Below are 70629 nucleotides of genomic sequence, written 5' to 3'. Positions count from 1 at the left end.
CAAAGCGAAGATCTCTAGTTTGGCTGTTCATTCCGACCTATTAAAGTCTGGTTTCCTACCTAACGAAGAGAAATCCGTTTGGGATCCTACTCAAGTGATTACCTGGCTTGGGACTGTTATTAACACTTCCCAGTGCGTTATCAAAGCCACGGACAAGAGAATTGATTCTCTTATTAACGATCTTTAATCTCTTTTATGTTCGGAGCGCTCCTTGCACCAGGTTCGCAAGCTTGCAAGCGTGTGTGGAAAAATTATCTCGCTCGGGAACTGCGTCGGGAACGTCATTAGACTTATGACCAGGAACACCTTTCTGGTTATTAACTCCACTGCTGATTGGAATTCACTTGTTTCTTTGACACCTGAATGTTTACACAAATTGAATTTTTGGAAAAACAATCTCGCTGATATCAACGGCCTTCCTTTGTGGCCTATTAAGCGCAAGCCTTCCAAAATCGTTTACTCTGATGCGTCCAATTCAGCCTGCGGGAGTTACATACAATTCGAGGACAAAATTTTTCACCAAAATTGGTCCGATTACGAGAGTGCACAAAGTTCGACTTTTCGCGAACTTCTTGCTGTTTCATTGTCCTTGAAGGCGTTCAAGGATTCTCTTGGCGCGCAGACTGTTGTCTGGTATACAGACAACCAGAATGTTGTTCGCATCGTTAACATCGGATCCAAAGTTCCAGCTTTGCAACAGTTGGCTCTTGATGTTCACCGACAATGCCTCATCGGCGGTATTAGCATTGACATGCAATGGATTCCCAGGGACCTCAACACTTGTGCCGACGATATTAGCAAGTTAGTTGATTACGATGATTATGCAATCAACGATTCTGTTTTTTATGCTCTCGACGAGCTCTGGGGTCCGCACACTTGTGATAGATTCGCCTGCCATTACAATGCAAAGCTTCAGGTTTTCAATTCTAGGTATTATCAGCCCGATTCGTCTGGCGTCAACGCTTTCGTCCAAGATTGGTCCAACGACAACAACTGGCTTTGTCCTCCTGTCTGTTTAACATGCAAAGTCGTCAGTCATTTGAAGCGCTGCAATGCGTCCGGCACTCTCATCGTTCCCCTTTGGAGATCAGCGCATTTTTGGCCCATCCTTTGTTTCGACGGTGTGCACTGGAGCAGTTTCGTTCATGATTGGGTGGTCCTCCCTGATCTTCCCCATCTGTTCATCAGAGGCAAAGCCAAGAATTCCATTTTCGGATCCGGTCCGCTAAATTTCTCAATGGTAGCTTTGCGCATTAATTTTAGTATTGCACCCAGGCAAGGTTCTGCGTTAGTTTGCAATGCATTTCGCGTTCCACAGTGTTAGCGCATTGTTTTCTGGCTTTGAGGCGCCTTGCTTGAAGCAGGCGGCCCTTTGAGACGTACTCTTGAGGGGTCTGTGATATTTGTATACAGTGCCCTTGAGGGGCCTTTGATTTGAGACTGTTAACGTTGAAGATTTCTATACAGTGCCCTTGAGGGGTGAATAGATTGTGTTTATTGCAGTTTTGTTTCTGCGTTGTATAAGCGTACTTAAATATAACATTGTTTTAAAATTAATATTTCTACAACTGTAATGAGAAATTTTCACTTCCACATGCTCTTGGTGAGGATTTAAAATATTCAAAGGCTTGGTTGCTACTCTCAAAACAAATTTTGAGTGCTTTTAAGCATTATTTGTTGTTTACTGCTTGTAAAGTTGTAATTGATGTAATAAAATGTTGTGTTTCAGACTTATGTAGGTTTTTTTTTGTCTGCAAGTCGAGCATAATGCTACTTCTCTAGCGTAATTTTAGGCATAATGCTGTTGTTTTGAGGTTGACGTTCAAAAGAGCATAATGCTCAAATTTTCGAGCATAATGTATCTAACCCTTCTCATGATGTCGTTTCTCGCAAACATCTCCAGAAACTACTTACGATCCCCCCTCCTTTAAGCAGTTTACTTGATATCTTCATGTTGGTGTCCTACAAGCACTTCGTGACGCGCGCCGCTAAGTTTTTTTAACACCGATTTGACCAAGTATTCGGTAAAAATATTCGTGATAACGTCCTTTGACTACCTTTTGAGGGCCATCCACGATGTAATTAACAAATGAATAAGTGATAAATTAGTTAACAAAAAGCCTTGTTATAGTTTTAACTCCTTCAGGAAATAAGCAAATGAGGCAATGAATTAAAAAAAGCTATACTACCAAGCTTATAGTGATAAAAATCAAGACCTTCACGATTTCAAGCGAAGTTAATACGAACGTCACCCTTGCAGTTCCCAGTTCAATAAAACAGCGTATTGCACACCATGGAAACCGTCAGGAAAATAACTCGTCTTGCTGATAATACCATTACGAAGAACGGAAAAATCCTTTTCGCGAGTTTAAGTTAAAAGAACGCACAGATGTATCACCTGGCAAATTTGTAACATACGGAATAAATAAGTTACGGCCAAAAACGTTTATGATCTAAAATTTGATACTTCGATTACGACTTTGGTATAGTTGTCGCTTTTCAGTGCCAAAATTGGCTGCGCAAATAAAGGCAAAGGCAAAAACAATGATATTTGAAGTAAGAAATTATAATGTTAAATCTCTATCGACAAATTCTGATTCAGTCAGTTTTCGCCACAGCTATATCTCAATTAATTAACACACTAAATAATTTTCTTAAAAGAGAATTCAATAAAATTATTCAGTACTTATGCAGTTAACGAGTAATCATTCGCCGTATAGATTTAATTTTTTCGCGCCAAATTTCTCACAGAGTTCGATAAGTGTCGCAGGCCTTTACAAGAAAACTTACCTCTGTTTGCAAAGAGGCAGGCCGAGATCAATCAAGGCGGAGAATTCCACTGCGAAAACGTAACACCGACAAACATAGTTTTGCGGAAAGTTGAAAAGAATTCACAATCCACTTCAAACTTGTGGCACTCTAAATAATTAATTGGGTGAAACATGATTTGTTTTCTGCTTGTTTTCAAATAGGTCACCTCGTTTGTGTTTAACGATTTCACGTTAATATTCGAGGCAGCTGGTAGCATCTCCCACAGTTAAATACAACGAGTTTCATAGTACGTGTGAATGGAAACGGAAATTGTTTCTGTTCAAAGTGACAGACATGACACCAATTTAGGCGATGAACTTGCAGTTTTAAACTGTACGATTTCTGCAAGCACGCGAGAGTTTCATTTGTACCTAATTCAACATCTCTTCGTTTTGAACATATTTTTTTTCTTACAAATACTGGTCGTATTTACATCTATTATCCTAAAATGAACTCATGGACAAACTCTCTCTGGCCGGACGACGGAGGTTTGTAATAAAACGGTACAAATTTTATATGGTTTACGTTAGGTACAACTGGATCAAAGATGTTCCAATTATTTTCAAAACAACGAAAGCGTAGAATATCGATGAATTTGTCACGCTTTAAAGGGCATAGGAAGGGGCCTGACGCGAATAACTGCAGTGCACTAATTTTTTACCGTTGAGCCTTTTTTCGCGTGTTGTGGTGTTTTCGCGAGAAGGAAGATGTCGGCATCCCTCACGGTCAATAAAAACAATATTATTACTTGCTATTATTCGCAAATAACTTGCTATTATTAGCAAATAACTTGCGACAACGTAAAACAACAAAATCAGCGGATTTTTCACGAGATGTGGGCGCACCTGACGGGAAGGCTTTATTTTCTTTTAGCAAACCGAAATATCGAAGTGAATTATTCTCTGAGCCACATGAAAGAAGGAAGATATGGTGATGGCGAGATCATAGATGCACGGGTATGCTGGTGATTCGGTTAAAATGCGCAATAATCGATAGACTTCTTACGGGCTCATTGGACGAGAGAGATATGATCGATGAGAGTGTAGACACCACAATGAAAATTACGTAACCCGTTACTGTGAAACTGTAGGTGACTTCCAGAAAACTTAAGAAATCATTGCGACGACTCTACTATTACGCGGAAACCGAAGATTTATGAAACGTTAACTAGGACATTTGTGGCGAAATTTCCAACGAAATCATCTGCTTCAAGGAGCCTTAAATTACACGCGCGACCTCGCAGTGATTTCACGCTTCCTCTAATTATAATCAATCGGAAAAGATTCAACGTTATATTGTAATAACAAATTTTGACCGATCACTTTTTTCCATGGGTTACACTCTTTTGGACCATAGAAGTGACGTAAGATAAAATGTGGAAATTTTTCTAGTGAAACCACTCACTTCGTTCAAGGTTGAGGTTTGAACATTTTATGACGTCATTTCTATGGTATCGAAGTAACATATTAAACACGAAAGACCGTGTCATACCACATTTCCAAACACCGAGAAAAGAGGGTTGAAGATAGAGTATTTTTGACGAATTCTGGGCGTTTGGAGATGTGTGAAACACTGCCTTGAGTGTTTGATATATCTTCTAAATCGAAACTAAAACTAAGGAAAAAACGGAGAAAAAAATCGTAAAAATCTATGCTAATTAATTAAGTTTAGATATCCAAACACCGACACGGTCATGTTTCAAAATGCGGTCAACCCTCGGCAAGGAAAATACAGGTCTGGATGAGGTGCTACATGTCGAGCTGATTAATATTCCGGTAGGGGAAAGGCGTTATATGACAGATGCTAAACTCTAGAGAGACTCACAAGTTGTGCTTCAAATGCTAACCTGTAGCTTCCATTGTTTAAGAGATACGGGCATTGTTTGGATCATTTATGTATTGCTTGGTGAGCCAATAGCAAACGGTGTTTGGACAGCTACAGGCCTGCTCCGACATATGGTATCAACTTTACCCTTCAAAAGTGATTTTTCGGTGCTTAATCTCGGCAAAAGATGATTTAGAATTACTCCGAACGTTATGGCAACCATCAAATTCCATGTAGGTCTAAACAAAAATCAGCTTTTTTGAGATAATTCTGTACTTTTTTCCAGTTTTCGTCATCAAATAACAGAAATTTACGAATTTGTACAATTCATAAGCATTCTAGCTTGATTTTGTGTTAATTTCCTTTATTTGTTGACTTTTTTAAAGAAATAGTGAAATCCAAGATGGCGGATCCAAGATGGGGGTCAAAGGACATCATTTGACGTCATATGACGTCATTAGCAACAAAAATGGTATCATCTCGTAGAGCAAGCTCAGGGCTATCTAATCAATATAAATTTATTCCGCTCTGCTTTAACAGAACGAAAACCAAGAGGGGGGCTTCCACCCCCCCTCCCTTGTACCACGGTGGGGGTATGAGTTAGCTTGTACGTCCGAGGGGTAATAAGTAACTACATGACTTGGGTAAGCATTAACCTCACCGTACCAACAAAGCCGATAAAAACCGAGAGAAAATAGTCAAAGTGTTTCAGCGTACCGTAACTCAATGGCTAATTTTTTAAAACTAAATATCGATTACAAACTGATTTATTGACAGTTCGCAAGTAGACAGCCAGAGGATCATGCTACAACGCAACGGTTTGACACGAATGCTTACTAAGTAAATGACATTTTGATTTTACGACTGCTCGGATTCTAGAAGGGTGATAATCACTTTTCCATCGCCTTCTTTCACTCCCTCTTTCTTGACGGGGTTCCCGCCACTGTTGGCCTGGTTGACCTCTAATAATGCCTGGTTGTCTTCTAATAAGCTCACATTAAACCTGGCTAAGACCGAATTCTTAATATTAACCTCAAGGCAAAGGCGAGTTTATTTGTCATACAACCCTTCTCCTACCATTAATGATTTTCCCATTGAGCAGGTGTCTTCAACAAAATCTCTCGGTGTATATATACATTGATGAAAACTTAAGCTCAAATACCCACATTGAAAGTGTTTGTAAGAAAATTTCTTCAGCTTTAGGCTTAATTACGCGCATTAGAAATTTCGTACCATTCTACACTCTTTTGAACATCTTCAATGGTTTGGTAAAGCCCCAGTTTGACTACTGCAGCTTATTATGGGGATGCTGCAGTACAAGTCTCGCCGAAAAACTTCAGAAGCTGCAAAATCGTGCGGCTGGTATATTGTTGTCCGCCCTAAGGAATCAGAGGCTTTTTACCATATCCATTATGATGTTCAAAGCTTTAAATGGACAGACACCTGATTATTTATCAAATGAATTCATCTTTTGTAATGCTACAACTAGTTAAAGATTAAGAAATAGCGAAATGAGGCTGGCTCTTCCTCAACCTCGCACCGATTATGTTCGTAAAATTTCTCTGTGCCGAGCTGTAAATCGTCTCGAAACCGCCCTGTCCACACGGCGGGTCCACGAATAGAAGCTACGTTCATCATTGATGACCGGCTAAGACAGATAGCTGTTTTCTATCACTAAGCTTCACTTATTTGGTTTTACTTTAACCATTGACGTAAACGAGTTAAAATAGGATTTTGTGCTGGAAATAACTACAAACAACAACAGAAAATAACAACAAGAGACTGGACACACACTGCGGTTAAGAATAATTTCGATTAAAATACATACTTTGTGTTTGAGGAAAACTCGGTCAGGGAAATCACGTGATTATCGTGACGCAATCATTTTCGAGGAGCTCCGTTTTCCAAAATGTTTTCCGTCCGATACGATAGCGGAACGCCGGCGTTTTCAAATTCCTCCGGTTTGAAGCGCGTTTTTGAAAAACTCTGCTCTCGTGACGGATTAGTGTGGACGGTTGGCCCAACCGTAGAAATAAAGCTGCGTTTTCAAATTCCTCCAGCGCAGCGTGGACGCTGCCTTAATGTCGGAACAATCATGTGTAACGCACGTGCAGAACCGTTGTGGTCATTATGCTACCCACAAAACTTTCAGTTTGGAAAGGCGCTTTTCCATTCCACCCAAATTCTGGAAATATCGGAAAGGGATGGAACGAATGGTTCCCAAAATTTTCTCAAGAAAAACCTTTTTCGAAATGCGAAATTTCCGAAATGCGAGCCATTCAACTCAGAATTCCGGCATCGCTGCAGAATCGGATGGAAGGGAATTTCGTGAAAGAAATTTTCAATTAAACAACTATGACAAACTACCGCAAGAATCTTGCAGGTCGTGATCCGTAAGGACAGACAAAGATTTGTGTTGTCTTCAATCTCAAGTTTATGTGGTGCATTTTTCCCATATCTTAGGTTTCAAGTTTGTCTGTGATTAAATACTGTAAAAGGACAACTAGCAACAATCAAAAATGCTTAAAGATAACGGAGGCCCTTGTTTTGATATACCTGAACCATTCTAGAAGTTGTAGTCACGCTACAAATTGCGTAGTTGCTTGCTTTGGATCCGTAAAACTCGAGCCGCCGGCTCTAACCAATCAAGATACAATGAGGTTCTTTCGACCAATCAGGTGAAGACGGTTATATTACCCAACCTCAGGTAACTTTTCTTGCGCAATTTTATTCTTTCACTGACGCACGCAAAAAATAACGTGTTTTTTTACGACTGAAGACAATCCTCTTTTTAGTGAGGCCCCCACTTTTTGAGATAGCCACAAGGAAGCTGGATTATTTATCCAAGGTTTGTTCATTCTTTGAAAGTCATACAGGAGTCTTGTAAAACAAAACGGCGACTAAATTCATCTGCCAAGATTGCCGGGCACCTCTGGTATATTTTGCAAATCTATTGCTCCTTTAAAATACTGGAGATGCGAACATTATGAAGAACATTTTAAGAGACATTTTTCCATCGTCAAAGTTATCTTTACCAACTAGCTAGCCCTGGCTTGTTTGGGAACACTTGTTTTTGAAACCCTTACTTTGTTTTATGGCGCCGGCCGTTGTCTCCCCACCCCCTCCCATTTATTTTTCTATGAATAAATATAGATATTTGTTCTTTTGAATTAGTAATCCGCCTAAATCCCATCCAGGGGGAAGTAGAAATACTCCCAGACGCTTCATGCAACAGAAACCGGGATAAGCTCCGGCCTGATGGGTCACTTGGCCCTTATGGCGTAAATGAACCCTGCGGTTCTCGGCACAGAAATTCAACTTCCTCGGCAAAGATGCCCCCCACGAAGGAGATCTACACGGTAACACCTTATCTGCCAAACCCTTTGCAGTCTTGCCCAAATCGTAGGTATACCATGACTCGGCTCTACTTCATTTGACGGGTTGGTCCATCCTAGAAGTCTGGTTCGATTTGACATAGAAGTAAGTAAAGATGGGGGAGGCCGGAAGGGGGAACGGGTGGGGTTTCAGACGTGACGAAATAACGCTCTTAGCACGCCATATTCGTATACTCGGTATTGGACTGGAACTAGCTTGCAATGATGGCTCATGCAGGGAAATATCATGAAAAAGAGATTAATTTTATTTGGATATCAAGACTCCCCGCCGCAGGCCGTCAATTCCCATCCACGCCCCACCCCCATGACATACATGAAAAGAAGGGATTAATGGAAAGGAAACAAATTCACCCTCGAACACCTGCTTTGAACTTACTGTGTGCTAAGTATTGTTTAGTGTCATTAAGAGAGTCAACTATACAGGGGTATACCTCGTTTAGGGCGCAGGGGGAGGGGGATGCTGCTGTTTTTTTTTTTCTTTTTTTTTATCCATATATACTTTTTGCAGAGTTCTAATTGATTTGGGAGGTAGAGGGCTAGTTTCACGAAGTAGACGGCTGACACCAATTCGAATGCCAAAAACACAAGCATTTAGGGTGGTCCGCCAAGAAAGGTTTTGAAATCGAGAGGTTCTGAAATGCTATTTTACACGTTCTCCTGGGAAATAAATTTTGGGAAAGGTCAAAATGCCAAGAATATTAAGGGATTATAAAGACTTTATTCAATTTTTATCCTACAGTGCTAGTGTAAACTAATCGGAGACGTAATGGGTATACCACACCCTGACCCCTTGCCCCTCCCTAACTACAGGCCTTGACAGTCCTCAGAAAAAGACAGACCAAAAAACCTGTGTTTTCACTTAATTACTCTTTAAAACTTACACGCATGTATTACTTCACGAAAAGTCTGAGAACCCTGCTTTTGGATGCTAAATCAAAAGCATATACATGTACAGTCAAACCTCTCCACAATGGCCACCTTGGGGACCAAGGGTGGTCGTTGTAGAGAGGTGGCCGTCATGGGGAGGTAGGGAAGTAATATGACACCACGTTTTTTCCTTGGGATTCAACATTTTTATCTTAAAAACATGTTTAATGTAGCATGTAAATACGCAACACAATCAAAATATATCCATAAAGCAGAAACCAAACAGAAACAGAGACCAGCGACACACAGTATGGATCAATTTTCTTCACCTTTTACAATATCGAATGGCGTTTTGTATGCAACGTTCGTCAGTCATTGATTAACTGGCCGTTGTCAATACCTTATTTTGCCAGTTGAGGCGTGCTTTAGTGACCGTTGTATAGAGGTTAAAACAAGAGTGAAGGTATGTACTGTCCGCCAGCCGGAAGGTATGGACTGTCCGACTGGCTGTTGTAGGGGGTGGCCACTAGTGGAGGTTTGACTGTGGACATAAATCTGCTCAGTAGCTTCAAGATCTAATATTTGAAAAGATGCAGGGCATGCATGCAAACGCTTGTTGGGAGTGTAAAAGAATTGAAAGAAGACACTTTATATAGCACATCTAAGATGACATTTATTGAATTTTTCTACCACATTTTTCAGTCATAGCTTGGGAACTCAAACGTCACATCTTTGCCTGTGAGCTTCTTGTACACCATGAGGAAAGTGTCCAGCTGAAGAAAAACCAAAATTCAAGCTATTTTAGTTGATTGTTGAATTACGTGTACAGAAGTCCACTAAAACAAGCCTCATAATCATAGAAGGCACAATGATGAAGTTCTTATTAACTGAGAGTGAGGTCTTTACGCAAAATTCTCAAACTGAGACCGAAGTTTGAGATTTTCCCGTAAAGACCGGACGTTCAAGGCTAATAAGTTGTTTATTATGTGGCTTTCTGCATTGCTTTTGCAGGCCTGTAATCGGCCCGTGGGTATTACGGGAGAATGCCCTAGAATTGGCCCATAATGTCTGGTAATTCCCATTTAGCCATATCAGTTGGGGGATATTAAAAAAACTTTGCTGCTTTCAGAAACTTTAATTTGACATAGAAGTACCCTTTTTTATTTCAGCCCCTTGAAATAGCACATGAGCACCAACATCACACTGATGGTCATCAGAGTAATGAAGTGATATATGTTGCTTAATAACGTCAATGATGAAGACATTTGACTGATTCATCAGAGACAAGTTAATCACTATAGTTTCCCAATATGTTGAGTACACACTAATTGAGTACATGCTACTACTTGTACTAAACTGCACTCAAGATCTTTTCCTTCTGCACTACCAAATTCTTGCAATTTAAAAGTCACAAGGAATGTGAAAATACCCAGGAAATTAATTGCAGAGTTTTAAGAGCTGGGAACATTTTCCAACTGACAGCACTGAAAGTAGCACTCACTGGAAAAAGTCATTCCCAAAAGTAGCCACAATCTACAAAGAATAACTTGACTGTGCTTAAATTGTGACCAGTGCAATAAACTAGTTTTCTGGTTGTCTGTTTCAGGGTAAATGGCAAGTGGTGACAATAAAGTTTTAACGTTAAAGTCTGCAGACGAGCCAGTGGCCCACCAGGTCGGAGCTTATCCCGGTTTCTGTAGCATGAAGCGACTAGGAGTATTTCTACTCCCCCCTGGATGGGATGCTAGTCCATCCCAGGGTTACCCCCAGCATTAAGTTCACCAGTACCCATTTATACACCTGGGTAGAGAGAGGTACTGTGAGAGTAAAGTGTCTTGCCCAAGTACACAACACAATGTCCCTGGCCAGAGCTCGAACCCGGACCGCTCGATCCGAAGACGAGCGCACTAACCATGAGGCCACTGTGCCACCTCCCAGTTTTAAAACAAAGTTGATTCTCACCTTGTGATCCACATTTGTCTGCTGTGTTTTGTCAAGGTGACTGAAAAAGATAATGCAGAAATGAAACATACTGGTATCAGTGGACTAAGACAACATCGAGTCTACTTTCCATAAAGAAAATGTTCCAAGATCAGCAAAGCAGAAAAACATTGTATTATAACCAACCTTTTTTTCAAAAGAATGGTTTTTCATTTACAGAAGGCTTTTGATGATAATAACTTTTGAGTTCCCAAGTGTCTGCGATATGGCCCTTTCAACAAGTGCTGGTGCCCAACAAAGGCATGGGTTTCAAAGACAAGCAGTGACAGACAGAACAAAGATTCTAACAAATGCTTCCTTGCTGATGAATGTCCTTTTTAACTTGAGTATGTATGCCTTGAATACTCTCTCTGTGATTCTGAGTGGAACAATGGAACATTACAACTGTACATACAGCTGGACTTCCCTAATTTAAACCCTTTTATTTCAAATTCCTTATTGTTTTGAGCTCAAAACTATTTTCCTGGGATTTGCTCTTCAGTTATTTACTATCGGTTATTTCACACTCCCACTATCTTGAACTATTGTTCATTTCCCCTGAGAGTTTGAAATGGCTGAATGCAACTGTTCATGTAGTTCTCTAAATCATATCAAACAAAAATAACCAAACAGGCTGACAATGTTTAACTGGATGCCAGGTAACCAACCAGGTTTTATAAACCTTTTAAATAGCACCAAAGCTCTTAGTTTTGTTTATGGAGCCAGCTTTAACTGAAACACAGCTTGAGATACGTAATGGCTTGATAGAATATGTGCCATTTTCTCCCTGGTGTATCTGTAAAACCTTGAGGATGTAATAAAACTATCTTTTTCATAGATGTTGTTTCAGTCTAATTCGTGTTTTGGTGGCGTAAATTTACCGGTACTTTAACTATACTTCAGCAAAGTGTCCAAACTTTTTGTCCGAAATTTGTCTGAAATGAGATAAAGTGTCCGAAAATTAAAAGTCAGAAATAAAACATCCAAAATTTTGACCTCCAAAATTTTTGGCAAGTTAAGTTTTACACTGTGTTTGCCTGAGAAAAATACAATTTCTTTGATATTTCAAGCAACCATAACAGCATACTCACACTATGATTAGCCTTGAACCATCCATCTTCACCCGTGTCCTCTTTCCAACAATTTCACTTGGGAAGACCAGATCCTCAAGGATTGCATCATGGACAGCAGTCAAAGTTCGACTACAAGGAAACAAAGGATCTTAAATCAATAACATGGTTATTTCAATGAGTCAATAGGTGGCTACCTTTGATTTTTTCTTTCCTGTGCAAATCTCATAATAGCAGCACAATTAAATCAAACACGCTCATCTCAGAGAACGTTGTCTCTCATCAGAAGTCAGACTGGGGCGACAACATAAACTCATCACGGATGGGTTCTGACACTCATTATCCAAAAACAAATGCACTCTGACAAAAATGCAAGACAAATTCTCTGTACCTTCTGGGCCTCTTTTGCTTTTGGTTTCGTGACTTTCTTGTTTGTCTGGGAAGGATTCTCCTCTACAAAGAAAACAACAGAAAGTCAGTACTACACCGAATCATTTCTCAAGGCATTGCAGCCTTGTGGTTAGTGTCCTAGAATCCGGATCAAGTGGTCCGGGTTTGTGTCCAAGCCAGGGACATTGTGTTGTGTTCACTTTACTCTCACAATGTCTCTCTCCACCCAGGTGTACAAATGGGTACCGGCAAATTTAGTGTTGGGGGTGATCCTGTGAAGGACTGACATCCCATCCAGGGGGGAGTAGAAATAATCCTAGTTGCTTCATGCTACAGAAACTGGGATAAGCTCTGGCTCGCCAGATGGACCATTTGGCTTGTATGCAGGCTTTACCTTTTTAATTTTTTACACTGATTCATACAATGTGCTGATTCAGACTGACTGCAGGTAAAAACATGAAGATCTCCCTTTCATCTCACAGGAGTCACAGATCAGGCTTTAACTTCTCATAAGGGAAAGTCATAAGAACTCAGGACTTGATCGCTTCATGGTCAGAAAATGTAGGTCATGATTTGAACAACACCACATTTTTTTATGTGAGCAACAGCATAATAGTACTCATTGCCAAAACATTTGTAAAGGAAAATACTGTCACTGTATTACAGATTGCCATATGCAACTGACATCAATGTGAGAGTTATTTTTGATCTTTCAATTCAGACCAGTTCAAGCATCAGTGTTTCTAGAAAGTATATAACTAAGGTATTTGTAACATATGTGTAAAATGTACCGGGGTACTCTTAACGGCCAACAAATGTCTTTTTTTGGCCTACTCAGACTGTACTAAAAGCAATTGAGAAGATTTTCGCATAAAAGACCTCTGATAAAGAAAGGGTTAAAATGCATAAACTCAAAAGTCAGACACAATCAGGGACAATAAAAAGCAAAACTAAAAAATTAACAAATGTGTAGAAAATCACAAACCTGCGCAACAATGACTACATGCTTGCCACTAAACTTCTTCTCAAGTTCACGTACTAGACGGGTCTGACAGAAACAAAAAGAGCACAGAGTAACAAATTGAGATACAGGTCAAAGAGAACAATATTACTGATACAGTTATTTTGTGGGTTACACAAGATCATAGGGAGAATCTCAAGTAACACTGAGCACTGCTTAGATTTAAATTAAATCAAATTTACTCCTTGAATGGCAAGAGGTGAGATGAGGCATCACTAAAATATTTTGAAAACAGAAAATTTCTCATACACAACAAGATATAACGGAACACCTTTAACTTTTCCTTGTAAGGACACTGTACATATATATTTTCTTCCAAATCCCCCAAAGTAGATTGAGTTTGTCTATCTACATGTACATGTAGAATGAAAGCTAGAGGTCACATTAACTGGGGAGCTAGAAATATCAAAATTTCATAGTACTTGCACTTTGCAACCACTTGGTTTGGATGGTTCATCTCAGAAAGATAACATTTGTCACTCAATCATAACATTAAGTCAGACTGGGGCGACAACTACTTTCATCATCGAGTGTCCTTGTGGATAGTGAATAGGGCATATATATTAGGACTCCTATATTACAACCTTTTTTGAAAATGCGATGTAAAAATCTTGAATTTTGAAAACAATTGACTGGACTATACATCATGCAGTTTAGATAAGTCTTGTTCATAAATGCATGTAGCCTTGATTTGCCTTTCCTAATTGTTCCCTGAATAGAACTTGATTCAGCTCTATCACAATGACATAACAGGGATGTTTAGATTTGACTACGAATTTGAGATCGAGAACGGGTACGATTTTCGAATTTCAAACCAGTGATGTTTCCAGAGCCCTCGCTCTTCACGTTGGTTTTAGGTAGAGAGGGTAGCTCACAGGATGAGATGGGTATGTGATGTGATAATGTGAAGCCTACAAACTAGAATTGAAAAGTTGTTCTCGTACTCAATCTTGTACTCATACTGAAATCTTAAGTCCCCCAATACTAGCATGGTAATCACCACTGCAAGAAAAACAAGTACATCTTCAAAGACCAAAACAGAAATGTTTGGCAATAGAATTCTGCATACCCGCTTTCTCATTTTGAGTAGCTTCTGATTTAATGCTTTACGTACCTGGATCTTTTGAAAGGCTCTGATTTGCGGCACAGGGACAGAGATAACAATGGCCTTCCTGCCGGATACATCTATTTCCTGGAAGGGGATAATTTTGATACTATAATATAGGTAAGTTGTCTTGAATGACAGAAACGTAGTTGAAAGGTTTCAGTATAACAGCTTTGCATAGTATGCATTAACCAAAAGACAATATTTAAGCTTAATACCTTGGCTCCAGAGATGTAAAGTTCTCGTAGCTGTGACTTGAGATCGGTAGAGTTCATTTCCAGCTCCAGAAGGGCCTATAACAAGATTCGAATTTTAGTGAAGCTTATGAACATTCTCACACGTGAAGAGAAGTGGAAGACATATTACACACAAACCACCAAATAACACCTCATTCGGCAAGTTCTGAGCGAAAAACTTGACAAAGAAACGCTATCACAATACCTGAGCGATCGTCTGCTCGAATTCATCGGGTGCTTGGCCTTGTGGCTTTATTATTTTTGACTTAAGCATGGCTGATCTAGATTGAAATGACAAAAAGTCGGTTAGGAAAACGAAGAAATTAAGAAAGTTAAGGAGACCATCTTAATACAATCGTGGTTCAATCTTAAAGCCAAGAAGTTGAATAATTATGTGAGACGCGTAAAGTGACCATTTATTCACAAACTACGGATAACGCTGAGCGATCTTTTCCAAAATATATGCCACTCACCGCTTCGTAATGCAGGCAGCCGAAAAGAGACCGACATGCGCGGAAAAGCTGCTGTTCAAGAGTTGGCCGCGCACGACTGCGAAAAGAAATCTGCTGATCAGGTTATCGCGTGTTCAAAAGTTGTCAGCGCGGCCGCTAATCTCGTTCCCAGATCTGTTCGTCCACAAGAGATCTGGGAACGAGATTACGCGGCCGCAGGTATTCAATAAGATTCTAAGCATTCTCAAATGGCATTCTCTGATACAAAAGAAGATCTCCTTTACTGATGGAATGACAGGCAACACTGGCAGCATATTTAGGAGAGCTTGCCCTGAGCTCAGGGATGGGCGGGGATTCCCTTATAAAAAGGACGGGGGTGCTTGTCGCAAATTTTGAACAGAACCCCTAAGAGGTGCCAAGATTCTGATTTGTCGGCGTGGCTTGAATTTTTTCGCCCCTGAGAGGTACCAGTTTTAAAACAAAACATCTCTTATCAAAAACTCTTGCTCTGGACCCCGGGATGGTGGGGGGGGGGGGGGGGGGTTACTGCCATGTATGGGCTATATAGGTATGTGCCGCTGTGAAGGGTATGGTTTTCAAGTAGTTTACTCTAGCATAGGGTATATAGAATAGGGTATCATTTTTTGGTTGAAGACTTTATCTAAACTAAGGAAACCAGGAATTGCCAGGCAAAAAATGAAATCGGCAAGTTTCAATTTTTGACACTCAGCCTCAACAGCATCCATAGATGAATAATGTACTCCCCTCCCCGGGCTCTGGACCTTTTGAGGCTTAACACCCCAAGATGTACCAAAACCACTTTCTTAACCCCTAAAAGGTACGATGAGCACCCCCCAGGCCTTGAGTACCGTTTAGGTGTGATATTCGAAACAGAAAGCTGGAAAAAGCACCTTCCTAAGGAGATGGGATAAATTTGCCTAATTTGCCTAATTTAGTTTGTTTTCTTGGCACACCTGTAAACTAGCTGTGTATCCTGTAGACTCCACTTATCAAGTCTACTGGGATGCACTGTTACCATAGCTAAGTGTGTTGTCCAAGTGAAATAAACGTGTCTATGTCTATGTCTATGTCTTAAGAACACTTGTAGAACAAAGCAAGACTGAACCACTGAAATATTAATAAACAAAATAATGTTACTTTCTTACTTGAACTCAACCAAATCCATGACCAAAACAATTATAATTTATTAGAGAGTTATCCAAATAAACACAACAATTATCTTATTTTCAAAGTCCTAGCTAGGCTTAAAATTTTAATGTTAAATTAATTCCACATGGCAAAAAGGACAATTTGTACTTTGACAGTCTAGTACAACCATTCATTTTAGATTCTCACCAAGGTCACTTTGCTAGGGGACTGAAATCTAGTGAGACAAAGTTCACATGTTACAGGGGCCGATCCAGGATTTTTCTTAGGAGGGTTGCACCACTAAGAAATGGTGTAACTGACTGGTGAGGTTAACAAATTTTAAAAGCGAATTAAAGCTAACATTAAGAAGAAGGCTTCATCTCAGGGGAGGGGATGCACACCCTCTACACCCTCCCCCTAGATCTGCCCCTGTGTTAAAGGGCTGTCTTCCCCAGCTGGGGAATGAACCCTATCAAGCTAGATGATACTGGTCAATAAATGTGAATAGATAGTTTGTGTTAGCCCCTTCACCAAATTTTTCAGCAGGAAAAAAACTTGCTGTCAGGAACACAAAATTGTTTGTTATCACCAGTACAATACCGTTCTGGGTAGAAAACGAGTTCTTCATAACCTCAGTTAAATTTGAAAATATTACGTAGTCTTGTGTTAACAGCAAATGTTAATGCCATAGCCACCCTGTAAAACAGTTAAAATGTTACTTTAAAAGTACTGGTAACACAAAGATTGTTTAAATATATAAATATTACAATAGCTACGATTGTTGAATGTTATTGGAAGAGCTAGTTACTCAAAGTTAGAGTGGACACTTTTAATTGGTTTAATTTGCGAAGCTGAATTTACTGTTTGTTATAACTTTGATGGAGCTCAAATTTCATAAGTGAAATGTAACTTAAAAATATATTACTTTTCTCCCTGCAACATTTAACTTTAAGCTCTCATAGACTTTTTGTACTATCAAGAACTTGAACAAAATTTAATCTTTTCAGGGCTGTGCCTGGGAAGTGCAAGGGTGCCACTTGAGGCTAGCTTTTGCCTTTTGGTGACCAGGAAAACTTACTTTTTTCACGCAAGCTTAAGTTCTGGGCATTCAGGATTTCATGGTTATAATTTTTCTTAGACTACAGCCCTGCTTTTCAAGGACGTCCTTTGAAATATAACATTTCTAGACTCAATCTCTGATTGAAGAACGAAAGGGCAAGGAAACCAAGCATAAACCTGCAAAATATTATTCTATCTTTTGGCTGATATTTAGATTTGGCCTGGCTCACAGTCTGTAATTAGATAACAACTAACGACAACTCTGTCAACCAGATTTCCATGCTATATAAAAGTTTGTTTATTTTATTATTATTGTTGTAGTTATTGTTACTATTTTAAATTACTGGCAATGAATTAAGAAAAATCAAAAGCATAAGTGAATAAACTAATTTATTATTATTATTATTATCAGAACAAAAAACAAAACAAAAAATAAGGAACATAATTACTTAGCTAAGACTCCCCAGCAGACAACGGGGAATGACTCAGCATAAAAAAATCTAACACTATTACTATGACTTGCACCTCTCAAAACCAAAGTAAGGATGAAATCTCAATTTTGACAGTATTAAAATGCAACAGTTTGTCTGAGCAAGTGATCTGAAAAGGGAGAAAAAAATTGTACACTCCATACTCATTAAAAAAGAGTGATGCTTGACTGGGCAAGAGGTAGTCTCCTATGCAGACATTCTCATGGTTTGTTAACAAGTAATCTTTCCTTCCCACTGAGGGGAGGAAGATTGTGCAAGGAATGCCCTCTATTTAAGAAGATAAGCAAGAGGGAGAGAGCTAATATTTATCCTTGCCAAAGCAAAGTGAGCTAAAATGACCAAATCCTGTAAACTTCCTGAACCGAAGGTACGCCATAGACGTCCCTGAATGACCTTTTATAACATAACTGCGGCTGAACAATACCACTGTGCTTGTAAACTGTCATAGATATCGTACCTAGTACAAGTGAGTTAACTAGCTCTTTTTTTAATGGACATTTCTCATAAACAATCACGCCCATGTTGCCGTGTAATGTGCAAGCCATTTGCCATAAACAAAAACTAATTATCATTATAAAGCCAAAATGATACCAATTTCCTTGATTCACCTTGTTTGACTGAGCAATATTATTTTGTCTGTTAAGATCACGTAATGATCAGTTGATGCAATTTTTCTCCACCCAAATTACCCCAAATTTGAAACAATATTAATTCAAGAGAACCATAGATGTCTTTACACTGTAGTAATATATTTAAAGACAGCAAAACAACAAGGTCAAGCTTGTCTAATACCTGAACCATGATTTACAGAACTGTTCCAATATTAATTATTTTCACCCATAAGTGATGATAATGGACACATGTTTTCCATTCTGGTTGCTTGTGCATGGACGATGTCCAAGAATTGATGTTCCTGGTGAGAATGCTTTTCAAACAGTTTTTCAGTCTCCATACAGTAATGCTTCATTTAGTGAAGTTGTACAAGCATTGTAGAGTGCCCAGAAATTCAAATATCACAACAATGAGCATGATAACTTGCTCTTTTTGCCCTTTGTCCTTTGCTTGTTTGGTTTTAATGTGATAATATCTCCAGTCTCTACTTGTTGTGTTGTACGTGCATTGTTGTTGGCACTTTGTGAACTATTTACTGGCGAGGCCGTGTTAAACATTCCAGCAACTGTGAAATAAAGGGAAACAATGAATAATACATGTATATCTATCAAAAAGTGATCTTCATCTTCATAGAGTGCTATTTAATTGGGTGTCAAAAGTAATCAGGCAATTACTTTGGTTTTGGTCTACTACAGTTTAAGATTGACTGAGTAGTCTACTTGGTAAGTAGTCAATTTGGTTTTGGTTTTACAGCACTCAATTGAAAACCACTCTATTATTATGTGTAAAAACATACTTTGCTTTGCCCTAGTCCAGTACATTATCAACACTGACAGAGTTCACAGTTTTAGGGGCAAAACAAGTATTACTACTCCCCCTCAGAATCAAGTCAAGTTACCCAAATAGCTATCTTTCAGCCCTTCTTAAGCAATCATGAAATGTCAAAACCCAAGTTTCTGCAGTCATAAAATGCTAAAACTGTTTGTTGGAAAATGTCTGGATTTCATTTGAACTTTCTGACACATTTTGTATGCTTAACTCAGGGAATTTGTTTGTGTACCTGTAAGCGCCATTTTGTAATTACTTTATCTTCAGTCAACAGTTTGCAAAGACCCATTTATACTTATGGGAGAGGGGAGAGAAGCACTCAAAACTTCAAGTTACCTCGCCACTCAGAAACAGTGTTTCCACTACACTTAACAAAACTTGTTAAACTTTACCATTTTTGTGTTGAGATGATTTAGGTTCTTCTACATCTGCATTCTGCAACATTTCTAAATACTTCTCAGAGAGATACATGAATACTGCAAGGAAATAAATCCACAAAGCAATTTATGAAAAGAACTACACAAGAATGTTTCACTTGAAGCCAGACCACATGATCGTCATGATCAGGGGTTTAACCAGGGGTTTCATTATCATTCTCAGCAGGAGGGTAACTGGTTTTTACAGGCAGGAAAAACTTTTTGAACTGAACTTTTTTATTAGAAAACGTTTTCACTAGATGGTCAAACTAGCCAAGCAAAATCATCCTCACAGCCTATCAATTTGCCCGATGCCTTAATGAAACTTCTGGTTTAACACCCTAACCATCATGACACTGCACCTCTTAATCATTATTTGAGCGTAAATTTTTTTTGCTGGATATAATGGCTTTTAGTTGAAGAAAAGGTCGATTATTGCTACGATAAAAATCAGTTCAATTCATACGATGTTACCTTGACATTTAACATTCTGAGTTGCCATTTGCTCTGTGTGAAACCATTCTTACACGAAAATGCATTTCATCTGCACAACTCATTTTCACTCACCATCATTTACATTTAGATCCTCTTTCACCGAGGTTCGATAAAATTTTAACCTTAATTTCTTGGCCAGTTCATCTGCCTCCTCACTGAAATGAAGTAAAATAGAGCTGACATTAGACTGAAGGCAACAGATTGGGTCATTAATCAAATCGCATACTTAAGGCAGTGGAGTACAATTTAGATCTTCCCATGATCACTTTGGTATCAAGAATTTTAATGAAACTGACCAATTTACTAATGGCACAATTAATATGCCATATTGTTACATTACTGAGAAAATTGTTTGTTATTAATTAATTTGTGATTGACTGATAGAAGACAAACTTAACATTAACTTAATTAGTTTGCACTGGAGGGAAAGTTAATACACACGCATGCATCCAAAATTTTCTCAAGTTACTATCATACACACATGAGGCCTTACAGGACACTTGGAATGAAGTTGCTACAGGAAGGGAGCATAAACATGAATGTAACAATATGAAAGCTTGAACAATAAAGAATTTACACTACTCATGATATTTGGACATTCTCTCAAAAGGCCTAAAGACTTGTGCATTGTTGAGAGAATTTTCAAATAACTCTTGCACTGTCCTTATCGTAGATGCATTCCTTTGACTTCTACTACATGTAATGTGTACTAACACCAGAGTTGTCATTAAGGACTGTAACCCATAACACCAGTTATGGCTGACTGTGCTTGATGGGCCTGTGATGTCACCAGTGAACTTGCTGGTTGTTGATACATTTAACCCCCAAACAAATAAATAATGGGTGTGAAGATCAAGGAGTGAAGATCAAGGTAACAGGTGACCCAAAACTTAATGACAGCCCTGAACACAACTGGAGGTTACAGGTCTAACAACTACGAAGATCAATATTTCAATTGCAAAGAAACATACATTAACTTGAAAACATGACAAGAAATAATCCACCAATACAATCTCACTTACACTTTAACTACTGCTTGATCAATCAAGTCTATTTTGTTCTGAACTAATACCATTGGTATACCACCACATTCTTCTTCCACCTGTAAAAGGATGACGCAAAATGTGTATGATCAAGAAAGAGCTTTACGTAGTGCTTCTGCCCTTTTGATGGCCAAATACTAATCCCTTCAAAGTTATACACAGACTACAATTTTGACACGTTGCCGCAGCAAATTGCTGGTTTCCATTTCAAATAATCCTAACCTTGGTTGTTTAAAGGTTGGATCGTAGTTTTTTTCACCAGTTTAATCACTATTTGGAGCATAGTGTAGTTGGTTTTGTCCAGCCTTATCATCTTGGCAGTGATTCACCTGCTCAATGGTGCTACCCACCCTTACAAAAAACAAAGCTTTGAGTGTCTTGTCAAAGACCAGAGTTCACTGGCCAGTCATAAACTCTAGATCTTGAATGCGATTGACACCATCATGATACTCAAAATTGTCTCCAAATATATACATTAAAAATCCAAATACCAAATAAATGCTGAATCCTATACATGTACTGCATTGATAATTGTTATCTCTTCAGTCCTTGGCAGTGCATGCTAAACTATCTAACTTTGATTCTCCTTACCCATAAATGTATGATATCAGGCCATAGGAAGTAATGCTTGATCACCTTGGCAAATTCTTGCAAGGTATCAAAAAAATAAATATGAATAATGAAAAAGCTATACCTTGAACTTCCATTTTTCTACAGCCTCAAATGAGTCTCTGTCAACAGTTGAAAATACTATGGCACAAGCTTGTGCACCTACAGTCAAGAACACAAGGCAAAAGAACACTTGATCAATGTGCGAAACATTACTTAATGCTACTTGATCCTTGTTGATTTCCATCAGTCAGCAATATATGCGTAGTTCCAGACGATACCCATACCTCCCCCATGAAAGGAATTTTTTTCTAAGACCGCTTTTATTCAATTAGTAATTTGCAAGGATCTCCTACTAAGAATTAAAGTAACAACTTTGCTGTCCAGCACAAACTTGTGCTATAAAATGCAAAAAGAAATAAATTAAAACACTGAGTCTGTTTACTACCTAATAACACCATACTTCTCTTTTTAATTACAAGTAAATTGATTGTTAACACTTGTTTGTCCAATACGCTCAACTCCTGGCCAATCAGTCGCATGTCAGCATGCGTCACCGCTCTGATATCAACATATCAAATGTGTGACATCATTATCTTCATATTAATGTCAAAGGATGTCAGGAAATGAACAATGGACTCTTTATTCTGGGGGCTCATGCAAGGGTATCTTAAAAGATCCAGACAGTTCTTCACATTCATACATGGATAAAATAGAAATTATCAGCGATCTGAAGGAAGATTTTATACCGATGATGTTTCGAATGCCTTTGATCTTTGATATTCACCGGACGCAGCCAGGCGGAAAGGATTTTACAGTATGCAAGGACCCCTATTGTGCTCATAACTCACGCTCTCTACAAAGAACTCGACAATACAAAGAACACAAAGACTATCATCTCCGTAAAAACGCAGGCATTCAAAATGAAAACTCTTGAAACAAGGGTAGACCTATTTTCCTTGTTCGTCTGTCACTTTTATGCGAAGGTCAAGCTTATGATAAGAAACCAATGCAAACTTGTTTATGATATTGTGAATTGCTTATGAAGGCCGAAGGGTGCGCTAAACTTCAGAGAATGATGTAAAGTAAGCTTAAAAATAATAACAAAAACAAACCCATCAGAGGGTGAACATGACTCAATTACTTTCACTTCATTTTTCAATAAAAAATTAACCACCCAAAACAGTACGGTGTTAATTCATGAATTCGAAAATTAAGAGGAAATTAAAAAGTTTCCCTCATGACAAAGGTAGCTAGCCAGAGTATATAAAAACCCGATCGAATATTGTTAATAATCCATAGCCTGCACATATTGAGGATAGCAAATCATCCGAATAAAAACTGAGGCAACGTGCAATTTAATTACAAAAACTTGTGCAAAGCTTTAGCAAATCTGCCGCTCCAAAGTACAATCCCGATGGAATTCGAGAGTTTTCTTTTGAAATCGATTCCGATAAAACAGACACAAATCAGGTTCTTTTCACGCTTGTACTACATTTAAACCTGAAGATTTTCGAAAACTGTAGTAATCAGAGATCGCAAAGCACAGTTTTACTTCCACACCGTTAATACAGACAAGCAGCATTAGTGTACGAAAAACTTACCTCGATAATAAGCTTTCGTTATGGCGTCAAATTCTTCTTGTCCTGCTGTATCCCACAACATAAGCCGGACGTCTTCGCTCCGTATACTGAAACGAATAAAAAAATTGTTTAAAAACACCTTTTCTTTGAATAAAAATTTACCTAAAAACAACAGAAACGATTACTCACGGTTATAAACACTGCTTTAATATGCAGAGACGACTCGGAAATCGTATAACATTTATCAGAAAATCACCAAGCGGTCTTTTGATAGACTGTATCATTATTCCTGGAGGCTGGTTCAACAGTTAATGAAAACCTTACCCATTGTTTCCCCTTACCTGATTTGCCGTTCTAAGAAATCCACCCCTATCGTCTTCTTGTAGTCTTTGGTGAAAATGCCTTTGCAGTATCTCTGAATCATGCTACTTTTGCCAACGGCTCCATTGCCAACCACGACCACTTTGATCGCAACTTCTACGTCTTCTTCCCGCATGATGGCTAACTAGGAGGTGTAAATGTGTCTTTAAATCACCAAGATGTAGTTCGTGGGTGAACACTAACCAGAGGTATCTAATACTATGAACAAATTCCTTCGAGTTCTCGACAAACCTTATGATTATTTCCCACAACAAAGCATTGCAGCACGAACGAAACAAGTCCCAGGTTCGAGCGCGCGCAGGAGAACTTTGATGCAGAAAAGAACGACTCACGGAAGCAGATGCAGATCGCGTACCTCAGTTATGAGTTGGCCTTGTATGCAAAACTATTCCTTGTACTTCTTTGCAAGGAAGTGTTCCAATAACGAACGAGCAATGGGGCTGTGGTGGCAATATCGCGACGAAGAGGTGGATTTTTCCGAACTCGAGCTTTCAAGACAAAAAGCATTGTGGGTAATTTTACCTGGCGGCTCTGTTGCTATGACATTATAAACACTACAAGATCATGTTTTGTCCTCCTGACTAATTATTATAACATAATTACAGGTAACTTTATCTGTTCTTTATTTCAAAAGTCTGGTAGGAATTAAAACTTGAATATTGCCTTGGGACTACGTCGAGTTTTTGGTTCCACTGCCGAATCCAAAACACTCATGCGTAAAAAATGCTGTCAGTTTGTAGTAAAGCCTCTGAAAGGGCCTGGATTGGGGTGTTGTAATCTCAATAAAAAGTTAAATTTCATTCGGCGATTTCTAGGCTGCGTCGCAGACGGAAATATTCTTAGTTAAATTTGGGCTAATTCTCAGCAATGGGTAAAGCCAGCCATCATGAGAATCTCCCAGAGGAAACGATGGATGAACATCAAAGCTTGTTGTAAACGGTGATCGTCAGTGAGTCCAATGATAGACGATAAGCGAGAATGCATCAACAAAGCCACATCGACGAAAGCGCTTGTCCTTCATCCACGTCTCTGATCCATAGAGTAGGAGGACAGGTTTGACGTTGCTGTTGGAAGTCCTGCTCTTGGTCTGTAGTAGCAGTTCTTTGGAAGTCCAGATGTTCCTCAACTGCAGGAAAGCGACTTTTGCCTCGCCGATTCTGGCTTTGACGTCAGCCCAGCCCCCCTCCACCAACCACCCCTAATTATCACTGAACTACAATCCTTTGCCTCGTTAATTGTCTAAATACGTTAGTAGATTGAACAGAGGTTAAATGTTTTCATTCATTATAAAGCGATTCTCTACAATACAACTTGCTTTGACCAATCACAGCGTACCAACATCAGTGTTTCCCCGCGCCTTAATTTCATACCCAGATGTCACTCTGTTTTGGGAGACCTGGGTTCGAAATAAGCCTCTTCTCGTCCCCAGAGCCTCCATTTTTTGGTCACGTGGTCAGCGAGTAGCACTGGGGACGAAAATGAGGTTAGCCACACCTGACACTAGCTATGCGTCGACTTCTCACTGGTTCATTGCACTTAATTGTGATACCCCGGATGTGATAACTTCGCCGTTTTTTTACGAGTAATTTGTCATGCAGTGGATTCGAATTAATCTTCGGTTGGGCCCCGAACATTTAGCAAATTGATCTGAAATCGTAGTATACCTGGTTATATATGCTTCAGTAAATAGGTTTGTTTAGCTGGTTTCACAATATTTAAAGCTCTATTTGCTGAATCCGAGGATTACGGTGTTCATATATTTGGATTTTTCTTCAAAATCATTTTCAGTTAAGTTAGCTTATAAATGTTATTGTACATCCTCGAGCCAGACGCTTTTGTTGTCTGACTTTGCTTTGATGTCACCGCTTTCAAATAAGCTGAGACTAGTCTGCCTGTCTCTTCAAACATTTAATTTCCTTAGCCGGACGGTCTGTGAAAATCGGCACATGGCTCGAGCTTAGTTCCGATCAGGTTGTTGATATTTTTTTGCGCCAAAACAGTCGGTGAGATAGCAAGTAATTATGACACTGACTTAAGATATCTGAGACAAAATAGAGGCTGACACATAAAACGGGAGGGGAGAATAGGAAATGTCATCTGATCAAATTAGTACTTACACGGTAGAGAGTCAGTTTAAAGTGGGAAGTCATAATATGAAAAGTAAACTGTCATCGTACCCGTGCGAGGACACGTGTGAAAATTCATGCATGTTCCCAAACTTGAAGCAGCAGTTTGTTCAGAATATTTGAACGAAGTTGTTATTTGCAGTAAAACCCGCAAAAACTGATAACCTTGGCGAAACAGCACAAGCTGTTGCTATTTGTCTTTTACAAGATCATATTCTCTTGTCTTTTATCATTTAAATGTCCTCTTGCTAACATTATCAATTATCAAATTATACTCTGAACGAGTTAGATTCTTTCATCACAAGATGAAATAGATAGACGAGGAATTAATTCCAAAAGCGGTTTTAGACTCACTTTGCCTGGAATTACATAACAAAACTCCCTTAAAAACAGCTTTTTAATAATGAAGTTGTAAACTAACAAGAACTGTAACATGCCAATGCTATTTTTAATTTGTCCACTTCAATACCATATTCTAAATCATGACCTCAGGCGTGCGGTTTTGTGGCTATTAAAATACTTAAGACGAGTCGAATCTAGCTGTCGTTGATTTTCTTTTTGCCATTTTATATATAGAGAATCGTCTTTCACAGGAAGAAATGACTGCGCGCACGATTGGGCTGTTAAAATTCATGACCAGGCCTACAGGATATCGAAACGGCTGGATCAGGAATTAAGATACTATGAGATCACGGCTAATTTTACTTTTTGAGCGAATGAAATTGTCATAAATCCTCATACTTGTAGATATTCGCGCGTTCACTTTCATATATTGTTCAATAACTTCATCGGTCGAAAGTCACAAAAAGGAAAGAAAGCGGAGACAAAGATGTCGGCAATAGATCAAAAACGCGAACATACTGAAGGGACACTTTAATTTTGAACATTTCAACCTAGACATGGTTGATTTATTCATGTGGCTGTTCCCAATATGGATTTGAATTTGAATGCGATGAAATCAGCTTAAAAAGAAAAGCAACTTTAATTGACCGGATAGAATGATTGAAAGACGGAGACTTAAATAAAAGTGGGCGCCCTATTTGCATAGTAATTATGCAAACTGGAAAAAAAATAACAGAGCATTCTTTTGAAAAATAGGCATTTTTTCAAGATACAAACGACAAATCTTGTCTTATCTTCCTCGACTTGGGGGTCCAAAACAAAGGCAACACACACTGAGCAGGAGAAAGCAGCGAATTGAACAGAAAATTTCGTTGAGTGTTTACAAATTATCCTTGAAAATGAAGAGCAAAATGCTCTATGGGGCAGTTCGTTAAGAATCAGCGTCAACATCGTATTTTGAGGGGAAATGTCAAAAACATTTGTTCACGTTTAAGATGATAAATGCTTGACAAACAAAATAGTGGCAGCATTACGGATGCAAAACCTTAAGGTTAACCGCCTAATCATGGACAAGAGTGTAAAAGGAAATATTTAACCCGCGAAAGAATTCCTTCCCTCGAGAGTTGAACCGTATCAAAAAAATGTAGGTTTTCTTTGTTTTTGCACCATTGAAAACACAACATTTGCTGTTTCTATCGATGGAGTAAATTTAATTCCCACCAGCAATAAAATATTTATCGATGTCACTACTTTCCGTGAGCCAATGAGGAAGAAGTTGGACAAATGCCTCAGAAAGTCGTGTGAATTTCTAATGAAACCACCCACGAAATGTGAAAAGAATTTCGCACTCTCGCCATTACGTTAAAAATTTGCCTTCGCGACCGTCGCGGAAGGTGTCTTTACAGCGATCTGGCTTCGCACACAGGAGTGATGCTTCTCTCAGAGATTCTCAAATGCTTTCGAGCCCCGCTGAGTGAAGACCAAGCTTTGGCTGTGTGTTATCAAAGTGCAAAGGAATTGATCGCCATTCGGAAAGAAAGCTTCGGGGCTTTAATACGACAGAAAATCGGCATTGAACTCTCAGCTATAGAAATTCGCAAAGATGGCAGCGTTTTCTTCGGCAAAATAGAAGAATCTTCCGTGGTTCAAGAAGAGTCCGCTGTGCTTTTCGATTTGGGAAGCGTTGTATACGAGTGCCTTGATTACGGCATGGAGGCGTTTGTGGAGCGACAACTCGACGAAAAACTCGAGAAACTCATTTTGGACATGACGAATTGCGACCAAGGTGACGAGGGCGTCTCGCTTCCAGAAAACTATCATTTCGATTTGCCGAGCCCAAGCGAAAGGCTTCCATCGAAACAACAAAGAAATTGCTCCATAAAAGATCAAGGGATCAAAAGTGGGGACATCACGCTGGAGGCTGTTTTGAACCGGTGTGCTAGCCACCTGCCTGGGGACATTATCGACCCCGGCGAGCATTTTCGCGCTGTCTGTCGAGCGCTGGTCAACGAAGCCGCCGAATTGTCCGCGTTTCTTCACCAACTTTGCAATGGACGCGCACTTGTCGCTCAAACGTGGGGCCGAGGTGTAGGGCCGACAAACTGGGCGTTCTTGCAAAGCTTGCAAGCAGCAGAATGGGCGCAGTTGTGGCTGCAAGTTATGAGGGAGCTGCGACAGGGAGTGAGCTTACGACATGTCGATCGCGCGAAATTACCGCCCATCACATACGAGCTCTCGCCTTATGAAATCCTCCTTAAGGATATACGCTCCAAGCGCCACACATTGAATCACGTCGCCATCACCGCTCAAGTAAAGAAGGACGCTCACGATATGATCTTGGAGTTTATTCGCTCGAGACCTCCGCTGTCGAAGGCAAGTCTTCGCAAGATGAAGCAACACCCAAAGAAGAGCCCGAGTTTGCACGATAAGTTATTGAATGAGATCCGATCATCTCCGAAGCTGAAACCTTCGCCGAGACCAGTCTTAAAGAGCGTGAGGGAGATCTACTTCGAGGAACAGACTGGCGTCTCTTTCACCGAGATGGATTTCACACCACCTAAACGGAAATGTCTCAAGCCAGCGATCAGATTAACGGAGTTGATAAACCGTTGGGACTCGACATCTACCGTCGAGATCGACGAACCATCGCCGAACATCAGCCGATCGTCGACACCACTGATAACGGTGGCCGACGAAGATGAATGCATCGACGGCAACGTGCTTAGTAAACCGGCGGAAATCTTCGGAAACGTGAGGCGGGCCAGCAACTCTAGCGACTCGAGTTTTCTGTCGTTCGATGACGAGGACTGCATCAAGAACAGAAATTTCAACAGCTTTGAAATGAGCGACGTCGAATGCGACCCAGTCTTCCCTCCGTCTCTCAACAATCTGCGCACTGTCACCATCACGTCCAAAATCCTCATGACCCTGACGGAGGTAAAGCACATGCGGAGAACATTGGCTTTACTAGACTTGGGCGCCTTAGATCCTGAACAAAGGCTCTACAAAGATCTGGCCAATGGCAGGCTGTGTTTCTGCTGCCAGTCCAGGAAATTCTCCATATTTGGAAAATGGTCGCGGGTGTGTGAAATCTGCGAGTGTAAAGTGTGTTATTCATGCATCCATGTCGTGGGAAGTTCATCGAGTTACATTTTCCAGGAAGACGTCAGCTTGAATCAAAGAGATTCTGGCATTGCGGACATGTCCTGGCCATTCGTGGGCTACCTTAATTTTGGCGGAGAATCGGAGGAGGGTAAAATGCACAAGATTTGCTTGGCTTGTAAACGATTCATAATTATGCATTGCTAAATATTGAAACAATTTAGGTAATCTCATGTCGAGCAGCTGTAGTAAACAAAAACAAAAAAGTAAACAGAAAACAAGAAAACAAGAAAACAAACAAACAAACAAAAAAACAAAACAAAACAATAAAACTTTTGCCACAGATGTAAACACCAATAGCTTATATGTGAGGCGTTGCACCTTAAATTTAGAACGTGCTAGCTGGAGCTTATAAGGCATTGAGACATATAGGCAATTGCTTCATTTTCCCTCTTAATTCAGATTATTCAAGCATTACGTTTGAAAAGGAGTAGAATGAAAGTAAACGATCGATTCATCTAGATGCGACGACGCAGTAAATGCTGAGTTAAAGTTTCACAGAAGTCTGATATTGGTGGCAAATTAGTCTCTAGAGAAAAACAAAGTATTTTCCAAAATGGTTCTAAGCAGAATTAATTCAATATTCTGTAAATTAGTGGAACATATATGACCAGTGTGAGTTTCAGATACGCGATAAATTTATAATTTGTCATTGTGTCCCTCTTCCAAAGAGGTTTGTTCATAATATTGAGTGTATAAATGCTTTTCCAATCAGTGATGTATTTACCATGGTGAGATTGTACGATTCCAATTGCAAAGTTTGATTAATTTCTTTACAATGTATAGAAATGCTGTAACAGATAAACGTTTCAGTTGTAATTATAGGAAATTTTTCTCTGCCGTATATCTAGATATTAATGCAAATTACGCCTCAAGTCGCCCAAGGGTTTGGCTAAATTATGGTATTCATTTACGTGGAAATTATTGAATTAGTGAACGTCAATAAAATTCAAAGTATTAATGGCATTGTTCTAAATGCGCATAACATTCTGAGATTTCGTAAGACGTAATTATTCCAGTTTGTTTCAATTCGCATATTAGTCAATTTAGGAGTGGTAAAAATTAAAAAAAGTCAATTACAATTCAGTTTCAAAAGTATCAAATTTAACATGTGGCCGGATGACCTCAACATTAAGATAACTATTCATGGTTAATCAATATTGTGAACATATTGCGGATGACAAAGTAAGAAAATGTATTCTGTACATATTTCAGTTTATTTATTTATTTATTTATTTATTGTTTGATTTAACAAGTCCTATAACTCTGCATAGAGCCTTTATTTTTCGAAAACAATTAAATCTATGATTCGGCTTCTACAACTATAATTGTGACCCATAAAATGTATGAGTGGTGGCTTGACAGTTAGGTGTTAGGTCTTCGGGGCCATGTGTGAAATAAAACTGAACATTTTCTAGATGGTGTGAGCTTCAATGTTTCAGTTTACTAGTACTTCCCTTATAAGTGAGAAACGTGCCTAGTTCCTAATCCTCGATCATATTTCTCCGCGGTCAATCTGTTCGAGTCGCGTAGTGTGAGAAAAAAAAAGCGAGTTCTTTCCCACGTCGTTCTTCTCGGATACGTCACCGAAATCAACTGAACGTGAGGGCTTGGAGGAAAACCTTCTAGTGGACTGGTCATTATTTATTACCTGGGGAGTGTCGGAGGATTTTCGGCTGAAGACAGTAACATTTAGTTGATCCCCCCTTTAAATGTTATTTTATTGAAGTGATCCCGCCTCATAGCTAAATTTCGTGATACCCCTCAATGTCTTCGCACACATATTCACCTTTCGACGTGTATATTTAGTGCTTTTATCGGTCATATGAAAATAATATTTCTAACTATGCTGCTGAATTACAGATTAATAAAGCCGCCATGGTGCAGACTCTTGATCTGTGTCTTCCCGAGATCTGATCAGGGTTCTTAGCAGAAGTTTTCACAGGCGTCCAATAAAGCGTAACAGGCGGCATAAATTAAAGCGAGCCCGATACTCCCGAAGGGGCAAGCCAACTTAGGGAGGTCCGGGGCTGTGCTCCCCGGAAAATGTTGAACTTGTAGTTTGCTAAAGATGCGATTTCATGCATTTTGGGAGGCAAAGTGTTACGGAAAATGAGTTGTTTATGATCATAAAATGGGACGTAGCAAGTAGCGCGGTTTCACTTTTTAAATATTATTTTCTTCTTGAAGCGTCTCAGTCTGTAAGTCTTAATTTATTGTTACATGTGTACAAATTTTAATGACCGGAACAGGTGGCTACATTCGATTTTACAGCCACTGGAATTCCACCGCTCTACTGAAAACACTGTGACTGATGTCAGTTGACGTACCAGTAACTAACCAGCCCAAGTGCTCGGAAACTGCAAAGTTACTTTTTAGAGTGCCAAATAGCCGTCCACCAAGTTTGTATGGGCATGTGACATTTAGTGATCCTTCCCGCTTTTGGACTCTCAGTTATGATTGATCTCCCCTTCTGTCGTCCTAAAAATCCAATGATCCCCCCCAAAATACTCCGCCCCCCTCCCCCCACAGGCGATAAATAATGACCGGTCCCTAGGAACTAGGCAAGTGAAATGTATGATCAAGGTAAAGTCTGCGTTCGAACCCGGTGGCCCCCGGCCGGGTTTCTCCGGCATGAAGTGACTAGGAGTAATTATTTTTCCCCTGGATGGGATGCTAGTCCATCGCAGGATTACCCCCTGCATTAAATCAGCTGGTACTCATTTAACTAGCTAGCTTAATTAGCTAGCTCGATAGCTTTAGCTGCTGTACACCCGCCACTGGAGCTGAGTGTGCACGGCTGGAAGTTACTGGGCATTTATGTACGGATCGAGCGATCCAGGTTCGAGCCCTGGCCGGGGACATTGTGTTGTGTTCTTGGGAAGAACACGTTACTCTCACAGTGTCTCTCTCCACTCAGGTGTATAAATGAGTACTTTGGCTGGGGGTAACCGTGCGATGGACTAGCATCCCCTCCGGGGGTGGGGGTGTAGAAATACTCCTAGTCACTTCATGCTACAGAAACCAGGATAAGCTCCGGCCTGATGGGCAACTTGGCTCGTATACAGACTTTATCTTTTACCATGTTCGGATGTTGTGTGTCCATTGCAATCACGGCCCCCCTGCTCAGATTTAAATATTTTCTACTTTTCATGCCATCATGTTCTAAACTAAATAGAAAATAATTTTCCTATGTTTTCTAAGAAAATGATGCTCTTTTGAGGCCTAGAAAACTGCGGAACACTCTCGAGTTCCGGTTGCGCGTCCAATGTCAGTTTTTCTAGACCTCAAGCGCGCATTATTTTTTTAGAGAACATGGAAAACCATATTTTTTTCTGAATATATGTACCGTTTTGCACAGCTATATAATTTTGGACAGAAGAAAGAGAAGAACGTTGCCTGGATTACAATTTGACAGATGCATCGGGATTTAGGTCTCGCCAACACTACGCCTGCTAAACTTGAAAACGTAACGATTGTCGGTCATTTTGGATTTGTGTTTGAGGAAAACTCTGTCAGGGAAATCACATAATTATCGTTACGCCATCGTTTTCGAAAAGCTCCGTTTTCAAAATGTTTCCGTTCACACGAAAACGTGAAGCTCACGTTTTCAAATTCCTCTGGTTTGAACGGAGAGCTCTTTCGAAAAGCTCCGTTTTCGTGACGGATCAGTGCAGACAGTTGCCCTAAACCGTAGAAATAAAGCTGCGTTTTCAAGTTCCTCTGGCGTAGTGTATACTGAGCGTAATAGTGGTAGGGCGTAGAGTGGATCGAAAGCAGGCTTCACGCGTTCACACTCAACGTATTTCTTGGAAACTAAAGTACTTAAGGACGGTGCCTGCTAAATACAAAGGTTTTTGCACCAGGGTAGCACCACGCGGAAAAAGTAGATCTTTACAAGGGCTATTGGAATCCACAAAGAAAAATTATGGTAGCCACGCATTTTTTCGAGATAATTAGCCTTGAATCTCAACAAAAATGCTGATATCAGCATTTTTCTGAAAAAAGAAGGAAAGGATATTTCTTCACAGATTTTCTTAGAATTCGCCTTTTCATACAGAAAAGCAAACACATTTATAAAGATCTTAAAACTAAATGGTAACTGGTAATATAAAAACCATTTTTGGTTTATTTTTATTAACAAAATCGATGCAACAGCGCTTTTTGCGTCTTCGAAAACCTTCCTCTGGTTCAACTAAAATACAGTCTAAATACCTTTTGCTCACAACCAGAAACTAATCACGTGTTGAATAGGCTTGCCACTTCCATTTTATAACATGAAATGTAGGGGTAACCGCGCGTTTTTTCGAGTTAGTGATCTTTTTTTGAAAACTTTTACGGTGTCCGTTACATTTTTTCCTGTCACCTCCCTAGTAAGTAAAACATTTGCGTATCTCGCACTTGTTTTGCGCGCGTACTACGCCATCTGCTGGTACATGTTTACAGTTGGATTTCAGTACAATTGCGACAGATAACAGCTAGTTTTTCAGCTGGATGACGTTAACAGATAGTAGTTAGCGATATGCTGCTATTCTGGTGTTCCTGGTTTGAGTGTAGGTTCATTAATTAAAAAACTTGATTTGGTCACAGTAGAAAAGTTTTGCTTTCATTTTAGTCGTGTACCTGGTAGCGTAGTTGATTGCGTCAATGTCAACCCCAGCGCGCGCGTGCCACTTAAACCATGCCTTGCGTGATGCGCAGAACGTAAGAACTTTCGCTTTCACATAATCCGGATCGAATTATACGTGTAAAAAAAATGCGGTAAGGTTCGCAGTGCAGATTGTTTTTGAGCGCTTGTCTGAGCGTTAATAAGGTTACCAGTTCCCACCAGATCCCACCAGGGTTACTGCAGCTGAAACTTACAGTTTTTTTTAAACTGAACTTTTTAAACGTTTTAAACTGGCATGTGGTCTTTACACCGCCTACAACAACGACTTGTCCATTCTTCCTCATATCAGTACAAATTCCGGAAAACTAACGAAGCGCATGTAAAATAGATTGCTCAGTTGACAAAGTAAAGAAGCCAATAAAAAATAAAGCCTTCGCCTTCAACAGGACAGTATAGTAACACAGCTATAAATTTAATGTTCCAAAGAGCGTTGAATCGTTGAAAGCGTCCAAAGAACCCTTGAAACCCCAGAAATGTTTTCTTTCTTGTGTCCATGCCATACATTTCTTGAAGTTATTATAGCGTTACTTTTTCTGTTCTTGACTTTTCTTTGACCAGAGAGCCATTCTTAATAACCATGATTAAAATTGATCGGGGCCGGATTATTCAAAGCCCAATTGGGCTAACCAAGGATTAGCGAGAATTTTGATTTCAGTGTTGTAACTTTGCGGGGAGGTTTTTATTTCTATATTGTTTGGCCTACTGTTCTGAGTATTAAGAATGGCTGACTGTTAGGATCGAGAACCGCCGGTCAACGACCCATTTGGCAAATCGCTCATATTTTGCCCAAAGATACCCTTAGGTGACCTAATTCTAAAAATCATATTTCAAGGTTCCAGCGAATTTTTATTTTTCAGAAATTCGCGAAAATTTGAAAGCGCGGTCAAAGTGCGGTTTTTCGTGTAATAAAATGACCGAAATAACGTGCGAGGACGAAGCGCTGGTAAAGTCTTAAAATAAATTCAATTGACTTCAAACTTCACACAAATGTGGAACAACCACTCTAATTTATTCCTCGCTTTAAACTAATCTCAGAGATGTTGATATAGTGGTTTTCCGAACCATTTTAAAAATACCTATGAAGCGTGTGAAAAATAACGGCAAAATATAGGTCATGTTTAACAGCATAAAAATGCATCTGGTACCTCACTTTCCGATTATTTTACTTTACAGCCTAGAAATATCATTATTAAACATATATCATGCCAAGTTTCATGCTCGAACTCGCAGTATTTCCCTTTGAGAAAAACGAAAATCTATGTCAATGTGCTGGGCGCAAATAACACAATAATTATACACGAACAAGAGACAAATCAGTTTCAACGGCGAAAGTAATAGGCCATCATTCATTAAAATCCCGTCAATTCACTGCTATCAGTAGAAACATAATGTCCACTACATAGAAACTGTTTTTAGACGTTTTCGAAACATTGCGCGTTAACTTTGTTTAATTTCCTGTTCGCCGTCATGTCTAGTCTGTCATCGCGTGTATTTCATTAATGTAAACAACACTGTGAATGGTTTTCACGACAAACGCAAGAGATTTCCTGTAACCTTAATGTTTTCGGTTCACCAAAACGCTTTAAGTTCGTTAAGACACAATAATGGGTCAACTTGGAATGCTGTTTAGCATTAAGGACGTTAAAGGACTGTAAATTAATCGAGTTGAAATATCTTGAAGCAAATCAAAATCGCGCCCTTATTCTAATTTGGCAAACAGCCGACCTCCGTTCAAGTTCAAGAAGTCGAGAGGTTAATTCGGCAATGTATTACCGGTACAACAACAAAATCAAACCGAGGTCACAAAAGTGTAAGTTTAAAAGTGTAGTGGCAAGTCCCAAATAAATTTCGCCTATGTAAAATGGAAACAAGAAGTGAAACGTTCTGCCCCGAAACAAATAAACAAACTATTAATACGACTAATTTAATCCGAAAATGTTACAGAAAACATACCTAAAAGCCGTCGATTCCCCTCAATACCACTCCACATTGCCTTAAAGAGCCCAAGCTTTCTGCTGTAAGAATCAGGGGCCTCAGGAATCTGTTTTTATCATATTGGCAACTATGCTGCGTGGCTGATATTCGAGACTCAGTAAAAGTTGTCACACAACCGTACGAGCAGCCCAGTCACGCTTTCACTGCCCTTGCGCAAATGTTCAACATTTCGCAATTTACCTAAACCGATTACAGGTTTAAAGTAGTGACAGCAGATTGAAATGCGCTTCTTAAAGCTGACCTATCCAGGAGCAATTATTTCTTGTTCTTGAATGGCTCTTAGTTGTAGCTACAGTCGGGAAGGGGGAGGGGGTACTCCTGGAAATTTCGGATATCTGTATGCAGTGGAAGATTAAGTGGTCTCCAGCTCTTAACGCCAACACTGACACACCAGATGATTCTCGAAGTATCACAGGGATCACTAAGCTAAATAATTTTGAGTTTAGCTCCGCTGAGTCAATTACCTGTTGGCGCGCATATTGCATTGACCGTGGACAGGTGGAAAAACAGTTAAACGGGAAAAGCCTGGTGCACATTGTAATTTAGCGTTGTTCAACACGCAATCGGTCAGGTTGTAATGCTAATCGTATTTGACAGAATCTCAAGTTTTCTTTGGACACATACTGGGGTGACATACTCCTAGATGGGCGTGGCCGGGAGCCACGAGTCAAGTCAGTCAACTCGCAAAGCTTAACAGAAGAGTGATAGTGAACCACTGCTGGAAGGACTGCAGATTGTCCCTACGCTTTACCCTGATAGGCCTCTGTTTTATTCTAATGAACTGATGCTGTGACAATGATACCAAAAAATGATAAATAAGTAGTTCTTTGTGAAAAACTATTTTCAGGAAAGTAAGCTGTTTGGGAGATCTATGTTTTCAGATGTTCTAGAGTGATTAGTTTGTTAAGGCACTGTTGCGCTGCGTCTACGCGCAGTGTCGGAAACAAAATGCATTAGATCATCTTATTTTAAGTCGATAAAGGTAAATTAATCGTTGCAGCAAATTTGGAAAGGGTGCCTCAAATCAAAAGGGTGATTCAAACCTCGTTCCTAGAGTCTCTCATCTTTCCGCCGGACTGGAATACGCTCCAGGGTGCGGTAAGATGAGAGACCCTAGGAACGAGGTTGAGACGATTCGGCCATGAGGTTTTCCTCTAAAGGGTCTTCCTCCTCTACTCCCTCTCCCTCTCTACAAAAATTTAACGATCCTCCCCGCCCCGAAAAACTAGCACCTGAAAAAGACGAATATTATAAGGATCCTGGGCTCTGCGCATTTCCCGCGCCACCATTTCGGCGTCAAGCTTTCGGCCTGTCGTTTGACCAGTGCGGAATTTTGCCATAAGATACGAGTGCTGCTTGTCACTGACTGCCCTGAGAGCCCAACCCTCTTTTGAAACAACAAGGGCTTCTTGGTGACCTATTGTGGCTTTGAGTAACGCGCCAACGCTTGCTCCAAGCAGGGTTTGTAGCACATTTTGGCTAAGTCCATAAGGGAATGTCTCTCCAGTGACTGAGTATATTTCTCCAGAGACAAGTGCCTCTCTAAAGTGGACAGGCTATGAAAGACACGAATGCAGCTGCCTTGAAGACATTAATACACTCCTGCCATGCATGGTTACTATCCATGGAAGCATCACCAGACGCTTTCTCGGTCACACCCGTTGATAATGGCACCGATGTTGGGGTCGCAGTGTTCGTGCCTTTTTAGAAAATGACCTGAAGTCTCCTTTAGAGAACGATGTTTCCAGCAGAAATAAAGAAAGAGCGATGTCTGACTAAATTGCAAAAGAAACCCTTGACAATTAGCATGTTCGTAAAGCTAAATAGTATTATTGTCACAGCATTAGTTCATTAGAATAAAACAGAGGCCTATCAGGGTAAAGCGTAGGGACAATCTGCAGTCCTTCCAGCAGTGGTTCACTATCACTCTTCTGTTAAGCTTTGCGAGTTGACTGACTTGACTCGTGGCTCCCGGCCACGCCCATCTAGGAGTATGTCACCCCAGTATGTGTCCAAAGAAAACTTGAGATTCTGTCAAATACGATTAGCATTACAACCTGACCGATTGCGTGTTGAACAACGCTAAATTACAATGTGCACCAGGCTTTTCCCGTTTAACTGTTTTTCCACCTGTCCACGGTCAATGCAATATGCGCGCCAACAGGTAATTGACTCAGCGGAGCTAAACTCAAAATTATTTAGCTTAGTGATCCCTGTGATACTTCGAGAATCATCTGGTGTGTCAGTGTTGGCGTTAAGAGCTGGAGACCACTTAATCTTCCACTGCATACAGATATCCGAAATTTCCAGGAGTACCCCCTCCCCCTTCCCGACTGTAGCTACAACTAAGAGCCATTCAAGAACAAGAAATAATTGCTCCTGGATAGGTCAGCTTTAAGAAGCGCATTTCAATCTGCTGTCACTACTTTAAACCTGTAATCGGTTTAGGTAAATTGCGAAATGTTGAACATTTGCGCAAGGGCAGTGAAAGCGTGACTGGGCTGCTCGTACGGTTGTGTGACAACTTTTACTGAGTCTCGAATATCAGCCACGCAGCATAGTTGCCAATATGATAAAAACAGATTCCTGAGGCCCCTGATTCTTACAGCAGAAAGCTTGGGCTCTTTAAGGCAATGTGGAGTGGTATTGAGGGGAATCGACGGCTTTTAGGTATGTTTTCTGTAACATTTTCGGATTAAATTAGTCGTATTAATAGTTTGTTTATTTGTTTCGGGGCAGAACGTTTCACTTCTTGTTTCCATTTTACATAGGCGAAATTTATTTGGGACTTGCCACTACACTTTTAAACTTACACTTTTGTGACCTCGGTTTGATTTTGTTGTTGTACCGGTAATACATTGCCGAATTAACCTCTCGACTTCTTGAACTTGAACGGAGGTCGGCTGTTTGCCAAATTAGAATAAGGGCGCGATTTTGATTTGCTTCAAGATATTTCAACTCGATTAATTTACAGTCCTTTAACGTCCTTAATGCTAAACAGCATTCCAAGTTGACCCATTATTGTGTCTTAACGAACTTAAAGCGTTTTGGTGAACCGAAAACATTAAGGTTACAGGAAATCTCTTGCGTTTGTCGTGAAAACCATTCACAGTGTTGTTTACATTAATGAAATACACGCGATGACAGACTAGACATGACGGCGAACAGGAAATTAAACAAAGTTAACGCGCAATGTTTCGAAAACGTCTAAAAACAGTTTCTATGTAGTGGACATTATGTTTCTACTGATAGCAGTGAATTGACGGGATTTTAATGAATGATGGCCTATTACTTTCGCCGTTGAAACTGATTTGTCTCTTGTTCGTGTATAATTATTGTGTTATTTGCGCCCAGCACATTGACATAGATTTTCGTTTTTCTCAAAGGGAAATACTGCGAGTTCGAGCATGAAACTTGGCATGATATATGTTTAATAATGATATTTCTAGGCTGTAAAGTAAAATAATCGGAAAGTGAGGTACCAGATGCATTTTTATGCTGTTAAACATGACCTATATTTTGCCGTTATTTTTCACACGCTTCATAGGTATTTTTAAAATGGTTCGGAAAACCACTATATCAACATCTCTGAGATTAGTTTAAAGCGAGGAATAAATTAGAGTGGTTGTTCCACATTTGTGTGAAGTTTGAAGTCAATTGAATTTATTTTAAGACTTTACCAGCGCTTCGTCCTCGCACGTTATTTCGGTCATTTTATTACACGAAAAACCGCACTTTGACCGCGCTTTCAAATTTTCGCGAATTTCTGAAAAATAAAAATTCGCTGGAACCTTGAAATATGATTTTTAGAATTAGGTCACCTAAGGGTATCTTTGGGCAAAATATGAGCGGTTTACCAAATGGGTCGTTGACCGGCGGTTCTCGATCCTAACAGTCAGCCATTCTTAATAATCTCAAAATCCACAAAACATAAGCAGTGAAAAACATTTTTTTTCAAGAAACATTTATACTTCGGTTAACTCTTAATCCTGGGTTAGCGTTAACCGACTTCCGAACAAACCGGTCCAGATGAAAAGTAGCCAATAAACGTTCACCTTAAACGTGAGTTATTAAAATACAATTTTCATTTATTATAACAAGACAGTTGATATCGAGAGCGCTTTTCAGCTGTAAAAGCCTCAGTACAGCAACAATAAAATAACACCCCTGTCATTATCAGAACTCACGGCTTCCCAATCAGCTCTCAAAACAGAACTATGACAGAAATTACGTTAAGGCAGATACAGGATTGTTCAAAGGATAGGGGGCGGGGGCGGAGGGGGGGACCGGTATCTTGGGGTTGCAGAAGCAATGGAGCATATCCCCAAAATGTGGCAATTTGAGAACTGGAACCTAACTCGGAAAACTGTTACATAAGAAATACTAACAATAGAACAAAGTAGAAATTATGACGAGGTACCTGTTTAGAGTGTTTGCCTTTATTTCTTCCATAATATTTACAATTTGTTTAAGCTGCTTTTTTTTTATCTTTTTGCTTTATCAAAAAGGAATAACTAGCTACCCAATCCACACCCCCGTCCCTAGATCCGTCCCCGTTACGCGAGGAATAAAAAGATGGTTGAGCCGAAAATTGACAGATTCCGAGTCGCACACTTGTCTTCTTTGTTTTGAGGAGCATGTTGAACAACCTCAAGGTAATAATCATTTACTACAAAAGTAAACTACTCCGACGAACAGTCCCATAATTCGTACAACACAATAGTATGGAAAAACAGTGTGATTGTGTCAAAACATTGTGGACAGACTTTCCAAAACCAATAACGTTGAGCAATGGAAATAATCAGCGAGTGTGAACATATGTCTGAAATGGACACCGGGAACAAACTTCTAAAACCGACGTTTTAAAAACAGGAAAAGCCTGCTCGGGTAAATGAGATATGTGAAACTGGTTCAGGTTAACACCCTTTTGGGTATGTTTTGTCACGCGTCGAAAAATGCCATGAACGCTTGCCTTAGCCGTGTGTAGTTAGATTGACTTCGTCTCGTAAAAATACCGCTCATGGCACGATGTAGGCCAGGGATCCATGTCGCTATGAAAACCAAAATTGCCCAAGTAGGTGCACAAGTTATTGTTGTAGAAATATCGAAGGATTTAACAGCCGGGGCAAAAACAAACCAACAAAAATAAACCAGAAACAAGGCGTCATAAATATTAATACCTTTACATAAGATTTCTTCAACGCTTGTTTGAATCCTTATGATACCACCAGGGTCACTGCAGCTAAAACGCGAAAGTCCGTAAAATTGATTTTCGCTCCCTTATTGAAATTGCTTTCGACTTTAAGCTTGCATGTTACGTGAACACCATCAGGTTTAGGCCGTAAATTAAGGATGAAACTGCAATATATCACAACAACAACAACAACAACAACAACAACAACAACAACAACAATTCGTCAACCGCTATTAATATACCAGTGCAAATACAGGAACTCTGAAGACAACAAAAATGAAAAATATTACCTTTGACAAAGTGGACAAGCCAATAAAGAAAGCTGTTGACCCATAACACTACAGTAATAACCTGAGATATACTTCAATGTCTGTAAGAGCGTTCATTCATTCAGTAATTATAACTTGGGCTACCATGTAGTACCAGTTGAAAGATTTCGTTTACATATCAAGGTAGTGTCCTTTTGGTGGTTGGTGTTCTTCTTTTACTACTGAGCAAGTAATGAGTACAATGTCTGAACATCAAACCCAGGTAAAGTTTGTCACGGGAAACTTTTTTGACAGATTTTTTCTTCTGCACTTGGTCCGCGAACTGAACGGAACGATGACCAAACTAATTATTTTCTTAAAGACTACATAATTTATTGTAAGTCACAAATGAAGGGGATGGAACTGCAATATTGCAACAATTCGTTAATCACTACTACTTCCAGTGCAAATACAGGAACACTGAAGAAAGCTCATGTGAAAAATATTATTTTGACAATTGAAAGTGGACAAGCCAATAAAAGCTAATAAAGAGAGCTGTTGACCCATAACACCACATGTACAGTAATAACCTGAAATATACTTCCATGTCTGTAAGAGTGCAACCGTGAAATACCAGTTGAGAGATGTTGTTTACATATCAAGGTAATTTCACTTTGGTGGTTGAATATTTGTCCCCAAATCATGCTTTTCCATACCATATATACTGACTAATACGCGTGAAAAATCTAAGCCGGGGTGTGTTAGTTAAAGATGACTTTGCTGACAGGTTTTCCTTGTGCACTTGACCTGTACGTTCTCAGTAACATGTATAAAGGCAGTCCGGGAACTGAACGGAACGATGAACAAACTAATCATTTTCTGAGAGACTGCATAATTTATTGTGAAACCTTAAACACCAAACGAACTGATTTAGTTTCATTTCCTTTGAACAAGGACTCTGGGACGATGATGTTCTTCCTATTGTTCGTTTTATTCGTGTCGATCATTCCTTCGCGTTCCCAGTTTAATACACTGGACGCGATTAAGGTTCGCAGTGCTATTTCTTTGCCAGGACGCGTTCTTACCAATGAAGAGGCCCTTAAATTACTACAAAGACAAGCAGAAGTAACATATCAAGTAAATCTGCCCCAATATCTTGAGGAGATACGGCAGACCAACCCAAACCTTAAACCTGATTTCTCCGATCAGAGCTTCACAGTAGTCGGCTCTCTGGCCACCCTCGATGCATCTATCACGTTTGCGGAAGGAATCGAGAACGTCAACGTCATTCGTTCTGACAGCGCCGCGGGGTTTTCAGCAAAGCCAAATCCGACCAATGACAAAGTACACACTGGCGTTCAGCGCCTGAACGCTGCCCGGAACATCCTGTGGCTCTTGAAAGAGAAACTAAAGAGTGGCGTCGTGTCAACAGATGCGTCGCTGATGGACAAACTTAGAGAAGCGCAGACTTGGCTTTCTACGCAAACAGGAGGACATCTTGGTCAAGGAATGTCATTTGCGTTGCAAAAAGCGGGGGTATTCAAAGCATTAGAAGCCAAATGGGGGCCTAACTCGGTGAAGTTTCAGAGTTTCTCGGCTGCCGCAGGCAATGGGCTTGATTTTCTAATCAACGGCTACAACACGGTAGTGAATTCATTGGCCCTTCACCAAGAAGTCAGCACCGCTAATATCCTGGCAGTAACCAGTTCAGTAACAGCCATGGCTGGCGATGTGACCATGGGTGTTGCTCAAGTGCTGTCTACTAGTGCTAAAATATCCGCCGCGGCTGGCCCTATTGGCTATGCAGTAGCTGCAACGCTGTACATTGCTTCATACGCCACAGGAGTTGCTTCAGGATTGACAGGTCAAGAGAATCTAGAAGCCAAGGACTATGTCAAAGCGTTCCTGGGTCCCCTGATACCTCATCCGACGTTTGGGACAACAGTGGAAATGATCGATCAAATCGCAAAGGGAAACGTTCTGGAATTTTATCATTTGTATCTGTCACAAAGCCTTCCCGCAGCTCTCGCTATTGGTGGCATGGCAGTAATCGATCGCCTCACTGGGTCTTCCAACCTCGCAGAATATGTGAAAGGTATCAAATTTTTAGAACTGATCATATATCAAAAACGCTGGTTGGAATTCAGGGAAGAAATGGTAAAGAACGTGGCCAATACTATTCGAGAGCTTAAACCCAAGGAACTGTTATACGCCTTCCCACACCCAATAAAACGTGATCATTATCTGTCTGAGGGCTGGAAGTCCCCTGACGATATAAAAAAGGAGTTTAAGATCTCGTCTGAGTTTTCTAATGTTCGTTTGTTCATGGCGACATACAAAAACGAATTTGCGAAGCCATTTGAGGTCTGCCCTGACAAAGTTCAGCAAGGATTCACTTTTTGTCCTGAAGCAGCACCTCACGGTGACGACAAGTTGATTTTCATGGGAAGCATGAGTGTCAATGAGAAAGTTCTGTTGGATGACAACTGTGAAGCTTACGGTATGGGAGGAGACGACCATTTTGTTTTAAAGGCAGCTGTTGTCAGAAAAGGCGTCAAAATCAACGGCGGGAACGGTAGTGACATCATCGATATAACCAACACCTTCTTTGGAAGCCGTTCGTCTGTCACTGGAGGTGGTCCAGAAAGGGATGTCATCAAGACGGGCCCAGGGGATGACACCATCGTGGTGGACAACGATGACGTCGAAATAACCAATGGTGACAATACATTAATCGTGGAAGGAAAGGGGAATGACGAGATTCGCTATGGAACGGGAGCAGATTTAGTACTTGTCGAGAAATCCGGAGGAAGTGTTGCTCTCCGTCGTGTTAGAGGCAGCAACGAGAATGCGGCACAGAATAAGCCGAAACGAATCGTGTTTAAAGGTGAGGGAAGGATCAAGGATGCAAACACGAACGACCTTATCTGGGGAGGCCCAACACAGTTTGACCTTCTGACCATGAGGAAGTATAACCCCAACACGCAGCCCCAAGGCGAGGAACGGATTTTACTGATTGAATCTAGAAAGACCATCGATGAATTCATGCAGGGCATCAGCAACATACAGAGTACCTTCTTTAAGGGACATCAGTTTGAGGTATCTACCAACGGTGGCGACATGAGGACCAAAGCACAGCGAATTCAAGTCGAGGACATCGAACGTTTTGAAATGAGCGAAAACGCCATCAACATGCTGCTTGTCAAGAGAGGAAGAAGTGATTATTATGAGGTTACAGGAGGACCCAAACATGACTTTGTGATAAACCTTGATGACGCAACGCCCTTGTTGGCGCAAATGAGTACTGGTGACAATCGAGTCTTGTCCGGAGCGGGAAAAGATAGCTACTCTGTGATTCTTGATCCCGGAGAGGATTTCATTTTTGACAAAGGAGGTGAGAACATTTTGGCAGTGCTGCTTCCGCAAGGATCAACCTTAAACGATGCCATCATCGGACGAAGCAGTAACGGTCAGGGATACAAGATTGAACGGAAGTCTCGTCGCCCAAGAGACCACCGCATCGAGTTCATCTTCCTAGGAGGTGGAACCTTCGACGATAACGTGCAGATCATCGTTCAAGACAGCACCGGAAAGCAAATTACATTCAAACCAGTTCCCCAGCCAAGCTTGGCAGATGATCTCTTTTCTCAAGATCGTTCTATCGGCAGCTACTATTACGATACGTTTGAGTTCTGTCCAGGTGACCAAGCTGTCATTGCCATCGTGGAAGGAATTGCTCCACCTATCGGTGAGAAACTTCCGAAGCCTCAGTGCTAACCTGTCAAACATGAGAGACAGTGTTTCAACATTTTACCCAAGACCTAGAGTTGATTTTCTTTGTTTTAACTTATTACCGACTTTGAGAAGTACTAACCAAATCATAGAGTCGCACTCATAGAGAATCTTCTGTTGGCTACGCAGTATAAAGGCCACCAGCAAACTAGTTTTGAAAACTGTCAGCAACATACGGAAAATAATCGAGATTCCTGTAGTAGGCAATTCAGGTAATTATAACTGATGGATCATTGTTTGAATTTTGAATTGCTTTAACAGATTTATTCATATAATTTCCCTTAACATGATGAATTTGTATGCTGGATAATTTGGTTCGAATTTCTTATTCTTTCGTGAAAGTTTATTCATCAGTAACGTTTTTCTTTAAAACAAATGCAATTACTGTTCAATCAGGAATAAAAAGTATAAAATCCAAAACGATGCTTATTTGCGTTTGCTTCTCGGTTAAAGAGTCCAATCTACCAGGGACTGCTTCTCTCTTTCGTAACGAGTACCATCTTTCTAAAGTTTTAACTTTGTTTTCCTAATGAGCTCCAACCAACGATTATTGCAGCCTGAAGCGGCTAGCAGTATTACAGCTCCCCTGGGATTGCATTCTAGCCCCGGAGGGGGGACTCCCATATAAAAAAGACAGGGGTGCTCCCCGGAAATTTTGAAAAGAAACCCTTAGTGATACCAAGATCCTGTTTTGTGGGAGTGGCCTGAAATTTTTTTCTCCCCTAAGAGGTACCAATTCTTACATAACACATTATCTCCTGTAATATGTTTTCGGCTCAGTACCACAAAAGGCACCGCAAAAGCTCCCACTGTGGACTTTTTGAGGCTAAACCGTGACCCCTAAAAGGTACGACGAACACCCCATCATTTTCATATGGGAGTCACCCCCCCCCCCCCTGGATTCTAGCCTAATGCATGATGCTGATCTATTTATATAGTATTACCGAAACACTACACGGCTATTTTGAAAACTTGTGTTTCCTGATAAGCTTTGTCAGTGTTGAAACCTCTATCATCTCACTAAGCTGAAGATATGCAGAAAAAAAAACAATATACGCCTTCGGCGAATTTTGCAACCTGACCACAATTTAGGAACGACAGATTTTCTGATTTTCTGATTTTCAGTATGTGTGTCCAGGTGTCTATGTGGGTCCACACCACATGCAAATTTCCCTCTTTCATGTGGTTTTATAATTCCGAATTTGTATGCAAGGCAAAGGTTGTACGTTTTCCATAACAAGCTCTGTCCTTGTTGCCGGAAAAGCCCAATGATTACGCACGAACAGTTTTCGCTGCTTGGAAGCTTTCGCGACTGGTGTGACAACTTTCCTTATTCAAAATCTAGCACACCAGCTGCTGATAGTTTGCCGTTCATACGCTTAAATCAACCTTGTCAACAAAAGCTTGTTCAGCCGAGGTTGAAAGCACACAGACTTGTCGCAGATACAGCTCATTTGTAAGCATTGTATAAAGATAAGTATTATTTCTCTGAAGTGTATTTGGTCAAAATTGCAAATGGACCCCAAATGCATAGAATTAAAATTGAACTTAAATTGAATAAAAAAAGTTGTTGTCGGAAAGGAGTTTCGTATTGAAAGACAGCTTGTTCAAAATCTGCCAAACTTAAAAACGTAAGCAGTGCATTTTAAAAAAGTCAGATTTTCTTCAATGAAGACTTGTTGGTTTTGATTTTCGAGATCATGATTGAGACAAAAATAGGAGAAAAGCGTGAAATAGAGGTAACTTGACTTGATTTGCGGAAATAAATGACAGAGTTTGACAAAATCTGTCAGAGGTCCATAATAGCAACAAGCAGAAAATTTAATTTGACTCACTGTGTCATTCATACTTTGAAGCCCGCCGAGGAAAAACTAACAAACAGTTCATCTAAAGCAAAACAGAACGATCTCGATATGCTCTCACTTATCCTCCTCGTTGCGGTTATTCCTGCGATCACGTCTTTCGATTATTTTGGACATAACTGCTCTTCGTATTTTATATTATCGTTCCTAAAAATCCCTCCCACTGTTGAAGGTATTGGCACGTTTAAAGCTGATAGCGAACTCGCCTGCGCTTCACGATGTTGTCATTATAGAGCGTGTACAGATGCTGTGCTTTTCAAAGCTGCTAGGAGTTGTTCCTTATATAACGCAAAGGAAACGATTTTAACGGAATTCCAGACGGAATCTCAAGAGGCTAGAACCGGATACATTAGGATAAAAAAGGTAAGTTAAACCACGATAAAAAACGTTAGGTTTTTATCTTAATTTGCCATGCACGTTCTCCTGAACAGTAAGGGTACAGCAACGGCAGCTAACGGCTTTTTGTCTCACAAATATTCAAACTAACACAAGCTCCTGATTTCGAACAATTGGAACTATCTTTGCAAAATATTGCTTTCGCAAATCTGGAAATTAATTGTTATCGAACACAGTGAAAAGGGTTTCTACTCTCTTAAATATTGTCAGAGGAAAACTCTTATGGTCTCCCTTAAAAGTCACCTTCATTTTGATGAAAAATTTAATACGAAAGGTAAGGGAAAAAAATTAAAGCTTAACTCGATAATTTCTACCGAGTGAGAATTATTCCTCAAACAAAGCATTTGGCAGCTTGAGGACTTTATTTAAATAATAAACCAAGCTTATAACAGAGGGAAGTTAATTGAATGAACATCACCGAAGTTCATATACGGTTGCTGCTTATACTTTGAACCCAATATTTGTCTACTTTAGCACGGGAAGTCAATTGTTCTTTATTGCAAGGAAATTGCAACCACTAATCTTTTTCTTCAGAAAGTTTGCTGTTCAGATTAGTTTTGCAAAGGCAGTGTTGATTTCTAATCAGTTTTTTTTCAGTTACCTCGGAAGCGGAATATCGCAGGGAAATTTAATTCACCAAATCCCTCGTTAGATTGAAAAATTGCCATAACCATAATGCAAATCGTGGCACGCGCTGCTCTTTATTACACTTAAGCAAAAACGTCTATTTCTTAAAGTTGATGGAAAGCCGTATACATTTCGATTTGATAGCAAGGGTACGTTTTGACTGAACTGGACTGAAGTGTAAGATCTAGTTCTTTGACAATCACAGAATAGCATAATGGAGCTCATAAGTGAAGCATTCACAATTCCCGCAGTTAAGTTAATCCTATAACCATATAAATTGTGTAATTCCAGAAAATATCCATACCCAACCCCAGGGAGGTTAACGGAAATTCCAAGGGGGAGGGAGGTTTCAAAAGCCCAATTTTTTAAAGGAAAGTATGACACTAAAATGGAATTTCCGGAGGGGTGGGGGGGGGGGTGGGGTTCAAGCTAAAAAAATCTTCCTTGGGAGAGGTATGGTTATTTTCTGGAACAACACAGCATGAGACTAGTCTTAGGCTCAGCTGGCGAAAATGCCATCTGTTTCCTTGACTGGTATTACACAAGTGCGCATGACCAATATTCACCTGCCTCGTTCCCAGCCGCCCGCTCGCATAAATAAGGTTTGCACGAGTGTCCCTTCCCATCCGGCCACTGCTCGCGCTTCGCTCTCGTTTCAAATTCCCAGAAAAAAAACGCCACACTATCCACTGGATTGGAAATTTATCCATGATCTACTCTTGATAAACAGTGAGTTGTACTGAAGTGATTTGATTAGATTTTGACATCTTTCAGTAACCTCATTCCCAGGCTCTCTCATTTGCCTCCCTTGTCGAGGGAGGCAAAGGAGAGAGAGCCTGGGAACAGGGTTGATCTTTCAGGACAACGTTCTGAAGATTCTGCTCGATTCAGCTTGAAGTCTAATAATTCAACGACAACTCCATCCTAAACGTCGAAGATTTTCCTTAATCAAAGCGATAGAAATCCATCAAAACGTTGCCATAAAGATATCAAAAATCAATGAAAAAGAAACTTTGTAGAGTGATATCACGGTTAAGACGTCAAGTCAGAGAGTATTCCATGCTCCTTACCCAGGTGATTATACCAGAAACTCTACGAACCCAAGGAAAGTATGCCATTGATGCTGGAAGAAAGACGGATACAGGTATATATGTGATAATGTGGATAACTGTACCAACGAGACCTCAAAAATAAACATAATATATAACAATCAAAAGGCTAGGTTGTAAATTTTGCATCAAATCGACACGATGTCACTAGATGACAACATAAAAGTTTTTCTGAATACATAAACAGCATTGTAACAATTTGGGAAATTCAGGATTAAAATCTCCGTTTTCCCCGAGAGCTGAAGAGGACTTAAGGGCACAATATGTCAGTTAGTAAATAGGGAAAGTTCCAATGAGTTTCGGCGTAAGATTTACTTTCAGGCAGAAGGAAAGAGTTATTCTAAGGATGCAAGCTACCATCTAATCGGTTTGTTTGTCATGAATTGTAATCTCAGAAATAGAGTAATTTACAGTGGAGAAGAGTTCTGTTTTGGAAATGACCTTGGAAGGCTGAATATGTTTTTTAAAAGTTATAATATTCCCTGCAACCTGTTTTTAACTGTTTTTTTTTTGTAGATTTCACTCCCCTGGCAGATAATAAAACTGACGGCTGGTCATCTTGCAGTGAAATTCTTAAGCAAAACAGGTTAGTTAATTATGGGTTTTTGGTTAAAGTCATTTGAATATATCACACGAGCTTTCTTAATAAACTATTAGTTTCCGGTATCCAACTTTACGTTAATAAATTTTATTTTGTACTTCTCGAACTCATTAATAATTCAATAAGTTTAAACAAAGGAAATCGTAAACGTGACGCTGTTTGGATATCTGACCTTAGCAGTATGTTTTTACGGTTATTATTTCTCCGTTTTGTCCTTAATTTTAGTTCCGATTGACAAGACTTATCAAACACTCAAGACAATATTTGACCACATTGCCAAACATGTCGAAGTTCGTCAAAAATACTCCGCTACGCGTCGTATTTTCAACTCTCTTCTCGGTGTTTAGAAATGTGGTCAAACACGGTATCTCGTATTTGATACTGATTACATTGTAAATTTATATTCAGTAACGTATTTTTTTCCTTATTACATAGCTCAAAGCCGAGCGGCTTGTATAACCTGACAGATAGCAGTATAACGTGGACAACGAACTGTCAAATGAAAGGTATTAACAGATGTGGCGGGGGAGCCTGGACACTAGTTATGAGAGTGAATGGCTCACAGGTACTAGAATACTAACGTCAAGTTAACAGACAGGGTTTTAACTCTGTCTGTTACTAGTTTGTCGATGTTACTTCAAGATGGCACTAGCCGAAACGTCTTGAAGAACGTCTAAGGGAGCTCAGTCATGGTACTTCGAGTTACTTTGGCAACGTTCAAAATTACCTTGAAACTGAAGGAAACTTGAAACTAGTTATTTACTAAGAGAGAAAAACATGAAAGGGATAAAAATAAACCATAAAGGAACAAGGATGGTTAAAGATGGAGAAGATTAACAGGGATCATAAACGACGAACTTGAAATATCTAGGCTAAACTTTTCAAGACGCTCAGACCGTGACGTAGCTAATTTAAAAACAGTCAGCGACAAACCACTAGCTTACAATGTCCTCTTCTGACTACAATTACTCATTTTTTAAACGGGTTCGGACCCTTTTTTTGGACAAAAAATGCAAGGAAATTCCAGTACACAATTCCAATTTTTCAAGGACTCTATCCACTAAAAAAATACCATTAAATCTAATGTGACACTAGATGTCTTGGTTAAGGGAAACCTGTTAAATTTGTTTAAGTTTAAGTCCTTTTTAGTTCTTCCAGTAAGTGGGCAATTGTTTCGTCGAGCTCTTTCAAGATTTTTAAGGACCCAATCGCAATGTACTTGAATTTTGATTTCGAAATTCAAGGACTTTCAAGGACTTTAAGGTGCGTGCGAACCCTAATTATGGTAGATTGGTTTGCTCAACATGTAATTGTCACGGAACCCTGACTTAATGCTGTCTGGGTGTAATGGACTAGCATCCCATCCCAGGAAAGTAGAACTGACTCCTAGATGCTTTTGATACGCTAAAGAAAGTGGAGTTCGACATCGGCCTTATTACGGGGATTCCTCGGCCAGAAGTAAATGTTGTTCAACGATTTTTTTGAAACTTTCCCTAAATGTTCCCTACCAAGCACTTTCTGGAAAAATATAATAAAAAAGGTAGGTCACCATGTTCGAAAAAAAGATATTATGGTCCCATCTTACCACATTTATGCTTAATCACGTGCGTTATTTCATCAGTTCACATTACATTTTGAGGTAGCTGGTAGCAATTTTTTTTTAAAGAAATACTGGAGAAAAAAACTTATTAGGTAGAAAGTCGTAAGCATAGGGAACAATATAAAATTTATGGAACAGTCACACAATTTTAAGTGATATCGACTCAAAACGTTCCTTGAGTCGTTATTTTCGAGGCCATAAATTTGCACCCCGGAGTAAAGATTTGAGTTTGAGCACACGTTCGTCTGCACGCTAATGTCGCGAAGATCGTGCGCAGTAGGGATGCGTAATGCAATTCGGAGAAATCACCTTCAGTTCGAGTCATTAGAAACAGACTTAACACTTCCCTTTATAGTTATCGTTTAAGCTTAAGTTGACTCGTGGTGCAATCCATTTTGATTTTAATTTCGTTTCAGGGCACATTCAGGTATAATTCCACTGCATGGAGCAAGACAGCAACGGTAACTAAACGACGAGGAACGATTCTCCCGGGCTACTGGCTGAGCCCATTCAACAAAATCTGCATCCATTTGAGGTTTAATGCAGCAAATACGACCCTGGTACTCAACCACACGGCTCCTTCACTTCATTCAGTCTTGCAACAGGGAAACAACCAAGCCATCACGCAAGATTTCTTCCTAGAAACAGGGTTTCCATGGATTCCAACCACTCTCGATGATTCCTGTCTGGAGAAAGGCCTCAACGTGATAGCGTCACATAACATGACCATAGTCAAAGCACGAATCGGTGTGTCTTCTAACGAATCAAGATGCCCTTATCCATCTCCGTTTTTTGCTCGTGGCGTGGGATTTGGTTTGTCGATGGATTTTCCAGATAACATAACGTGTGGCGATATATATTTAGATGATGATGATGATGGGCCAAGGGTAACTCCAGCTTTCTGTGAAATATACATTCAGTAATGTCGCAGTACATTGATTTGATTTAGCCTAATACGAGTACGCTTTTAAGGCGAACAATGGAATCTTTTTTCTTCCCAGCAAGTCTGCTCGGGGGTCATAAAATTTTTGTAAAATACAATTTGGTATCTATGCTGCGAATTTTTCCTCCTTAAGGTATGCACAACAATTCACAACACTTTTGTTCTAACAGACCTTTTCGAAGAATGGCTCTGTAACATTCTACCCTTCGCATAACGATTTTTTTTGTTTTGCGACGACGTTATTTAAAATGTTTGTTGTAATAACTTGGCCTGTAAGAGTGAATAAATAGGAAATTCCAATTAGACACTTACACTTGCGCCTTTACTAACAACAAAATGAACTTTTCCGAATCAGTCTAATTCGAAGATTTCTGATAATTTACCAGGTTTTCCCGAATAAATTGTAAATAGCGTAAGTAGCCGTACCAGTGATGTGAGTAGTGCTAAGTAGTGTGAACCACAATTAAAACGTAAAGAAAAGGTCTCCGAATAACCTCCGGCTACTTCTAGTCCATCGACTTACGAACAAATCAAAATTATAACATAGCCGCTTAATCCTGATTTCTGCACGTCAGTCTAATTGGTGTCTATCACGTGACCAAGAAATAACCAATGAGAGCGTGCATTAGATGGAGGAAATAACAGCGATGTAATAATGAGACTTATGGCCTTAACGAGATTTGTGATTACCACGTGACCAAAAATCAACCTATGAGAGCGCGCATTAGATGGAAGAAACGTCAACTATATACTGATGAGATTGGGCCCAAGTCATGTAAATAAACACTTCATTCGCCTTGAAACATGGCCGTGACTGTCCGCATTGCCATCACGGTGACTTTTCTTACTTTTGTTTCTTGCGTTCAACTGCATAAACTCTATTCTTCATACTTCAAATTTTCGCACCAGAAACAAGAAAACGAAGAATCTGACAAAATTGCTGAGTTCAAAGCCGAAACTGAGCTAACTTGCGCCTTACGATGCAGCACAAAAGGAAATTGCGACGAAGCGACGTTTTACAGAAATGCTAAGAAATGCTTTTTGTATCAAAACAAGGGGAAAGGTTCCACTGAGCTTTACTCGAATGACAACGATAACACAAGATCAAAAATTGTGACAATGAAGAAGGTAAGAAATAAAGTTAAGGTAGTCTTTCTTTATCGCCATGAGTTTCATTAACTTAGATGATCTTTTTCATACATAGAAAAGGGTCAGGGAAAGGGTAAAAGTAGAGTTCCTGTTTAAAATGTTATTCTTTTTTTTACGTTTTTATCAATGTTAAACACAGCCAAATCGCTCTTTGAGGAAAACAATGATGGCTGACAACTGCAACAATCAGTTTTCGTGTCTCTTATCTCACTGTCAATCTTACTGACAATCAGCAATCAAATATGGAGTGATGGAGAAAAACCAGATGCGCTGAAATCCTCTGACATTCTTTGTTGTATTTAAATCCCTTTCATGCACATAGCGTTGCAAATGGAAGTTTATCGAGAAATATTCATCTATTATTCTCATAATCATGTTATTTTTTAAAAACGGTTGTCGCTGTTAAGTTTCTTTTTACGTATTTCCGTGAGCGATTTCCTTGTCTGCCATCTTTCTTCTCAATTGCCGTTTAAAAAGGAAACAAAGACAAATTCCCACTAATTTCCTTTAACGATCATAGGCTATAAAATGATCTTTGTTTAAATAAATAGTCATTAATCTGCACAGTTTGCACAGTTCACTGCACAGGTTTGCACAGTTCACTGGTGCTGTCACTTGAATATACATATAAAAATTGCTATCACAATCTTCCATCGCGAAACGGAAATTACATATGGAGGCCGATATTTGGCATCAAACACTGTATATGACCGTATTTCTACCTTTGTCACCCAGTCCAAAAGAAGTGATATAATATCATTACTTGCGCAAAAAAGATAGCAAAAATTGTTGTTCAAGCAGCATATGTGGCTGTTTCACAACTTCCAGGTCGGGACTAAACTTGGCATTGCCACTGGAGCGACAGAGGTCCAAATCAAGGTTTACCGATTCTAAGTCCAAAGTTGAAGAAAAATTGCCACATTCATCTTGCAAGCTTGAAAACTGAAAACAACGCTCTAAAATACTGCCGAATAGCTTTAATAAGAATGGTCTCACATTGGGTTTTCATTCAGTGACTGAAAAGGTGAGCACCACATTAGTATAATCTTTAACACTGGGAAGATATACGTATGCACACGAGCACCATCTCAAACTCGTTAGTAATTCATCAAGTTAAACAAAATCAAAACCAAGTCTTAAATTTTGTTTGAATTTCTCTGTTTTCTCCGTTTTAGTTTCGATCGAGAAGATACATAAAACACGTTTCATCACTTTCCCAAACAGCTCTGGAGTACATCAAGGATCCTCTGGGCGTCGTATTTTCAACCCTTTTCTCGGCGTTTGGAGATGTAATGAATCACTTTATCTCATGCTTGACGCCCTACTAAGATTATTTTGAAAAACACATCTGTTTCTTAAAGAAACGGAGGAAAACAGTTTTCTAGATTTAGGATCATTTACTCTAAAAAAACCTTCGTGAACTTCTATGAATTTCGTATTTTCAGTCATCAGTGAGCTATGAACCTTAAGCGGCCAACAATTACTGAGCCATAAAGTTGTTCTCCCTTAAGGTATGCATTAATCCGAGGCTGATTAATGGAGGCTGCACCTCTGGCGAAGACAATAGTAAAGACGAAGATGAAGATGACGAAGACGATGACGTCGATAACAATGAGGGATATTCCCTTCCTCCAAAAGCAACAGGAAACATAATTAAGAAGTCTTCCTGTAGCAGCATTCTACGACAAAATAGGTGAGTTTATTCATAGCCACAGTAAGTCATCTTTTACAACAGCGGGGTGATGACCAGAAACATTGTACGAGCCCTTTACGCGAGTATTTATATGAAAGAATTTTCAAATATCAATGCTTAATTGCACTCCCATTCATTCAATTACCCATAACAATCAAGGCGATCTTAATGTGCCCGACAATTCAAAGACGAAAAAAAAAAAAGGAAAGAAAGAAAAAAGTTAGGGACTTCGAAAACAACTCATAAACCTTTTCCTTTCATCTCAGCTCAAGCCAAAATGGTCTCTACAACATAACAGTCGGTAACATCACATGGAAGACATGGTGTAAAATGAATGCCATTTCCGGATGTGGAGATGGAGCCTGGACACTCGTGATGAGTATAAATGGTTCAAGGGTACGATATTTCATTATCAGCTTTAATCGAATTCTGCGAAATATCCAAATAAGTGTCTGTTCATGTAGTCAGCATGACAAAAAAACCCCATAAATTCTGCTGTTTGCTCTCCTGACAGGGTTACTGATGTTACTGTTTTTCTCCCAATTACGGATAATCAGGGTAATGCCGCTGTAGCAATTTGGGTCTTCGTTAACAAGAAGCAATTCAGAGGCATATTTCTAGCCTACTCCGGATAGGCTGCAAGTTAATTGCAGGGTTATCCCAGGGCCTCGAATTCCTTAAAAACACAAGCATAGTTGGGTTCGAACCAAAAACTACTCAATACAGAATATAGAACATTGACTATTAGGCCAGCGTTTAAAAAACTCTAGCTAACCATACTTAATAGAGGGGAATGGTTATGAAACTCGACAAAGTTCTTTGTTGTATGTTTTTGTTCTCTTTTTTGGCCTTGACCGTGCACAAAACACAGTAGCTGTTTACTACTGACCTAGGAACTAACCAATAGAAACGTTTTGGTTACGTAATTCATTATAAATGCAAAACAAACGATTGTGCACGGTCACGACCTTCCAACATAATTTTGGCATTTTTGTTTGCTGCTTTGATGTTTGCGGGCTTCATAACCATTTTCCTCTATTAACTATGAGCTAACAACAAAATAAACTCTTCTCCTAGAAAACGTTCTCTTACGATTCTCATCGCTGGACCAACAAATCGTCTTATTATCAAACAGTAGCCCACGGAAAAGCCGAAAACAAACTTCCAGGATACTGGCTGAGTTCGTTCCGCAGAATTTGCGTGAAGATGAAGTTTCTACCTAGCGACAGAAGGACCGCCATTCTGCTGAACTACACCGCAGGATCACTTCACTCGGCGTTCCAAGAGGGAATAACTAATACCTGGCCAGCAGATTTTTCCACCATGGAAAAATTCCCATGGACCCCATCCAAGATCAACACAAGTTGTTTCGTACAGGGTCTCAACCTTATCGCCGGCACGCTGTGGCACCCAAGGATGACGATCAAGTCACGAATAGGCATGCAATCCCAGCCTCTGAGGTGCGCCCAACCATATTTGGTTCGCGGTGTTGGTATTGGCTATCAGCAGCACCATCCACCAATCCGTGAAATTAGTTGTGGAGAAATTATAATAAGCCGTCAAATGCCTAAAATAAAAACTCATCAAGCATTCTGTAGAATCTACATTCAATAACGATCAAAAATTATTAGCGGTCACTGAAAAATAATGAAGCACTGTACTCAAAATCTGATTATCTTTCAGTCCAATCTATCTACCATTGTTACTAACCAGCCGAAGAACTGTTTGTCTATAGGAACGATTAAACGTCAACTAGACAGCAAAAGAGGCTAGTTTTTAATAACATTTACAATTTTCTCTTTGAAGAAGGAAAATATTTGCACTCACTTTTATTTTAAATGTAGGAACACAAACTAAAGAAACTTGCCGTTCTGTAAATAACTCTACAAAGGTTAACAGCTGCAGAATGAATGTTCCCTCGTTTATCAATTCACAAATTATAAGCCTTCAACAAGAACGTTCGTGTAAAACTGATAAAATATTTTATGAACACATATGGCAAACACACGCACTGAATGCATGCCCATATCCAAGAAAAATGATGAAAGCAGCAATTTACTTTGGCATCATTTTACTCAGTTTCGATTGTTGCTGTCATCTTCTTAAACTTTGCTCCTCACACTTCAAATTTTCGCTCCTCAAACAATCACATGAAGACTTCAAACCTATTACTAAGTTCAAAGCGGAAGCTGAAACTGAGCTAAGGTGCGCGTTGCGATCAGTAAATAGCCTTTCTTACTGCATTGTAGCACAAAAGGCAATTGTGGTAAAGTCACGTTTAACAGATATTCTTAGAAATGCTTTTTGTATCAAAAGATGGTTGAAGGTTCCATTGATTTTTTCGCGAGCGATAGTAACGCGAAATCAAGGATTGCGACGATCATTAAGGCGAGCGATATATTTTTAGTCTCGACATGATAGAAAAAAATCAGGTTATACGTCGAAAGCTTTGGACACTGCGATCTTTTTTTCCTCATTGAGATGTTCCAAATGATATAATAAAGGACAATTGTCAGTAAAACCTTTGTTTTTGTTTACATAGGAGAGTTTGGCTATTATATTTTATTCGGAGCATTGCGAAACGAACAAATCACTTTGAAAGTACTAAAGATAATTATTAAACATACTTTCAGGAACACAACTTACAGCAAAGCAATAAGATCTCGCCTCACCATGAAATATCAATAATTACGATGACACCGAAAATGGCGGAAGCTGACTACGGTCCTTTAAAATTAAAACACCTTTCCTTGAAAATGTTGTTTTAACATATTTACTCGCAGATTCGGTATCTCAATGAAAAAAAAAAAAACCAAAATCACTATTCCCCACAGCTGACGCTGGGAAATAAAGTAATGAGAATCAGATAATATTAAGTTATACTTCTGGGCCGGGTTGTTCGAAAGCCGGTTAACGCTAACCCAGGATTAAAAGTTAACCGAAGAATTCATTTTTGTCGTGTAAAAATGTTTTTCACTGCTTATATTTTGTGTAGTTTGAGATTACGCAAGCTCAAAACTGAAGGACAAACAATATATACAGAAAACCTCATCGAAAAGTTACAAAACTGAAATCAAAATTCTCGCTAATCCTGGGTTAACTTAATCTGGCTTTGAACAACCCGGCCCTGCTGTATTAGAGATTAGCAGGAAAAATTAGCTAAAAGTGCTAAAATTAGTGTTTGTTTAAAAGAATGTTACAATGTCTTAGGAATTGGCATGGATTGTTGTCAGCCTCAAGAGTTTTGGCCGTGTTCCATGATTCAAGTGTCTTTTTGGTGCGATTTTTCCTTTGTAATAGAGTTGTTGCAGAGTTGTCAAAGTCAATAACATGATCAAAAGTCCACGCATGTGCCAGCGTTATGTAAACACCACATAATCAAATTCATACCCTGCAAGTGCAACCGGTTTATCATGAAAATTTCGACGAACTTCACTGAGGTGTTTATAAGTAAACGCCTCCTGAGTTCAAAATTGGACAGAACTTTTTGAAAATTCTCTTTCAATTCTTATTCAATAGAGTTATGGTCAAGTCACAGAAGTGTTCGGGAACACAATTTTATTCTAAGCGTGCGTCAGGTAATCCAGGAAAAGTACCGTAAGGATTGAAATCATTCAAGGAGATGAAAACCCATATTTTGAGGAATTAATGCTACACCAGTCCACGAGTACGGAAGATGGAGGGTGCTTTCCATTATGTCAAAGATTCCGGAAATTTCGGTCGGAATTCAAATGATTGGGTCCGTTTCAGTTTCTTCCGACCGGAATATTCGGGATCACCTCTGGAGGTGGTCCACTTATTTCGGTCGGAATATTTCGACGAAATTCGCCGTTCCATTTTTGACAAACCGGTTCTTTGTCCTAATTAGGGAATTCGGAAAAGGAATAAAAAAAATGGAAAGAGCCATTCCTATCGGTTGGCCCGGTTTGATCGGAAAATGACGTCCCATTTTCCTCGGGTATTTCCACTGATCTCTGAATGGTCGGTTTGGCATAATGGAAAGCACCCGAAGTTTTAGATTGGTCTTGCATTGTTAATTGTGTCTTGAACGCTTTCCTATAACTATTAGCGCCATCATCTTTAACAACGTCACAATCCAGGCGCTAAGAAAAACTTTATCGTTGCCACAACCTCTTAAAACATTGCTTCTAAGTCTTGCTGTCAGTGTTCTGTGTTCTTTTATTTTACTCAATGTTGGTCTCTCTGAATATTTCTTGCATTTCTTGTTCGACATTTTAGGAATAGTTTGCCTCGCATTCTCAGCGATGCTTTATTTCAAAATTTATTTTGCCGTATGGCGCCACAGAAATCAAGTTCAAGCATTGCAGGTACAACAAGTAACACAGAATGGTTAAATAACAAATATTGCTAGGCTGAAAAAATTAAAAGCACGTATTGACGACTTCGTAGAAGTGAGAATAACTCGTCTTCAGCCTCTTTTGTATAGCTTTCAATCCTCTAGAGGAGAATTGCGAACTATTGCACTGAGCTGAAACGTCCTTCAAAAGGGAAAACTGGAATTGGACGTTCTTAGATTGGATGTTCACGTCAACGTGTTTTGACCAACGTAATTGGCTGAGTAACCCTTTCACAATCCACCTTTCAGCCATTGCTATTGATAATGCTTATTTTGAGCAATTCCCTATATTGTTTATAACTATTGATTAGATGAGACTCTGTAGTGGTTTTAGAGCTATTGTGTAAAGTTTTGAATTAACACAAAGGTTCCAAAAAAGGAAAACCCAACTCTTAGAGAGCGAGGTTATTTTACTTGGTTCTGCATTCACGTGCTGCCTAGTTATACTGCTAAGAGCAGCGATGTCAAAGCCCCAAATATGTGATAGAAGTGAGCAGGTGGTTCATGTGAAGCTTGGTGAAATCTTACTTAACAAAGTCAAGAGAGGATGAAGAGTAAGCGAGTCGATCCTCCATACAGGCCTTGTTCCTAATGTAATCCGTCTCAAGTTATTTTTAGATCACTCTGGGTTTCAGAGTGTAGAAGTAGCTAATGCTGTGACGCGAATTTCGCTTTAAAAAAAATTAAATAAACGTTTATTTAAAGTCACCACACTCGTACAGGACTAAACTAGCTTACATTACATTACTCTACTTATTACATTACTGTACTTATTGCATTGATCTACTTATTTCGTACAACACACCACTTGTAAATAAGTTACTCTACATTTTGTCATTACATTTCTACTCGTTATTCACTTTGTTTCCAACTTTCAGCTATTTACAATAGTAACTTACACCAGATTTACGGGAATTTTGCTCACTTGGACAGCCGCACCCAAGCAGCTTTACACGCATTTTCATTCTGCACGAACACATCTGAGCAACTCGTGGGGTAACATTACCGTGGGACAACCGGATAACCGTGATGTGCAAAAATAACTTGAGAGGGATTATCTTGTAAATAAGGACTCAGTAAAGCGTTCATTTTCTTATGGCGGATGCAAATTGTGGAATAATCTTTCCAATGACTTGAAAGAAGCTGAGTATGTGAACTAGCTTTCAGTCGTCGTCTACTGGATGGAAAGCTACGCATGGGAAAATTTTTGATTTTCATTTTTATATCTTAATGAAGCTCTGGTGTATATTAGATCCAGTGTATTGTAGCTCTAGTGTATATTAGCTTTTCTGTATTTTTATATAATACTGTATTTACATAATATTGTGACTGAAAAGCGCAGCTTCGGAGTTGCAATAAACGTATGTATGTACACGGGGGATTATAAACAATTATTGGATGAGGTTTTGTGATATCCAGAATAATCAAGGTCGAGGTAGGGGTTATCAGCCGAAGACGAAGGCTTCGGCTGATAACCCTTACCGAGACCTGCTGGACAGTACTTGCAGAGACTGTTCTTTATGTAACAACTAACAATTGATCTTATTGCATGACTCATTGTTTGTTTTATATATATATTTTAAAACACTTACATACGTACATGTGTTTCATATTTTATTAATTATTAGATAAGTAATCGTAATTAGGTGTCCCCAATTAGTATACATTGTATGCTAGCGACTTCGACACGTTAATAAAGTTCTTATCTTATCTTATCTTATCTTACCTTGATTATTCTGGATATCACAAAAAACGAATCTAATAATTGTTTTATTATACATTGAACGAAAAACAAAATGGAAGTCATGTTTTTGCTTCCTCACTAACGGCAAGCAAAACAAAGCGCGCGAACTTGACATGATTACCCTCAGAAATCATGCACCGCGGTCATACATGACATGATTACCCGTGACCTTGAGTGTCCTTGCCATGATTATTGTATAATCTGTAGCTAGATGACGTCACAGGCGCTGATTTCGAAAATTCACTGAACGCTTTCGGCCAATCAGAAAAGAGATAGCAAGTTCAATGTATAATAATCTATCTTATCCTTAATCCTTTCTTGACAAAGTAATAGTTTTGACTATCACAGCACACACGACTATCAATCTGATGAATAAGCTAAGATCAACGTGAGCTAATAAAAAAACTTGCTGTGTGTTTCTAGAAATCAAGTCTCTTAAGTCATCTGTCAATGACTCTGAAAAGCAAAACAGCTGCAGTGTTCTTTAGCCAATCAGCGGGCAAAGCCAAGGTTGATTGTTCTCTTGTTATTGGTTCCAACACAACACACACTGCCTAGCCAAAAACATCTGTAGAAGTATCTGTATGCAAATGAAAAACATACATCGCAAAAGCTTACGCAAGTAAATAAACGCTTCATTTCGCAGAAAGAAAAGTATGACGGCCTTGACAATCCACACCGGTATCGTTTTACTCAGTTTCACTTGTTGTTGTCATCTACGCGAGCTCTGCTCTTCATACTTCACATTTTCCTTCCCAAAACGATTGCATGCAGACTCCGAGCCTATTTCTGAGTTCAAAGCTGAAACTGAGCTAACTTGCGCCTTACGATGCAGCACAAAAGGCAATTGCGATGAAGCGACTTTCAACAGAGACTCTAAGAAATGCTCATTTTATCAAAAGGAGAAAGATTCAACTGAGCCTTACGCAGACGGCGACAACATGCCATCGAGAATTTTGAAGATGAGGAAGGTAAGCCCTAAATTTCTAGCAGTATTTTCTAGTTGTGTAGTATACAATGTAGGTGTAAAGTGTCAAGCTGTATGTAATGTACTGATGTAATTTACAGTATGTGTGTAAAGGTTTCTCCTCGCAAATGTAATGAAATGAACGTAGAATAATAGACTGCAAAACTTAAATAAATTTCCAGCCACAACTTGACAAATAAAGACAATTACCCTGCGACAAGCTTTTGGAATTACGACGAGTTCGTGTAACTTGCCCGCTTCGATAGACTGTTTTGAGCGTATATATCTCCTTCATTTCAAGTTCAGAGAATGTGTTACCTTTCTAGACAGTGTTGTGTAAAAGAAATAGTTTCCCTAACATGAAGCTAACTGAAGATCTCTTTGACAAAATTTATTGTTAACTGTTTTCACTTACAACAATATCAATGAAAATCTGATAACACATTACTTCAGAACAATTTTAGTTTCCTTGTTTACGTTATTTGACACATTTCTGTAAGGTTATAGCAGTAATTAATGAAAAATACGGAGGAAAAGAAAACTCTTACAAATTTTCTTTAAAACGACCACTGATAATGAAATGATGATTATTTAAATAACAAAAGCGCCACCTTCAAAAATTTAATTAAACAGTGATTTAACGCTGTCGCTTGAAAATCAATTTCAAGTAAAATATCAAACACGAGAGACCGTGTTTGACGCGCATTTCCAAGCACGGTTTTGAATGTTTGATATAATCTTTCCAAACGAAATTAAAACTGAGGAGAAAACGGAGAAGTAAAACCATAAACTGACCCTATGCTAATTAAGATCAGATATCCAAACACCGTTACCTTTCTCTAAACTTGATGAAATATTAATGAATTTGAATATACATTTTCAAGTGAAGGCGTTAAAGGAAATAAAACCAAACACTTTCCGGATCTAACCATCACAAAGCGGAAATTAAACGCAAGAGAAGACAAACTTCATTACAGTTTGATCGTGGTTTTAACCCTCACTATTTTTCTGTTCATTGCTGAGGTATAATGTTTGAGCAAGGATCGTCTCTCAAGTTTGATCCCGGCCCGCGCTGCTATATGTGGCTTGAGTCTGCCGTTGGTTTTCGCCTTGCTTCGAGGGTTTTTCTCTGGGTTCTCCGGTTTTCCTCCCTCCACAAAAACGAGAATCTCCAAATTTCAATTCGACTAGGATAGCGGACCTGCATAAAATCCAGATAAGGCTGATGTGGCTTCCTCTCTAAATATTGTAAATTTATTTATTTATCTATAATGTTCTGTATAATTATAACACGTGTTCATACATTTTGATTATCACGCTCTTGTTACCCGGCGGTCCTTTCGGGCTCTTTTACTGGTAAAAACGCAGAGCACGTGACTAAATTCTTTCAAATCAGGGAAGAATTTTTGCATTGAAAAAAAGTAAAGGTGAAGTGAAAATATTAAACTGCCGATAAACAAAGCTGTGCGACGCTTCTTCTAGGTAACCATCCGGCCAATCAACAAGAATAACAAGGACTGTTCTTCTTCAAATGGTAAAAACAAAGGAAATACTGACGTTGATCGAGGTAAGGCAGTAAACCGTATTGGAAAAATCGATCTATGTTGAACACCCGATAAGGTTTCGATTCTTATCATCCAATAGGAACGTAAGGAGCACTCGCAATTTGTCACATGACGCAACGAGAATCCGTTATGTTGCTTAGCAACCTGGAAGATGGAATTGCAGGCTCAGACTCGTTGGACACGACTGAGATGTCGTCATCAACTTGTGTTTGCTACCCCGCGACTGTAACTTAGTGTGTAAAAATATTGTTTGATGCTTTTCCAGTAACTTCTCACCGTTTTATTTATTTTCAAAGGGAAAGACAAAATCACGGGAACATCTTGCAGCGACATCCTACAAAAAGACAGGTTTGTATCCATCCCTTTGAAGTAAGTAAAACCTTTATTTAAGTGTCTATGTGTTTAGCCTAGATAGACTTACTGGGGACACTAGTAAATAGCAGCACTAATTGACATACGGTACTTACAAAATTTGAATATTTACAGGAAAATGATAAAAACTTATTCCTGAAGCCACCTAATGATTCCATTAATTTATCCTATTGCCGGTTTTCACATGACGTCACCAAAATTCAAACTACAAAACTATTGATTCTCCTTATATTTTACTTTCATGACGTATAAGAGCAGCTGAAAACTAATATTCATACAAATGTTTGCTCCGAATGGGTTCTTGGTTTTGTGATAGACAACGCTTGAATTTCTAAGCTTTTCCGTGACACGGCATTTACGTGACGGCCGAGTTGGTTAAAAGGTGACTTATTTCGGGACTTATTTCGAGGAATTTGGCTATGTGAACAGTTCTTGTATTAGGAAAAGTATTATTGTAATGTTTTTGAGTTCCTCGAGAGATAAATTTACGCTTTTGTAGCAAAACTCACGGACAGATGTTTCTGTTCGTTTCCGGCCGCCATGTTGGTGCCCATCCGGATGGGTACCAGCATGGCGTCTCCATACAAATCTCTATAAATTTTGGTAAGAGGTTTCTCCGCATATCTTGCATAAGAGAGATTGCTGTAACCTGAATCTTGGCGAGAATCTTTGCATATTTACCTTCTTTCTTTTCTCAGATTCTGGACTTTATCTATTGAACGGTTTTGATTTTTATTTCGATCTATTTTGAATGGCGTGACACGAAAACCAGCAATAAAGCCCTGTGTTTTCTCAATCAGTTCAACCTCAATGGTCAACCAAGCAAACATAATAAAAAATATTTTTGTTTTATTGCAGCTCAAGTCCAAATGGTCACTACCACATAACAATTGGAAACGTCACTTGGAAAACAAGATGTACAATGAATAAAGTTTCCGGATGTGGACGTGGAGTGTGGGAACTAATTATGAGAATTAATGGTTCAATGGTATGAAGCATCAGTAATATTTTTTTTTCTGGGAATTATTTTTCCCGATTACTCCTCCCCCCTCCCCCCACAAAAAATAAATCCGTTATTCAAAGACTCGCAAACACAGCAATAGCGAAAAAATGACGTAAAACAGTTTAATACCTGCTGTAGAACACTTTTTTGAGCTATGTTTTGTTTTATGGTCCTGTCCAATATCTTGTAAAAGTGGCTTTAAAATATGTAGCCCCGATTCCCTTGTCAATGTGTTTCAGCATTTGGAAAATTTTATCTAGAAATTTAGTCCCTTCCAACATTTTTCGACTAAATCAAGGAATTTAAGAGGCTGTCTCTGTAAGAACCGACCACTGATTTTACTTCGAAAATTCGATTTTTCTCATAAGCTGGGATTTCAAAGCCGTTACCAAGTCAATCACTAAAATGAGTTTTATTTCATTAAAAATTCCAATTGAAGTTTTCTACGATTGATTGAAGTTTGGTCCGCTCGACACAAGTTTCATACCCGCCGAAGCTGAAAAAATAGCATATATTGCCGGCGCTCTAAAAAAATAATATTCGCTCAAAAGTCCCAATTCTTTTTTTCAACTATAGATATATCATAGCAGTTTGTTTAGCCATGTTGCAATTATAATTCAACGTTGTTCCTTCAACGGTTAAAAGAAGATTTCCTACCTGTTAAATCGAGTTTTGAACCAAACTCGAAAATAGCTCTACTTTGCAGGCACGTTTTAAAAATGTGGCAAGTGATTTAGTTCCCAATCTTTCCGTGAATAACGGAAAGATGGGGAACTAAATCACTTGTTGTAAACACAAAATGGCCGTGGCATTTATCAATCCTTCCTTGGCTTCCCGAATCACCGTTTATTGTTCATACATGTATGCGTGCCGAGAGTTGTCCAAAAGAGTGCTTCTACAAACCTTTCAAGAGGAGTCTACATGATTAAACCGGCCTCGAGGAAAACAATGGTCAGTAATGCAAAGAACATCGAAGTATGTGACGTTCACGCTCGACACAGACGAGGAACGTATAAATCTACTTTATATACAAACCTACAGTTGGAAGGAAAAGCTGGCAGTTTTAATGCTACCTAGGTTTCAAGGATCGCTACAAAGGACCAAAACTTTAATCTTGAAGCCAGGTAAGAGATTTACGGGAATTTATCGGAGCACTTTACGAAGGCGAGTGTGTTAGTTACTCACTGGTATATTTTCAAAATTTCCTGAACTTTAAGCGCTCGTTAGTTTTGAAAACCTAGTGGGCTGACAAATTTTATCACTGTTTTAAATTAAGGGACATTTATACTTTCTATTCATGTAGTTCGGCAGTTTCAAACAGGTGCCACATTTTTAAAACGTGCCTGCAAAGTAAAGCTATTTTCGAGTTTGGTTCAAAACTCGATTTAACAGGTAGGAAATCTTCTTTTAACCGTTGAAGGAACAACGTTGAATTATAATTGCAACATGGCTAAACAAACTGCTATGATATATCTATAGTTGAAAAAAAGAATTGGGACTTTTTAGCGAATATTATTTTTTTAGAGCGCCGGCAATATATGCTATTTTTTCAGCTTCGGCGGGTATGAAACTTGTGTCGAGCGGACCAAACTTCAATCAATCGTAGAAAACTTCAATTGGAATTTTTAATGAAATAAAAACTCATTTTAGTGATTGACTTGGTAACGGCTTTGAAATCCCAGCTTATGAGAAAAATCGAATTTTCGAAGTAAAATCAGTGGTCGGTTCTTACAGAGACAGCCTCTTAAGTCTCATTTGATTCGCCTCCTCCATTTTGGCGAAATAATTAACGTTCGCACAAGTAACAATCATGTGCTTCACTGTTACCTGCAACTTAATTTTAAAATTTGGATAAGTTAAATTAGAAGGGTAATATAACATTGTCAGAAATTTCGCGGCAACTACCCTAGTCCATTACAGTTTAGCTTTACCCACACACCCCTCCAGTTGATAATTTTGTCAGATCGCTAATAGCAAATATGTCTCACCTCTTAGAACACATTCTTTTATGATTCTCATCAATGGAACAGCAAAGTTCCTTACCGAGACACTGCCTTTGGGCGAGACAACGAAATCAAACTTCCTGGATACTGGCTGAGAAATTTTACCAAGATATGTGTCACCATGAAGTTCGCATCAAACACGTCAAGGAGCGCAACATCTATAGTGATGAATTATACATCACCGTCGCTTTACTCAGCTATACACAGTGGAGTTAAGACATGGCCAGCAGACCTGTCCATCATCAAGACTCCACCCAACATCGACAGAAGTTGTTTGGTGCAGGGCTTCAACATGCTTGGATCTGACCCATGGTGTATAAAGTCCCGGATTGGAGTGAAAACCCAGCCTGGAAACTTGAGTACCTTACCATATTTGGTGCGCGGTGTTGGTATTGGTTGGTATTGGCATGGATATCATAAAATACCTTGTGGAGAATTGATAATTAGGCAGCCAAACGTTGCAGTGGAAACCTATCCAGCTTTCTGTAGAGTCTACATTCAGTAACAGTTCCAATTGGAGAGCTATCATCCACAGATATTCTTATTATTCAGTTTACTCTAACCATGTTGCTTTACTCTTTTTCAATCAACAATCACCGATTCGGTAAAACCTGAGTAATAAAGAAAAAAAGTAAGTTCAAAGGAACAATTTACAACTTTCGTTGATTGAGCCACTGCGCGCCAGACGTTACACATTCGAAACCTTAGGTCATCTAATCTGGGGATTATTTGTTGTTAGTTTATAAATTCTTCTCTTTAGGCCTATTTTTTGTGCTATGTTTTAAATAAAGGCGGGAAGACAAAAAAACTGTAATGTGGATTTTGCCTCATTTGATACAAATTGAGTTGATTATAGTTATTTACGTTATGAGCATGTCCGTTTGGAATTGTATCACGCGTGGGCTTGAAGAGACTTTGATTGTGATTCCTATATATTATCACTGATCAGATCAGCCTCTGCCTCTCCCATTTTAAACCTGCGAAAACAATTTTTTTAAAGTTTTATTCTTGCTCTTTCTTTTAGTAAATGCCTCTGAATCTATGAAGAAAATGTCGCTTGCTGCCATACAGTTTACATATGTGTTATATATGTCAAACTTGGCTACGACGAAGAGAATCATTCCAATAATTGGTTCCGTCTAAAATTTAATATTATAAGAAAAATGTTTTCTGCTAAGTGTGAGTCTACTTTTCGTTTTGACAAGGGAACAATATTTTACGAAACTGGCTTGAAAAAGGCATGAACGCAGATGTTGTTAAACGTTGCCGTTATGTTTCCGAGAATGGCTGACGGTGGTTACGTATTTATTAAACCCAAATTTAGAAATTTAACAATATTTATACGTTGAAACGCGGCTTCCCGTACTGTGATTAAGATCTGAACGAAGATGCAACAGGAATTAACTCGCAATATACACTTCTTCTTGCTCTTTCAGTATAATTTCTTAGAAATCTATAGCGCATGCGCACTGAGCCCACATCGCCGCCTACAAACACCTGTGAACTCTAGAATTTAGGTATCATGGTAGGTGGAGTGACAGTGATTAAAAATCGCGCTCTTACGCTGGCTCTTTGAAAGAAAACCCCATCAACCTATACATTTTCTGCAAGCTTAAGAGTGCCTGCCTGTAAAAATCAGACAAATTCTTAATTTCGCGGCAAGGGTCGAAAATTCGATTTCGCTCTTATTTTTACGGTAGATAGGCTAGGGTATGACAAAAACTACTGAATAGTTTTTTTTGGCAAAATATCCTTTTATTTCAAAGAAATATGCAAATTACCAAATTCCGCTAAAATCGTCATTTGACGCACCATTTTAGTAAACAAGTTTGAGAGCCTCGCATGCAAAACCACATCATTCTTCCGTCTTTAAAACACTCAAATATTTTTGTGCAATATTTAATTGTGTACTGGGTTGATTTTAGGGAATGTTGCGGTTTTTGTTGGGTGCAAAATAATTAAATTTCGAAGACATGTATTTCATTCACTTAAAAGTACTTCGTAAAAATAATTGATTTTCACCATGTGCGAAACCTTCAAATGGATTAAGCTTCTGGTGGTTGAATCGCAGAAGGATGGTCTACAGATTCCTGTAAAAATTTCTTTGGGCAAATGATTGTGAGCGACGCGAGAGCTTTTCAAAGAACGTTAAAAATGCAGATATTTGACCATCCGTCGTCAAATTTCAATTCACGGGTTAGATATATATTTTAGCACGCGCCACATGTCTTGAGCTATAATTAGTTGAAATAGACACAGCTGATAATTTCGAAATGGTCTAACCTTATTTGCTGTAAAAGGCAGGTCCAAAAGTCGATTTGAAGTGTTTCTGTCACCATTCGTCGCAGATAAAGCAGAAGTTTGCTTTTGTTTACACAACGTCCGATGTACATCGCCAACTGTCAACTTATTTAATGGTCGAATACCATACATCTATGACCCTCTTTCGACACATATGATCACTACTGCATCTAAGTCAAAAACGGCTAAGTGATTCGTAGATAGTTGCTTGCTTTGCACTACACCAAACTATTACGTTTGATCATCGTTTGATCTATTGCTGCTTGAATCCTTGCTGGCAGCGGTTCCTTGTTTGTTCGTCACGCAATGCTGTCATCCGATTTTAGGGGGTAGGGGTAGGACAATTTCTATCCTAATAGGTAAGGCTCCGTAAGGCTTGGAACCACAGGGAGCACACAATCTTGCTGAGTAGGAAGAGATTAAATCAAGCAATGAAAAGAATGAATAGTTAACCATTACCCGTGTTGTTATCTTTTACTAGACAACCGCTACCTACACGCCCTGCGTAAATACTGTAACGCTAAACTCGTACCTAGGTATTTTCGCGCTGTGCAATTATTTTTGGTTTACATATAATCCAGTGGGCTACCCTCGGGGAAATGGGAGGTGACCGCTTAATAGGGGTTGGCCGCTTAATAGAGGTTGGTGTACCTTGACTATTTTTTCACTATCGGGTTATAAATTTAGCTAAATTTCTTAGTAAACATGAAGTCAATTCAAGACAATCATGATAGACGTCATCCTCGGAGACCCAAGGGCAGTTAGGGTGGGGGGGGGGGGGGGGGGCGAAAAAGTCTAAACGTGTCTTCACCCGAACTTTTTTCTCACCCGTTTAGACTTTTCCCCTCCCCCAATAACTGCCCCTGGGTCTCCGAGGATGACGTCTATGATAATTGTCTTGAATTGACTCCATGTTCACTGAGAAATTTATAACCCGATGGTGAAAAAATATTCAAGGTACACCAACCTCTATTAAGCGGCCAACCCCTATT

The 70629-nt window shown here is 39.4% G+C and overlaps 6 protein-coding genes across 8 annotated transcripts; 4 read left to right on the top strand and 2 right to left on the bottom strand.

The window, feature by feature from the left end:
- Nucleotides 1–9544: 9544 nt before the first annotated feature.
- Nucleotides 9545–15264, bottom strand: LOC110067681 (small ribosomal subunit protein eS7-like). The gene is made up of 9 exons (XM_020775043.2): nt 15173–15264; nt 14905–14980; nt 14682–14756; nt 14473–14550; nt 13323–13385; nt 12339–12400; nt 11969–12079; nt 10860–10899; nt 9545–9670 (listed from the first exon to the last, which is right to left on the bottom strand). Exons 2-9 carry the CDS (start codon nt 14971–14973, stop codon nt 9596–9598), a joined length of 573 nt encoding a protein of 190 aa, XP_020630702.1. The 5' UTR covers nt 14974–14980; nt 15173–15264; the 3' UTR covers nt 9545–9595.
- Nucleotides 15265–16332: 1068 nt separating this feature from the next.
- LOC110067667 (ras-related protein Rab-23-like) lies at nt 16333–24315 on the bottom strand. 3 transcript variants are annotated; one of them, XM_020775025.2, is made up of 8 exons: nt 24049–24315; nt 23778–23941; nt 23458–23543; nt 21939–22015; nt 21224–21303; nt 20274–20356; nt 19683–19766; nt 16333–19027 (listed from the first exon to the last, which is right to left on the bottom strand). In XM_020775025.2, exons 2-8 carry the CDS (start codon nt 23930–23932, stop codon nt 18864–18866), a joined length of 729 nt encoding a protein of 242 aa, XP_020630684.1. In that variant the 5' UTR covers nt 23933–23941; nt 24049–24315; the 3' UTR covers nt 16333–18863. The 3 variants fall into 3 exon arrangements, with proteins under 3 accessions (XP_020630684.1, XP_020630685.1, XP_020630683.1); XM_020775026.2 differs by having other exon boundaries at nt 24173–24315; XM_020775024.2 differs by having other exon boundaries at nt 23778–24315.
- A 2865-nt stretch (nt 24316–27180) lies between these two features.
- On the top strand, nt 27181–30864 carry LOC110067701 (protein spire homolog 1-like). The gene has a single exon (XM_020775063.2). It carries the CDS (start codon nt 27717–27719, stop codon nt 29592–29594), a length of 1878 nt encoding a protein of 625 aa, XP_020630722.2. The 5' UTR covers nt 27181–27716; the 3' UTR covers nt 29595–30864.
- Nucleotides 30865–47111: 16247 nt separating this feature from the next.
- LOC110067577 (uncharacterized) lies at nt 47112–53187 on the top strand. Its single transcript, XM_089280096.1, has 5 exons — nt 47112–47570; nt 49305–49374; nt 49856–49925; nt 50376–50505; nt 51957–53187. Exons 1-5 carry the CDS (start codon nt 47112–47114, stop codon nt 52461–52463), a joined length of 1236 nt encoding a protein of 411 aa, XP_089136222.1. The 3' UTR covers nt 52464–53187.
- A 27-nt stretch (nt 53188–53214) lies between these two features.
- On the top strand, nt 53215–58143 carry LOC149097632 (uncharacterized). Its single transcript, XM_089280097.1, has 4 exons — nt 53215–53611; nt 55144–55325; nt 55592–55721; nt 56403–58143. The coding sequence occupies exons 1-4, from the start codon at nt 53288–53290 to the stop codon at nt 56937–56939; spliced, it is 1173 nt and encodes a 390-aa protein (XP_089136223.1). The 5' UTR covers nt 53215–53287; the 3' UTR covers nt 56940–58143.
- A 3743-nt stretch (nt 58144–61886) lies between these two features.
- LOC149097631 (uncharacterized) lies at nt 61887–68144 on the top strand. Its single transcript, XM_089280258.1, has 5 exons — nt 61887–62397; nt 63876–63960; nt 64255–64306; nt 65189–65318; nt 67329–68144. Exons 1-5 carry the CDS (start codon nt 62083–62085, stop codon nt 67839–67841), a joined length of 1095 nt encoding a protein of 364 aa, XP_089136384.1. The 5' UTR covers nt 61887–62082; the 3' UTR covers nt 67842–68144.
- The last annotated feature ends 2485 nt before the right edge of the window (nt 68145–70629 follow it).

The sequence above is a fragment of the Orbicella faveolata genome, unplaced genomic scaffold (genome assembly GCF_042242905.1).
Source record: "Orbicella faveolata isolate gen_17 unplaced genomic scaffold, um_ofav_v1 contig_47, whole genome shotgun sequence".
Lineage (NCBI taxonomy): Eukaryota > Metazoa > Cnidaria > Anthozoa > Scleractinia > Merulinidae > Orbicella > Orbicella faveolata.
The sequence above is the reverse complement of the archived record's forward strand: the minus strand, read 5'-3'. Positions and strand labels throughout refer to the sequence as shown.

Excerpts from the sequence above, each read along its gene's own strand:
- LOC110067681 (XM_020775043.2), bottom strand. The coding sequence starts at position 14,973 with ATGCTTAAGTCAAAAATAATAAAGCCACAAGGCCAAGCACCCGATGAA. Across the intron at positions 13,386-14,472 it reads GAGCCTTTCAAAAGATCCAG|ACCCGTCTAGTACGTGAACT; the intron begins GTACGTAAAGCA and ends TGTTTCTGTCAG. Across the intron at positions 9,671-10,859 it reads AGACAAATGTGGATCACAAG|CTGGACACTTTCCTCATGGT; the intron begins GTGAGAATCAAC and ends GTTTTTCTTCAG.
- LOC110067667 (XM_020775024.2), bottom strand. The coding sequence starts at position 23,932 with ATGCGGGAAGAAGACGTAGAAGTTGCGATCAAAGTGGTCGTGGTTGGC. Across the intron at positions 23,544-23,777 it reads TTCTTAGAACGGCAAATCAG|TATACGGAGCGAAGACGTCC; the intron begins GTAAGGGGAAAC and ends TATTCGTTTCAG. Across the intron at positions 21,304-21,938 it reads TAGAAAAATGGAAGTTCAAG|GTGGAAGAAGAATGTGGTGG; the intron begins GTATAGCTTTTT and ends ATCCTTTTACAG.
- LOC110067701 (XM_020775063.2), top strand. The coding sequence starts at position 27,717 with ATGCTTCTCTCAGAGATTCTCAAATGCTTTCGAGCCCCGCTGAGTGAA.
- LOC110067577 (XM_089280096.1), top strand. The coding sequence starts at position 47,112 with ATGACAGAGTTTGACAAAATCTGTCAGAGGTCCATAATAGCAACAAGC. Across the intron at positions 47,571-49,304 it reads GATACATTAGGATAAAAAAG|GTGATTATACCAGAAACTCT; the intron begins GTAAGTTAAACC and ends CTCCTTACCCAG. Across the intron at positions 50,506-51,956 it reads TGAGAGTGAATGGCTCACAG|GGCACATTCAGGTATAATTC; the intron begins GTACTAGAATAC and ends ATTTCGTTTCAG.
- LOC149097632 (XM_089280097.1), top strand. The coding sequence starts at position 53,288 with ATGGCCGTGACTGTCCGCATTGCCATCACGGTGACTTTTCTTACTTTT. Across the intron at positions 53,612-55,143 it reads AAATTGTGACAATGAAGAAG|GTATGCATTAATCCGAGGCT; the intron begins GTAAGAAATAAA and ends TTCTCCCTTAAG. Across the intron at positions 55,722-56,402 it reads TGAGTATAAATGGTTCAAGG|AAAACGTTCTCTTACGATTC; the intron begins GTACGATATTTC and ends CTCTTCTCCTAG.
- LOC149097631 (XM_089280258.1), top strand. The coding sequence starts at position 62,083 with ATGACGGCCTTGACAATCCACACCGGTATCGTTTTACTCAGTTTCACT. Across the intron at positions 62,398-63,875 it reads GAATTTTGAAGATGAGGAAG|GTAACCATCCGGCCAATCAA; the intron begins GTAAGCCCTAAA and ends CGCTTCTTCTAG. Across the intron at positions 65,319-67,328 it reads TGAGAATTAATGGTTCAATG|AACACATTCTTTTATGATTC; the intron begins GTATGAAGCATC and ends CTCACCTCTTAG.